We start from the raw sequence: 55,649 nt of genomic DNA on the forward strand, positions 1-55,649 counted from the left end.
TGGGGGGACATAGACGGGTCTGGGGTCCCTTTGGGTAGGGCCCCCCCCCCCCCCCCATTTTGTGATGCTCGGGGCTCCCCTTGGGTGGGTCTGGGGTCACCGTGAGGAGTCCATGATGGGTCTGGGGTCTCTGTTGTGGGTCTGGGGTCCCCTGGGTGGGTCTGGGGTCACCGTGAGGGGTCCATGATGGGTCTGGGGTCCCTCTGGGTGGGTCTGGGCCTCCCTTGGGTGGGTCTGGGATCACCCTGGGGGGTCCGTGAAGGGTCTGGGGTCCCTCTGGGGGGTCCATGAAGGGTCTGGGGTCCCTCTGAGGGGTCTGGGGTCCCTCTGAAGGCTCTGGGGTCCCTTTAGGTGGGTCTGGGGTCTCTGGGGGGGTCCATGATGGGTCTGGGGTCCCTCTGTGTGGGTCTGGAGCCCCTCTAGGGGACATAGATGGGTCTGGGGTCCCTCTGGGGGGACATAGACGGGTCTGGGGTCCCTTTGGGTAGGCCCCCCCCCCCCCCCCCCCCATTTTGTGATGCTCGGGGCTCCCCTTGGGTGGGTCTGGGGTCACCGTGAGGGGTTCATGATGGGTCTGGGGTCCCCTGGGTGGGTCTGGGGTCCCTTTGGGTGGGTCTGGGGTCCCTTTGGGTGGGTCTGGGGTCCCTTTATGTGCTCCCCCCCCCCCCATTTTGGGTCGTTCCTGGCTCCCTTTCCCCTCCCCCCCCCCCCCCCGTCCGTGCCCCTCCCCCCCCGCCCTTCCCGCCCCCCCCCCCCCCCGATTTCCTGGCCCGGCTCGGCCCTTCCTGCCCCCCCCCCCCCCGGGAAACCGGACCGGGCCAAATCTCCGGGAATTCGGGAATCGTTCGGGATCGTTCGGGAGCTCGGCACCGCCGGCACCGCGGTGAGCGGGGAAATGGGGAAAAATGGGGGGAAAAAGGGTCCTGAGGGGGGAAAAATGGGGGTTTTGGGGAGGAAAAGGGTGGGAAAAGGGAGGAAATGGGTGGGGAAAGGGGGAAAAGGGGGAGGTGAAGGGTGAGAAAAGGGAATTTAGAGGGTCCTGAGGGGAAGAAAAGTTTTTTTTGGGGCAAAAAGGGTCCTGAGGGGGAAAAACCGGGGTTTTTTGAGGGGAAAAGGGAGGAAATGGGTGGGAAAAGGGGGATTTGGTGGGAAAAGGGTCCTGAGGGGCGAATAATGGGGAAAAATGGGTCCTGAGGGGGAAAAACCGGGGGTTTTTGAGGGGAAAAGGGTGGAAATGGGTGGGAAAAGGGGGATTTGGTGGGAAAAGGGGGGCAAAAGGGTCCTGAGGGGCGAATAATGGGGAAAAAGGGTCCTGAGGGGGAAAAAAACGGGGTTTTTTGAGGGGAAAAGGGAGGAAATGGGTGGGAAAAGGGGAAAAAGAGGAAAAAAAGGGGGGGGGGAAAGGGGGGTTAGAGGGTCCTGAGAGGGAAAAATGGAGTTTTTGAGGGGAAAAGGGTGGGAAGATGGGTCCTGAGAGGGAAAAAAGGGGAGTTTTGAGGGGAAAAGGGGGCTTGGGAGAATAAAGGGTGGGAAAAGAGAGAAAAAGAGGGGGAAAGGGCAATAAAGAGGGGGAAAAGAGGGGAAAAAGTGTGGGAAAAGGGGGCTTGGGGGGGATAAAGGGTGGGGAAAGGTGGGAAAAAGGAGGGTTAGAGGGCCCTGAGTGGAAAAAAAGGGGGTTTTGGGGGAGAAATGGTGGGGAAAAGGTGGGAAAAAGGAGAAGAAGGGGGATAAGGGGTGGGAAAAGGGGATTTTGGGAGGAAAAAGAGGGTTGAAGGGTCCTGAGCGATCCTGAGAGGAAAAAAAGGTGGTTTTGAGGGAAAAAGCGGGAAAAAAGGGGAGGAACAGGTGGGAAAAGGTGTTTTGGGCAGAAAAAGGAGGGTTGGAGGGTTCCAGGTGGAGCCTGAGGGGGAAAATAAATGAGTTTTTGGGGAAAAAGGGTGGAAAAGAGGCAAAAAGGGGAGGAAAACGTAGAAAAAGGGTGGGAAAGTGTGGGAAAGTGTGGGAAAGTGTGGTAAAAGGGGTTTTGGGCAGAAAAAGGAGGGGTGGGGGTCCCAGGTAGAGGCTGAGGGATCCAGAGGTGAAAAAAAAAAAGAGTTTTGGGGAAAAAGGGGTGGGAAAAGGGGACTTTGATGAGTCCTGGAGGGAAAAAAAGCCTGGAAAAAAGATGGTAAAAAATTGGTAAAAATTGTGATTTGTTGGTTTGGGCCGCGGGGTGTGGGGAGGTGCCCCAAAATGCTGTTTTTTCCCCATTCTTTCCCCTTTTTTTTCCCCCATTTTGCCCCCCTTTATCGCAGACGATGCTCCCCGAGGAGCGCAAGGAGGGCTCGCCCCGCTTCGGGAAGCTCCATTTCCCCGTGGGGCTCTGGATCAACTCCCCCAAAAAGCGCCTGGCCAAGATGAGCCGGCGCTGGCCCAGCGCTGGCTCCGTCCGGTGAGACCCCAAAATCCCATTTTCCCCTCTTTAATCCCATTTTTCCCCTCTTTAATCCCATTTTCCCCTCTTTAATCCCATTTTCCCCTCTTTAATCCCATTTTCCCCTCTTTAATCCCATTTTTCCCCTCTTTAATCCCATTTTCCCCTCTTTAATCCCATTTTCCCCCTCTCTAATCCCATTTTCCCCTCTTTAATCCCATTTTCCCCTCTTTAATCCCATTTTCCCCTCTTTAATCCCATTTTCCCCCTCTTTAATCCCATTTTTCCCCTGTTTAATCCCATTTCCCCCTATTTTTCCCTCTGTAATCCCATTTTCCCCTACTTTTCCCTCTTTAATCCCTTTTCCCCGCCCATTTTTCCCCTCTTTAATCCCATTTTCCCCTATTTTTCCCTCTTTAATCCCATTTTCCCGCCCATTTTTCCCCATTTAATCCCATTTTCCCACCCATTTTCCCCCTCTTTAATCCCATTTCCCCCCATATTCCCCCCCTTTAATTCAATTTTCACCACCAATCCCATTTCCCCCTGTGTTTTTCCCATTTTATTCCCCTTTTAAACCCATTTCCCTCCATTTTCCCCCTTTAAACCCCATTTTTTTCCCTGATTTTCCCCATTTTAACCCCATTTCTCCCCATTTTTCCCACCCAGCTCCACCTCCTCGGACACCCCCAGCCGCGCCAGCGACCCCTCGGACCCCCACCCCATTTCCTTCCCCCAAATCCTATTTCCCCCTCCCCAAAATCCCATTTCCCCCCATTTTAACCCCATTTTAGCCCCATTTTTTCCCTGATTTTCCCCATTTTAACCCCATTTCTCCCAATTTTTTTGCGCCCAGCTCCACCTCCTCAGACACCCCGAGCCGTGCCAGCGACCCCTCGGACCCCCGCCCCATTTCCCCCCCCTTCAATCCCATTTTCCCCATTTACCCCATTTAACCCCATTTCCCCCTCCCCAAAATCCCATTTCCCCCCATTTTACCCCCATTTTAACCCCGTTTTCCCCATTTTAACCCCATTTCTCCCCATTTTTCCCCCCCAGCTCCACCTCCTCGGACACCCCCAGCCGCGCCAGCGACCCCTCGGACCCCCGCCCCATTTCCAGTCCCCTTTAAACCCATTTCTCCCCCATTTCCCCCCTTTTAGCCCCATTTTTTCCCTGATTTTCCCCATTTTAACCCCATTTCTCCCAATTTTTTGCCCCCAGCTCCACCTCCTCAGACACCCCCAGCCGTGCCAGCGACCCCTCGGACCCCCGCCCCATTTCCAGTCCCCTTTAAACCCATTTTCCCCATTTCCCCCATTTAACCCCATTTCCCCCTCCCCAAAATCCCATTTCCCCCCTTTTAACCCCGTTTAAACCCTGTTTTTTCCCCATTTTAACCCCATTTCTCCCCATTTTTCCCCCCCAGCTCCACCTCCTCGGACACCCCCAGCCGCGCCAGCGACCCCTCGGACCCCCGCCCCATTTCCTTCCCCCAAATCCCATTTCCCCCTCCCCAAAATCCCATTTCCCCCCTTTTAACCCCATTTAAACCCCATTTTTTCCCCATTTTAACCCCATTTCTCCCCATTTTTCTCCCCCAGCTCCACCTCCTCGGACACCCCCAGCCGTGCCAGCGACCCCTCGGACCCCCGCCCCATTTCCAGCTCCGCCGCGCCCCCTCCCAAAGCGAAGCCGCCCCGGCACAAGCGCCTGTCCCACCTGTTCCACCGCGCCACCAGCGCCAGCAGCGTGACCAGCGCCGGCCACCCGCACTCGCGCTGGGCCAGCGAGAAGAAGCTCAGCGACCTCCGCGACGCCCCCTCGGCCCTTTTGGGGTCTGGGGTCTCGCCGAGCCCCCCGTGCATCCTCAAGATCTTCGGCGGCGCCATCTCCAGGGGCGCCAACTACAAGAGCGTGCTGGCCACGCCGCGCTGCAGCGCCCCGCGCGCTCGTCCGCGAGGCGCTCGAGCGATACGGGTGCGTTGGCTTTGGTTAATTAGCCCTTCGTTTAAAACCCCAAACGGCGTTCGGAATAGCGACTATTTCAGTTGGATAGTTTGGGAAATGTGTTTATTGATAATACGATTTGGTTCCGATAATGGCGCGTGAGCAAATGATAACCGCGGGTGCGGAGTGCAGATCTCTGGACCCTTGCCACGTCATGTACGTTATGTTTTTTTTTGCCTAATTAGCCCTTCATTAAAACCCCAAATGGTGTTTGGGATAGCAGGAATTTTAATTGGATAGTTTGGGAAATGTGTTTATCGATAATACGATTTGGTTCCGATAATAGCACATAAGCAAATGATAACCGTGGGTGCGGAGCGCAGGGCTCTGGACTCTTGCCACGTCATGTACGTTATGTTTTTTTTGCCTAATTAGCCCTTCGTTAAAACCCCAAACGGCGTTCGGAATAGCAACTATTTCAGTTGGATAGTTTGGGAAATGTGTTTATTGATAATACGATTTGGTTCTGATAATAGCGCGGGAGCAAATGATAACCGTGGGTGCGGAGTGCAGGGCTCTGGACTCTTGCCACGTCATGTACGTTATGTTTTTTTTTTTTGCCTAATTAGCCCTTCATTAAAACCCCAAACGATGTTTGGAATAGCGACTATTTCAGTTGGATAGTTTGGGAAATGTGTTTATTGATAATACGATTTGGTTCCGATAATGGCGCGTGAGCAAATGATAACCGCGGGTGCGGAGTGCAGATCTCTGGACCCTTGCCACGTCATGTACGTTATGGTTTTTTTTTGCCTAATTAGCCCTTCATTAAAACCCCAAATGGTGTTTGGGATAGCAGGGATTTTAATTGGATGGTTTGGGAAATGTATTTATTGATAACATGATTTGGTTCCGATAATGGGGCATGAGCAAAAGATAACCACGGGGTGCGGAGCGCAGGGCTCTGGACCCTTGTCCAATCATCCCATAATTAAAAAAAAAACCCAAACAATATTTTAGGTGGCAGCAATTTTAATTGGATAATTTAGAAAAAATATATATATGATATGAATATACCATATATATATATGACAATATAATTTGATTAAAAATAAGGGATAATTTGGTTCTGATAATAGCGCAATACCACGGGGTACAGAGTGCAGGGTTCTGGACTCTTGCCACCTGTTGTGTTCGCCCAATTATCCCTTCATAAAAAAAACCAAACAATATTTGAAATAGCAGGAATTTTAATTGGATAGATTAGAAAAAATATATATATTATATAAATATATCATATATATGTGACAATATAATTTGATTAAAAATAAACAATACTGCAGGATATGGAGTGCAGGGTTGTTCACCCTTGCCACCTGTTGTGTTTGCCCAATTATCCCTTCATAAAAAAAACCCCAAATGATATTTGAGATAGCAGGAATTTTAATTGAATATATATATATAAATATTATATTTATATATTTATATATTTATATATTTATATATATAAATACATATAAAAATATATATTCACCCTTGCCACCTCATGTATGTTATGATTGCCCAATTATCCCATCATAAAAAACCCCAAACAATTTTAGGTAGCAGCAATTTTAATTGCTTAGAAAATATATATATTGACAATATAATTGGATTAAAAATAAGGATAACAATTTTAATTGAATAGTTTAGGAAATATATATATTGACAATATGATTTGGTTCCAATAATAGCGCGTGAGCAAATGATAACCGTGGGTGCGGAGTGCAGGGCTCTGCACCCCATCATAAAAAAACCCCAAAAAATATTTTAGGTAGCAGCAATTTTAATTTAATAGTTTAGAAAATATGTATATATTGACAATATAAATGTATTAAAATAAGGGATAATTTGGTTCCAATAATAGCGCATAAGCAAAATATACGCTTGGGGTGCTGTTACTGTATCAATATTTAATGGATACAGTTTCGACTTTATGGATGATACAATGATACAATGATTTGTAACGATACAATGTTTCAATTCCACCTGTTTGCTGCAGGTTGAACCCCGAGGATTTCGGGGCAATTCTCAATATTGATTTTAATTTAAAAATTTTTCAATGTTATCAGCACCAATCATTTCCCGCAGGCTGAACCCCGAGGAGTTCGGGCAATATCGATTACTGTTTCAATGTTATCAGCACCAATCGATTACTGTTTCAATGTTATCATGTTATCAGCACCAATTGATTACTGTTTCAATGTTATCAGCACCAATCGATTACTGTTTCAATGTTATCAGCACCAATACATTTCCTGCAGGCTGAACCTCGAGGATTTTGGGGCAATTCTCAATATTGATTTTAATTTAAACATTTTTCAATGTTATCAGCACCAATAATTTCCTGCAGGTTGAACCCCGAGGATTTCGGGGCAATTCTCAATATTGATTTTAATTTAAACATTTTTCAATGTTATCAGCACCAATCATTTCCCGCAGGTTGAACCCCGAGGAGTTCGGGCAATATCGATTACTGTTTCAATTTTATCAGCACCAATCCTTTCCCGATTCTCAATATTGATTTTAATTTAAACATTTTTCAATGTTATCAGCACCAATCATTTCCCGCAGGCTGAACCCCAAGGAGTTCGAGCAATATCGATTACTGTTTCAATTTTATCAGCACCAATCGATTACTGTTTCAATGTTATCAGCACCAATCGATTACTGTTTCAATGTTATCAGCACCAATCGATTACTGTTTCAATGTTATCAGCACCAATACATTTCCTGCAGGCTGAACCTCGAGGATTTTGGGGCAATTCTCAATATTGATTTTAATTTAAACATTTTTCAATGTTATCAGCACCAATCATTTCCCGCAGGTTGAACCCCGAGGATTTTGGGGCAATTCTCAATATTGATTTTAATTTAAACATTTTTCAATGTTATCAGCACCAATCATTTCCCGCAGGCTGAACCCCAAGGAGTTCGAGCAATATCGATTACTGTTTCAATTTTATCAGCACCAATACATTTCCTGCAGGCTGAACCCCGAGGATTTCGGGATTTCGGGCAATATCGATTACTGTTTCAATGTTATCAGCACCAATCCATTACTGTTTCGGTGTTATCAGCACCAATCCTGTCCCGCAGGCTGAACCCCGAGGATTTCGGGGCAATATTGATTATTGTTTCATTTTTATCAGCACCCATCCTTTCCCGCAGGCTGAACCCCGAGGATTTCGGGGCAATATTGATTATTGTTTCATTTTTATCAGCACCCATCCTTTCCCGCAGGCTGAACCCCGAGGAGTTCGGGGCAATATTGATTATTGTTTCATTTTTATCAGCACCAATCCTGTCCCGCAGGCTGAACCCCGAGGAGTTCGGGCACTTCGCGCTCTGTGACGTGGTGGGCCGGCCGGGCGGGCCGGGGGGCGCCTGGCAGGGCGAGCACCTGCGCGAGGTGGGCGACGCGGAGCGGCCGCTGCTGCTGCAGGAGCTCTGGAAGCCCAAGGCCGGCTGGTCCCGGAGGTTCGAGATCCGCCGCAGGCAGGACCTGGACCGGGACCGGGAACGCGACCTGGACCGGGACGGCAACGGCGACGGCGGCGACGGCGGCGACGGGAGCGGTGAGGGGCGTGTGACGCTTTAATTGCAATTTTACCTCGGGTTTTGCCCGTTTTTTTTTTTTTTCTCTAATTTTTTCCCCAGTTTTCACCAATTTTTTCAACGCTTAATCCCATTTTCCCCTGTTTTCCCCCATTTTTCCCCTGTCTTTCCTCAGTTTTTCCCCCTTAATCCTGTTTTCCCCCGGTTTTCCCTCATTTTTCTCTCTTTTCCCCCCAATTTTCCCCCCGTTTTTTCCCCATTTTTTCACCCTTAATCCAATTTTCCCACCATTTTTCCCCAAATTTTCCCCCCCAATTTTTCCCCGATATTTTCCCCAACTTCCCCCCCCGTTCCCCCCATTTCCCCCCCCCCCCCAATTTTTCCCCCATTATCCCCTCATTTTTTCCCGCATTTTCCCCCACATTTTCCCCAAGTTTCCCCCCAAATTTCCCCCCTCATTTTCCTCCCAATTTTCTCCCCATTCCCCCCCCAATTTTTCCCCATTTTCCCCCTAATTCCCCCTCCATTTTCCCCCATTTCCCCCCAAAATTTCCCCCAATTTTTCCCGATTTCCCCCCCAAATTTCCCCACATTTTCCCCCGTTTTCCCCTCCTTTCCCCCCCATTTCCCCCCCAATATTCCCCAATTTTCCCCCCTAAATTTCCCCCATTTTCCCCTCCGTTTTCCCTCATTTTTCTCTCTTTTCCCCATTTTTCCACCCGTTTTTCCCCATTTTCTTCCCCATTTTCCCCCCCAATTTTCCCACCTTTTCCCCAAATTCTTCCCCATTTCCCCCCCCAATTTTCCCCCCAATTTCCCCCAATTCCCTTCCCCCCATTTCCCCCAATTTCCCCCAAATCCCCCTCAATTTTCCCCCCTCATTTTCCCCCAATTTTCTCCCCATTCCCCTCCCCAATTTTTCCCCATTTTCCCCCTAATTCCCCCTCCATTTTCCCCCATTTCCCCCCAAAATTTCCCCCAATTTTTCCCGATTCCCCCCCAAATTTCCCCCCGTTTTCCCCTCCTTTCCCCCCCATTTTCCCCCCAATATTCCCCAATTTTCCCCCCAATCTTTCCCCAATTTTTTCCCATTTTCCCCATTTTTCCCACCACATTTTCCTTCCCATTCCCATGGTGTCCCCAAGCCCCCTCCCCACAATTTCCCCCTCCATTTTCCCCCATTTCCCCCCAAAATTTCCCCCAATTTTTCCCGATTTCCCCCCCAAATTTCCCCACATTTCCCCCCGTTTTCCCCTCCTTTTCCCCCCAATATTCCCCAATTTTCCCCCCTAAATTTCCCCCATTTTCCCCTCCATTTCCCCCCCATTTATTCCCCAATATTCCCCATTTTTCCCCCAATTTTCCCCATTTTCCCCTTCATTTCTCCCCCAATTTTCCCCCCAATCTTTCCCCATTTTTCCCATTTTTCCCACCACATTTTCCTTCCCATTCCCACGGTGTCCCCAAGCCCCCTCCCCACATTTTTCCCCCTCCTCACATTCCCAGGGGCTGCCCCCCAAGCCCCCTCCCCACATTCCCAGGGCTGCCCCCCAAGCCCCCTCCCCACATTCCCAGGGTGTCCCCCAAGCCCCCTCCCCACAATTCCCCCCTCCCCACATTCCCATGGCTGCCCCCCAAGCCCCCTCCCCACAATTCCCCCCTCCCCACATTCCCAGGGCTGCCCCCCAAGCCCCCTCCCCACATTTTTCCCCCTCCTCACATTCCCAGGGGCTGCCCCCCAAGCCCCCTCCCCGCTAACCTTTCCCCGTTCCCCCCCGTTTCCGCAGCGCTGCCGCCCCCCTCCCGCCGCCTGCACCGCAACCGCTCCCGCGCGGCCTCGGGGGGTCCCGCGCCCCCCGCCCGCGACCCCCGGGCTGGCGGGGACGCCCCCGGCCCGTCCATGCGGCGCAGCATCAGCGACATGAACCTGAGCACGCGGCGGCGCCAGCGCAAGGCCCTGAGCGTGGCCGGGGGCGGGGACAGCGCGGGCTCCGCCCCCCCGGGACCCCCGCCCGCCCCCGGGACCCCCGCCCCGAATGGGGATGGGGATGGGGACGGGGACGGGGGTCCCAGCCTGGAGCTGCTGGCGCAGTGTCTGATCCAGCCCCCCCGGGACCGCCCCTATTTCCTGCTGCTCAGGGGCTACGGCAAGGAGGTGAGAGAAAAACCCCGGGAATTTACCCCAAAGTGTCGTCCTGGACCCTCGCAGTGAGCCCCCAAAGCCAGTGAAGTTACCCCAAAACAAAACCCCAGAAATTCACCCCAAAATTACCCACTTAACCCTAACCCCAAACTCACCTCTTCTGCCCCAACCCCCCCTTTTTACCCCAAATCCCCCTTTTTACCCCAAATCCCCTTTTTTACCCCAAATCCCCCTTTTTATCCCAAATCCCCTTTTTTATCCCAAATCCCCTTTTTTACCCCAAATCCCCCTTTTTACCCCAAATCCCCCTTTTTACCCCAAATCCCCTTTTTACCCCAAATCCCCCTTTTTACCCCAAATCCCCCTTTTTACCCCAAATCCCCCTTTATATCCCAAATCCCCCTTTTTATCCCAAATCCCCTTTTTTACCCCAAATCCCCCTTTTTACCCCAAATCCCCCTTTTTACCCCAAATCCCCCTTTTTCATCCCATTTTTCCCCCCAAACCCCCTTTTTAACTCCAAAAACCCCATTTTTCACCCAAACCCCCATTTCCACCCATTTCTCACCCATTTCCCACCCCAAATCCCCCTCTTTTACCCCAAACCCCCTTTTTAACCCTGTTTTTTTTACCCCAAATCCCCATTTTTCACCCAAACCCCCATTTTCACCCATTTTTCACCCAAACCCCCATTTTCACCCATTTTTCACCCAAACCCCCATTTCCACCCATTTTTTCACCCATTTCCCAGCCCAAATCCCCCTCTTTTACCCCAAACCCCCTTTATAACCCTGTTTTTTTTTACCCCAAACCCCCATTTTTCACCCAAACCCCCATTTCCACCCATTTTTCACCCAAACCCCCATTTCCACCCATTTCTCACCCATTTCCCACCCCAAATCCCCCTCTTTTACCCCAAACCCCCTTTTTAACCCTGGTTTTTTTACCCCAAACCCCCATTTTCACCCATTTTTCACCCATTTTTCACCCACTTCCCCCCGTTTTCCCCCCGCAGGACTTCGTCCTTTTCATCATGACCCGCCCCCAGCACATCTTCGGCCGCCTCGACCGCCGCTCTGGCCTGGGGGGGACCCCCGACACCCCCGACCCCTCCCCGGAGCCCCCCGAGCCGCCCCAAGCGCCCCCTCCCCAAAAACCCGACCCGGGCCCCTTCTCGGTGGTCGACACCTTCCTGGACGCCCCCGACCTCCTGCCCCGCCACTGCCTCGTGCAGGCCGAGCCCTCCCCGGGCGTCCCCGCCGGCTGCGACCCCTCCCCAAATCCCCGCGACCCCCCCCCAGCCACCGTGCGCCCATTTCGGGGCGCCCCCACCACGCTGAACGGGACCCCCCTGTTCCACCGCGCCCCTCTGCGCCCCGGCGACCTTTTGGGTCTGGGGGAGCACGTCCTGCTGCTCTACAAAGACCCGCGGGTTGGGGAGGGGTCCCGCCCGCCCTGGGCGCCCCCCCCCGCGCCCCCCGATGGGGATTTTGGGGGTTTTGGGGTGCGCGGGGTGCGGGAGGAGCCCGCGGGAGCGGCGGGAGGAGCTGCGGGCGGCGCTGCGGAGCCCCCGAGCCGAGCTCCGGTACCGCCCGCAGGACGAGGCGGCGCTGCTCAGGGACATCCTCAGCATGGAGCCGGGGGGCTCCGGGGGGTCCCGCGGGGGTCCCGGTGAAGATCTGGGGGGTCCTCGTGAAGATTCGGGGCTTCCCGGTGAGGATTTGGGGGATCCCAAGGGGGATTTGGGAGGTCCCAGAAAGGATTCGGGGGGTCCCGGGCAGGATTTGGGGGGTCCCAGAAAGGGTTCGGGGGGTCCCAGAAAGGATTCGAGGGGTCCCGGAGAGGGTTTGGGGGGTCCCGGAGAGGGTTTGGGGGGTCCTGGGCAGGATCTGGGGGGTCCCGATGAGGATTTTGGGGGTTCCAAGGGGGATTTGGGGGGTCCTGGGAAGGATTCGAGGGGTCCCAAGAAAGATTCTGGGGGTCATCAGGGGGATTCGGGGGGTCCCGAGGGGGATTTGAGGGGTCCCGAGGGGGATTTAGGGGGTCCCAGAGAGGGTTTAGGGGGTCCCGAGGAGGATTTGGGGGGTCCCGAGGGGGATTCGGGGGGTCCCGACGAGGATTTGGGGGCGCTGGCCCCGGCGTTCCTGCTGGGGCTGTGCCTGGAGCACGCGGCCAAGGAATTCCCGGCGGGACATTTCCCGGAGCTGCTGGGCAGAGTGGCGGGGATGCTGCGGGAGACGGTCTGGGTGAGTGACAGGGACATTTTGGGGACATTTTGGGACATTTGGGACATTTGGGGGTGAAAAGAATTGGGGTAATTTGGGGGGGAAATTGGAGTAATTTGGGGGATATTCGGGAATTCCCGGCGGGACATTTCCCGGAGCTGCTGGGCAGAGTGGTGGGGATGCTGCGGGAAACGCTCTGGGTGAGTGACACTGGGGACATTCGGGGACATTTTGGGGACATTTTGGGGACATTTTGGGGTTGAGGGAATTGGGGGGAATATGGGAGATTGACGGAACTGGGAGGGATTCTGCAGCCATAATGGGAGGGAAACTGGTCCATACTGGGCCATGCTGGTCCATACTGGTCCATACTGGTCCATACTGGTCCATGCTGGTCCATACTGGGCCATACTGGTCCATACTGGGCCATACTGGTCCATACTGGTCCATACTGGTCCATGCTGGCCCATACTGGTCCATACTGGTCCATACTGGGCCATGCTGGTCCATACTGGGCCATACTGGTCCATACTGGTCCATACTGGTCCATACTGGGCCATACTGGGCCATACTGGTCCATACTGGGCCATGCTGGTCCATACTGGTCCATACTGGTCCATACTGGTCCATACTGGGCCATACTGGTCCATACTGGTCCATGCTGGTCCATACTGGTCCATACTGGTCCATACTGGTCCATACTGGGCCATACTGGTCCATACTGGTCCATGCTGGTCCATACTGGTCCATACTGGTCCATACTGGTCCATACTGGTCCATACTGGGCCATGCTGGTCCATACTGGGCCATGCTGGTCCATACTGGTCCATACTGGTCCATACTGGGCCATACTGGGCCATACTGGTCCATACTGGGCCATGCTGGTCCATACTGGTCCATACTGGTCCATACTGGTCCATACTGGGCCATACTGGTCCATACTGGTCCATGCTGGTCCATACTGGTCCATACTGGTCCATACTGGTCCATACTGGGCCATACTGGTCCATACTGGTCCATGCTGGTCCATACTGGTCCATACTGGGCCATACTGGGCCATGCTGGTCCATACTGGTCCATACTGGGCCATACTGGTCCATACTGGTCCATACTGGTCCATACTGGGCCATACTGGGCCATACTGGGCCATACTGGTCCATACTGGTCCATGCTGGTCCATGCTGGTCCATACTGGGCCATACTGGGCCATACTGGTCCATGCTGGTCCATACTGGGCCATGCTGGTCCATGCTGGTCCATACTGGGCCATACTGGTCCATACTGGGCCATACTGGTCCATGCTGGTCCATACTGGTCCATACTGGTCCATACTGGTCCATGCTGGTCCATACTGGTCCATACTGGGCCATACTGGTCCATACTGGGCCATACTGGTCCATGCTGGTCCATGCTGGTCCATACTGGTCCATACTGGTCCATACTGGTCCATACTGGTCCATACTGGTCCATACTGGGGCACTGAGGGTCCCTCCCTCTCTCCCGGCAGGAGAAAATCAAAGAAATCGGGGACCGGCAGCCGGAGAGGTGAGAGAGACCCAAAATCACCCAAAGTCACCCCAAAACCTCCCCTGGGGACTGGGATGGGACTGGGACCAAACTGGGAGGGACCGGGATCAAACTGGGAGGGACTGGGAGCAACTGGGAGGGACTGGGACCAAACTGGGAGGGACTGGGACCAAACTGGGAGGGACTGGGACCAACTGGGAGGGACTGGGACCAAACTGGGAGGGACTGGGACCAAAATGGGAGGGACTGGGACCAAACTGGGAGGGACTGGGAGCAACTGGGAGGGACTGGGACCAACTGGGAGGGACTGGGACCAAACTGGGAGGGACCGGGACCAAACTGGGAGGGACTGGGAGCAAACTGGGAGGGACCGGGACCAAACTGGGAGGGACCGGGACCAAACTGGGAGGGACTGGGATCAACTGGGAGGGACTGGGACCAACTGGGAGGGACTGGGAGCAACTGGGAGGGACCGGGACCAAACTGGGAGGGCTCCTGGGGCTGTTTTGGGGTCAGACCAGGGGGTTTTGGGGGGATTCCGGGTGCAATTTTGAGGTCACCCCCAATTCCCTCCCGATTTTGGGGTCCCCAGTCCCAAACCCCTCCCAGTTTGGGAATCTCCCCCCAATTTTGGGATCCCCTCCCAATAATTTAGGGATCCCCCCCATTTTCAGCCCCCCCGGACGGGGACCATCCCCCCAATTCTGGACCTTTCTGGGGTCACCCTCCCAATTTTGGGGGTTTTCAAACCAAATTTTGGGGTTTTCAAACCCAATTTCGGTGTGTCCCCCCCTCATTTTCAGCCCCCCGGATGGGGACCCCCAAACCCCTCCCAATTTTGGGGTTTCCAAACCCAATTTTGGGGTTTCCAAACCCAATTTTGGGTCCCCTCTTCACCCAATTTCGGGGTCTCGCAGCCCCCCGGACGGGGACCCCCTCCCAATTCTGGACCTTTCCGGGGTCACCCTCCCAATTTTGGGGATCCCCCTCCCAATTTGGGGGTTTCTAAGCCAAATTTGGGGGTTTCCAAACCAATTTTTTGCCTCCCCTCACCCAATTTTGGGTCCCCCCTCACCCAATTTCGGGGTCTCGCAGCTCCCCGGACGGGGACCCCCCTCCCAATTCTGGACCTTCACCCTCCCAATTTTGGAATCCCCCTTCCAATTTTTGGAATCCCCCTTCCAATTTTGGGGCTCTCCCTCCCAATTTTGGGGTTTCCAAACCCAATTTTGGGGTTTCCAAACCCAATTTTGGGGTTTCCAAACCCAATTTTGGGTCCCCCCTCACCCAATTTCGGGGTCTCGCAGCCCCCCGGACGGGGACCCCCCCCCAGTTCTGGACCTTTCCGGGGTCACCTCGGACCTGCGCCCCCTGCTGGGCTGGCTGGCGAACAGCGTGGAGCTGCTCAACCTGGCGCAGGCGCACCTGGCGCACCTGGAAACGCAGCTGGACATCGAGGGTAATGGTTTATACTGGTTATACTGGGTTGTACTGGTTTGTACTCATTTATACTGGGTTATACTGGTTATACTGGGTTGTACTGGTTTGTACTCATTTATGCTGGGTTATACTGGTTATACTGGGTTGTACTGGTTTGTACTCATTTATGCTGGGTTATACTGGTTTGTACTGGTTTGTACTCATTTATACTGGGTTATACTGGTTTGTACTGGTTTGTACTCATTTATACTGGGTTATACTGGGTTATACTGGTTTGTACTGGTTGTACTGGTTTATATTGGTTTATACTGGTTATACTGGTTTGTACTGGTTTGTACTCATTTATAGTGGGTTATACTGGTTTGTACTGGTTGTACTGGTTTGTACTCATTTATACTGGGTTATACTGGGTTATACTGGTTTGTACTGGTTTGTACTCATTTATACTGGGTTATACTGGTTTGTACTCATTTATTCTGGGTTATACTGGTTTGTACCGGTTATATTGGTTTGTACTGGTCTATACTGGTTATACTGGTTTGTACTGGTTGTACTGGTTTGTACTCATTTATACTGGGTTATACTGGTTTGTACTGGTTGTACTGGTTTGTACTGGTCTATACTGGTTATACTGGTTTGTACTGGTTTGTACTCATTTATGCTGGGTTATACTGGTTTGTACTGGTTTGCACTCATTTATACTGGGTTATACTGGTTTGTACTGGTTGTACTGGTTTGTACTCATTTATGCTGGGTTATACTGGTTTGTACTGGTTTGTACTCATTTATACTGGGTTATACTGGTTTGTACTGGTTTGTACTCATTTATACTGGGTTATACTGGGTTGTACTGGTTGTACTGGTTTGTACTGGTTGTACTGGTTTGTACTCATTTATACTGGGTTATACTGGTTTTTACTGGTCTATACTGGTTTATATTGGTTTATACTGGTTATACTGGTTTGTACGGGTTGTACTGGTTTGTACTCATTTATACTGGGTTATAATGGGTTATACTGGTTTGTACTGGTCTGTACTCATTTATACTGGGTTATACTGGGTTGTACTGGTTTGTACTCATTTATGCTGGGTTATACTGGTTTGTACTGGTTGTACTGGTTTGCACTCATTTATACTGGGTTATACTGGTTTTTACTGGTCTATACTGGTTTATATTGGTTTATACTGGTTATACTGGTTTGTACGGGTTGTACTGGTTTGTACTCATTTATACTGGGTTATACTGGTTTGTACTGGTTTGTACTCATTTATTCTGGGTTATACTGGTTTGTACCGGTTATATTGGTTTGTACTGGTCTATACTGGTTATACTGGTTTGTACTGGTTGTACTGGTTTGTACTCATTTATACTGGGTTGTACTGGTTTGTACTGGTTGTACTGGTTTGTACTGGTTTGTACTCATTTATACTGGGTTATACTGGTTTGTACTGGTTATACTGGTTTGTACTGGTCTATACTGGTTATACTGGTTTGTACTGGTTTGCACTCATTTATACTGGGTTATACTGGTTTGTACTGGTTGTACTGGTTTGTACTCATTTATACTGGGTTATACTGGTTTGTACTGGTTTGTACTGGGATGCACTGGATTATACTGGGTTATACTGGTCTGTACTGGTGTGGGGCTGGTGTACAGCGTGGAGCTGCTCAGCCTGGCGCAGGCGCACCTGGGGGCGCTGGAGGCACAGCTCGACATGGAGGGTATTGTACTGGTTATACTGGTTTGTACTGGTTGTACTGGTTTGTACTCATTTATAGTGGGTTATACTGGGTTGTACTGGTTGTACTGGTTTGTACTCATTTATGCTGGGTTATACTGGTTTGTACTGGTTTGTACTCATTTATACTGGGTTGTACTGGTTTGTACTGGTTGTACTCATTTATACTGGGTTATACTGGTTTGTACTCATTTATACTGGGTTATACTGGTTTGTACTGGTTGTACTGGTTTGTACTCATTTATGCTGGGTTATACTGGTTTGTACTGGTTGTACTGGTTTGTACTCATTTATACTGGGTTATACTGGTTTGTACTGGTTGTACTGGTTTGTACTCATTTATACTGGTTTGTACTGGTTTGTACTGGTTTGTACTCATTTATACTGGGTTATACTGGTTTGTACTGCTTGTACTGGTTTGTACTCATTTATACTGGTTTGCACTGGTTTGTACTCATTTATACTGGGTTATACTGGTTTGTACTGGTCTATACTGGTTTATATTGGTTTATACTGGTTATACTGGTTTGTACTGGTTATACTGACCCCAGGTTTTGGGGTGAATCCCCAGGATTTTGGGGCTGACCCCCATTTTGTGGTGAATTCCTGGCATTTTTGGGGTGAATCCCCAGGGTTTTAGGGTCTGACCCCCATTTTGAGGTGAATTCCCGGGTTTTTGGGGCTGATCCCCATTTTGGGGTGAATTCCTGGGGTTTATCACAGGTTTAGGGTCTGACTCCCCATTTTGGGGTGAACTCCGGGGTTTTGGGGTGAATCCCCAGGATTTTGGGGTGAATTCCCGGGATTTCAGGGTTTACCCCAGATTTTGGGTCTCACCCCATTTTGGGGTAAATTCTCGCGTTTTTAGGGCCATGCCCGGAGCTTGAGAAGGACCTGGAGAGCTGTGACGAGGCCCTGGGGGTGCTGGACGAGGTGATCATGTCCACGTTCCAGCAGAGCGTCTACTACCTGACCAAGGTGAGCCCCAAAATCCACTGGGGGACCCCAAATCCGCCCCAATTCACCCCAAACCGCAAACACCCCCAGATTCACCCAAATTCACCCAAATTCACCCCAAATCCCCTCAGTAGCCCCAAATCCACTGCAAACCCCTCAGTAACCCCAAACACACCAAAATAAACCCCGAATTTACCCAAAATTTAGCCAAATGTAGCCAAATTCACCAAATTTCCAGACCCTGCACTCAGTCCTACCGGCCCTATTGGACACCAAATCCCCTCTGAACCCCCCAAATTCACCCCAAATCCCCTCTAAAGCCCCAAAATTCACCCCGAATCCCCCCCCAATTCACCCCAAATCCCCTCTAAACCCCCCAAATTCACCCCAAATCCCCTCTAAACCCCCCAAATTCACCCCAAATCTCCCCCCAATTCACCCCAAATCCCCTCTAAACCCCCCAAATTCACCCCAAATCCCCCCCAATTCACCCCAAATCCCCTCTAAACCCCCCAAATTCACCCCAAATCTCCCCCCAATTCACCCCAAATCCCCTCTAAACCCCCCAAATTCACCCCAAATCCCCCCCAATTCACCCCAAATCCCCTCTAAGCACCCCCAAATTCACCCCAAATCTCCCCCCAGTTCACCCCAAGTCCCCTCTAAACGCCCTAAATTCACCCCGAATCCCCCCCAATTCACCCCAAATCCCCTCTAAACCCCCCAAATTCACCCCAAATCCCCCCCAATTCACCCCAAATCCCCTCTAAACGCCCTAAATTCACCCCGAATCCCCCCCAATTCACCCCAAATCCCCTCTAAGCACTCCCAAATTCACCCCAAATCCCCCCCCCAATTCACCCCAAATCCCCTCTAAACGCCCTAAATTCACCCCGAATCCCCCCCAATTCACCCCAAATCCCCTCTAAGCACTCCCAAATTCACCCCAAATCCCCCCCAATTCACCCCAAATCCCCTCTAAACACCCCCAAATCCCCTCTTGACCCCTCTGAACCCCAAAATCACCAAAATTCACCCCAAATTCCAGACGCTGAACTTGGCGCTGCCGGCCCTGCCGGACACCAAATCCCCCCCAAATCCCCTCTAAACCCCCTAAAATCCCTTGAAATCCCCCTGAAATCACCCCAAATCCCCTCTTTACCCCAAAATTTACCCAAAACCACCAGAATTAACCCCAAATTTCAGACTCTATACTCCGCCCTCCCCGCCCTGCTGGACACGAACCCGTTCGTGGGCGCGGGCGAGCCGAGGGCGGGGCCGGACCTGGGCGGGGTCCCCGCGGGGCTCCGCCCCCCGCTGGCCGTGTTCCGTGCCGTGCTGGGCCTGACCCGGGAGTGCCGCCTGCACCCCGACCTGGCGTCGCAGACCTTCGGGTACCTGTTCTTCTTCTCCAACGCCTCCCTCTTCAACACCCTCATGGAGAAAGGTGAGGGAATTTGGGGTGAAATCGCGGGATTTTGGGAAAATTTGGCTGAAATTTGGGGGATTTTGGGTGAGATTTGGGGTGTTTGGGGAGGGGGTTATGTGGGATTTGGGGCGTCGCAGACCTTCGGGTACCTGTTCTTCTTCTTCTGCAACGCCTCCCTCTTCAACACCCTCATGGAGAAAGGTGAGGGAAATTGGGGTGAAATCGCGGGATTTTGGGAAAATTTGGGGGATTTTGGGTGAGATTTGGGGTATTTGGGGAGGGGGTTATGTGGGATTTGGGGCGTCGCAGACCTTCGGGTACCTGTTCTTCTTCTTCTCCAACGCCTCCCTGTTCAACACCCTCATGGAGAAAGGTGAGGGAAATTGGGGTGAAATCGCGGGATTTTGGGAAAATTTGGGGTGAGATTTGGGGTGAAATCGCGGGATTTTGGGAAAATTTGGCTGAAATTTGGGGAATTTTGGGTGAGATTTGGGGTGTTTGGGGAGGGGGTTATGTGGGATTTGGGGCGTCGCAGACCTTCGGGTACCTGTTCTTCTTCTGGAACACCTCCCTCTTCAACACCCTCATGGAGAAAGGTGAGATTTGGGGTGAAATCTGGGTTTAGAGGGGATTTGAGGGGTTTGAAATCTGAGAAAAATAGAAAAAAAAATCTGAGAAAAATCTGAAAATACATGGAAAAAAAAATCTGAAAAAATATGGAAAAAAAAATCTGGGAAGAAATGGTAAAAATCTGAAAATAATCTGAAAAAATCTGATAAAAATCTGAAACCCCCCCCCCCAAAAATAATCTGGAAAAATATGGAAAGAATATGGAAAAAATATGGGAAAAAAACCCTGAAAATGATCTGAAATAAATATGGAAAAATCTGAAAAAATCTGAAAAAAACCTGAAAAAAAATCTGAAAAAACCTGAAAAAAATATGGAAAAAATACAAAAAATATCTGAAAAAATCTGAAAAAAACCTGAAAATAATATGGAAAAAATCTGAAAAAAAAGGAAAAATCTGAAAAAAATCTGAAAAAGTCTGAAAAAAATATGAAAAAATCCGAAAACTTCTGATAAAAATCCATAGAAAAATCTGAAAAAACCTGAAAAAAATATGGAAAAAATACAAAAAATATCTGAAAAAATCTGAAAAAAACCTGAAAAAAATCTGAAAAAACCTGAAAAAAAATATGGAAAAAATCTGAAAAAAAAGGAAAAATCTGAAAAAAAAGGAAAAATCTGAAAAAAAGGAAAAATCTGAAAAAAATCTGAAAAAGTCTGAAAAAAATCTGAAAAAATCCGAAAATTTCTGATAAAAATCCATAGAAAAATGTGGGAAAAAAAAAAAAAAAAAGGAAAAAAGCTGAAAAAAAGGAAAAATCTGAAAAAAAGGAAAAATCTGAATAAAATCGGAAAAAGTCTGAAAAAATCTGAAAATTCCTGATAAAAATCCATAGAAAAATCTGGAAAAAAAAAAAAAAAAGGAAAAATCTGAAAAAAAAAGGAAAAATCTAAAAAAAAAGCTGGAAAAGTCTGAAAAAAATCTGAAAAAATCCGAAAACTTCTGATAAAAATCCATAGAAAAATCTGGAAAAAAAAAAAAAAAGGAAAAAAGCTGAAAAAAAGGAAAAATCTGAATAAAAGGAAAAATCTGAAAAAAATCTGAAAAAGTCTGAAAAAATCTGAAAATTTCTGATAAAAATCCATAGAAAAATCTGAAAAAGAAAATGGAAAAAATCTGAAAAAATATGGAAAAATCAGAAAAATAAAAAATTGGAAAAAAAAAAAAACCTGAAAAAAATCTGAAAAAAAATTAAAAAAAAAAAAAAAAATAAAAAAGGAAAAAAATCTGAAAAAAATTTGATAAAAAATCTGAAAAAACCCCGAAATAACCCCAAATGTTTGTGTGCCCCCCAGGCAGCGCGGGGCCGTTCTTCCAGTGGTGGGTCGGGGTCCGGCTGAGAACCAACCTGGACCTGGTGCTGGACGGGCTGGGGGCGCTGGGGCTGGGGGACATCGCCGGGGACTTCTTCAGGAAACTGTCGGCCACCGCCAACCTGCTGTGCACACCCAGGGGCTGTCTGGAACAGGTGAGCACACCTGGGCACACCTGGGCACACCTGGGGCATCACAAACACACCTGAGATGTCACAGACACACCTGGGCACACCTGGGCACACCTGAGGGCATCATAGACACACCTGAGATGTCACAGACACACCTGGGCACACCTGGGCACACCTGGGGCATCATGAACACACCTGAGATGTCACAGACACACCTGGGCACACCTGGGAAACACCTGGGGCATCACAAACACACCTGAGATGTCACAGACACACCTGGGCACACCTGGGAAACACCTGGACACACCTGGACACACCTGAGCACACCTGGGCACACCTGGGCACACCTGGGGCATCACAAACACACCTGAGATATCACAGACACACCTGGGCACACCTGGGAAACACCTGGGGCATCACAAACACACCTGAGATGTCACAGACACACCTGGGCACACCTGGGAAACACCTGTGACACACCTGGACACACCTGAGCACACCTGGGCACACCTGAGGGCATCATAGACACACCTGAGATGTCACAGACACACCTGGGCACACCTGGGAAACACCTGGGGCATCACAAACACACCAGAGATGTCACAGACACACCTGGGCACACCTGGGCACAGCTGAGGACACACCTGGGTACACCTGAGGGCATCATAGACACACCTGGGACACACCTGGGGCACACCTGGGCACACCTGTGACACGCCTGGGCACACCTGAGCACACCTGGGCACAGCTGAGGACACACCTGGGTACACCTGAGGGCATCATAGACACACCTGAGCACACCTGGGGCACACCTGGGCACACCTGGCATATCACAGACACACCTGGGCACACCCGAGTACACCTGGGCACACGTGAGGACACACCCGGGTACACCTGAGGACATCACAGACACACCTAGGGCACACCTGAGCACACCTGGCATATCACAGACACACCTGGGCACACCTGGGCACACCTGTGACACACCCGGGCACAACTTGGGCGTACCTAGGAGACACCCGAGCCCATCTGAGGTCACACCTGCTCACACCTGTCCCCGTGTCCCCCAGGCCACCTGGGCGCGGCTCCGGGCCGAGTTCCCGGCGCTCTCACCTGCGCAGCTGCACCACGTCCTGCGGCACTACCGGCTGGGGCGGGGCCGGGCGGCGCCTCCCGCCTGGAGCCCCTCACCTGAGGAGAGCACGGCGGCCAGCACAGGTGAGCGGCACACCCGGGTCACACCTGGGTCACACCTGTCACACCCGGGTCACACCTGGGTCACACCTGTGTCACACCCGGGTCACTCCCGGGTCACACCTGGGTCACACCTGTGTCACACCTGTCACACCTGGGTCACACCTGTGTCACACCTGGGTCACACCTGGGTCACACCTGGGTCACTCCCGGGTCACACCTGGGTCACACCTGGGTCACACCTGGGTCACACCTGTCACACCTGGGTCACACCTGTCACACCTGTCACACCTGGGTCACACCTGTCACACCTGGGTCACACCTGGGTCACACCTGGGTCACACCCGTGTCACAGCTGTGTCACACCTCAGTCACACCTGGGTCACACCTGGGTCACACCTAGGTCACATCTGGGTCACACCGGGGTCACACCTGGGTCACATCTGGGTCACACCTGGGTCACACCCGGGTCACACCCAGGTCACACCTGTGTCACACCCGGTTCACACCTGTGTCACACCTGGGTCACACCTGTCTCACACCTGTCACACCCGGGTCACACCTGTGTCACACCTGGGTCACACCTGGGTCACAGCTGTGTCACACCTGGGTCACACCTGTGTCACACCTGGGTCACACCTGTCTCACACCTGGGTCACACCTGTCTCACACCTGTCACACCCGAGTCACACCTGTGTGACCCCTCCTGCCCCCCCTTGTGTCCCCGTGTCCCTGCTGTCCCCTCCAGGTGAGTTCCAGCTGCGGTTTTGGGGGGATTTTGCTGCTTTTGGCCGGTTTTGGTGTTTTTGCAGTGATGTTGATTTTTGGGGGGGTTGAGCGGTGATTTTGACGGTTTTTAGGCCGATTTTGGGGTGATTTTGATGTTTTTTGTGTACCCCCAGGTGACATCTTTGGGCTGATTTTTGGGCTGTTTTTGGGCTGATTTGGGGGGCTGATTTTGGTGGTTTTTTGGGGTAATTTTGGGCGGATTTTGGTGGGTTTTAGGGGTGTTTTTTGCGTTAATTTTGCTGTTTTTTGGTCCCCTCCAGGTGACATCTTTGGGGGCTGATTTTGGGCTGATTTTGGTGGTTTTTTTGGGTTAATTTTGCCGTTTTTTGGTCCCCCCAAGCGACATCTTCGAGAGCTTCTCGGGGTGATTTTGGGGGCTGATTTTGGGGCTGATTTTGGTGTTTTTTGGGTTAATTTTGCTGGTTTTTGGTCCCCTCCAGGTGACATCTTTGGGGGCTGATTTTGGGCTGATTTTGGTGGTTTTTTTGGGTTAATTTTGCCGGTTTTTGGTCCCCCCAGGCGACATCTTCGAGAGCTTCTCGGACCACCCCCCGCTCCTGCTGCCCACCCGGGGGTTCCGCCTGCGCCCGGGGCTCCCGCTGGGCCCGGGGGGGCTCCTGAGACCCCTCCTCAAAATCCGCCGGCGGCTCTGGGAGCTCGAGGGGGGCGACGACCCCTGAGACCCCCAAAAATCCCCCCAAAAATAACCCAAAATCCCCAAAAATAACCCCCAAAAATACCCCAAAAATAATCCCCAAAATAACCTAAAATAACCCAAACCCTCCTGCGCCCCCTCCTCAAAATCCGCCGGCGGCTCTGGGAGCTTGAGGGGGGCGACGACCCCTGAGACCCCTCCCCAAACAACCCAAAATCCCCCCAATTTTTACCCAAAATCCCACCCCCCCAATGGTGGGGAGGGGTCTCCGTGTGTGACCCCCTCCCCAAATTAAAGTGTGACAGTAAAATCGGTGTGAGGGTCTGGGGAGGGGTCCTGGGGGGATTTGGGGGAAATTTGGGGAGATTTTGGGGAAATTTGAGGGATTTTAGGGGGTCCTGGGTGGGATTTTGGGGAAATTTGGGGAGATTTTGGGGAAATTTGAGGGATTTTAGGGGGTCCTGGGTGGGATTTTGGGGAAATTTGGGGAGATTTTGGGGAAATTTGAGGGATTTTAGGGGGTCCTGGGTGGGATTTTGGGGAAATTTGGGGAGATTTTGGGGAAATTTGAGGGATTTTAGGGGGTCCTGGGTGGGATTTTGGGGAAATTTGGGGGGTCTTGAGGGGATTTTGGGGGGTTCTGACTGAGATTTTGGGGGTCCTGGGTAGAATTTGGGGATTTTGGGGGGTCCTGGGTGGGATTTAGGGGGATTTTAGGTGGATTTTGGGTGGGATTTTGGGTGGATTTTGGGGGGTTTTAGTGTCAGGCCCCCTCCCCAAATTCCCGCCCCACCCCCCCCGAGACCCCTCCCCAAATAACGCGAGGCTCTGGGGGGGGGCGGGGTCACTGATCCTTTATTTGGGGGGGGTCCTGCCGCTCCCGGGGGTCCCCGCGCCGGAGGCAGAACCTGGGGGCGGGGCCACAGAAAGAGGGCGGGGTTTATCTTGGCAAGCCACGCCTCCAGTGGGCGCGGTCTCACGAGTGGGCGTGGCTTCCACGCCCCAAAATCGCCACGAAACGGCCAAAAACGCCCTGAAACCCCCCAAAAATGCCCCCAAAATCCCCCCAGGAACCCCCAAAATCCCTCTGGGACCCCCCAAAATTCCCCCGGAACCTCCCAAAATCCCCCTGAAACTCCATGAAATCCCACTGGGACCCCCAGAACGCCCCCCAAATTCCCCCGAACCGCCGCTAAAACCCCCCTCGGGACCCTTAAAATGCCCCCAAATTCCCCCCAGGACCCCCCCAAATTCCCCCCGAGACTCCCAAAACTCCCCCAGGACCCCCCCAAATCCCCCTGAAACCCCCTCAGAACCCCCCAAAACACCCCAAAATCCCCCTCAGGACCCCCAAAATCCCCCCCAGGACCCCCAAAATCTCCCCAAACCCTCCCGAGACCCTCCAAAACCTCCCTGCGACCCCCCCAGAATCCCCCCAGAACCCTCCAAACATCCCCCAGGACCCCCAAGATCCCCCCCAAATTCCCCCAGGACCCTCCAAAATCCCCCCAAACCCCTTCAAATCCCCCAAGAATCGCCCCAAAATCCCCCTCGGGACCCCCCAAAACCCCCCCAGACCCCCTCCCCGCTGCGGGTCTCACCATGCGATGCCCGCGGCCACCAGCACTGTCGCGATAGTCGTGACGGCGATGGCGGCGAGCGCGGCCGGGGGGAGCCCGCGGGGGGCGCGCGGGGGGGGCGGGGCGGGGCCCTGCAGCCGGGGGCGGGGCAGCACTGCCAGGGGGAGGGGCCTCGCGTTGGGGAGGGGATTTGGGGGGGATTTTGGGGGTCCTGAGGGGATTTCGGGGGGTCCACGGGGGTTTGGGGGGTCCTGAGGGGGTTTGGGGGGGATTTTGGGGGTCCTGAGGGGATTTCGGGGGGTCCACGGGGGTTTGGGGGGTCCTGAGGGGATTTGGGGGGGGATTTTGGGGGATCCTGGGGAGGATTTGAGGGGATTTGCGGGGTCCTGGAGGGGGATCTGGGTGGGATTTTGGGGGTCCTGGGGGGATTTCGGGGGGTCCACGGGGGTTTGGGGGGTCCTGAGGGGATTTGGGGGGGATTTCGGGGGGTCCTGGGGAGGAATTTGGGGGATTTTGGGGGGTTCTGGGGGGGGGTTGGGTGGGATTTTGGGGGTCCTGGGGGGATTTCGGGGGGTCCACGGGGGTTTGGGGGGTCCTGAGGGGATTTGGGGGGGATTTTGGGGGTCCTGAGGGGATTTGGGGGGGATTTTGGGGGGTCCCGGGGGGTTTGGGGGGTCCTGGGGGGGGATTTCGGGGGGTCCTGGGGGGGGTTTGGGTGGGATTTTGGGGGTCCTGGGGGGATTTCGGGGGGTCCACGGGGGTTTGGGGGGTCCTGAGGGGATTTGGGGGAGATTTTGGGGGGTCCTGAGGGGATTTGGGGGGGATTTTGGGGGGTCCTGGGGGGGGTTGGGGGGTCCTGAGGGGATCTGGGGGGGACCTGAGGGGATTTGGGGGGGATTTCGGGGGGTCCTGGGGGATTTGGGGGGGACCTGAGGTGATTTGGGGGGATTTTGGGGGGTCCTGGGGAGGATTTGAGGGGATTTTGGGGGTCCTGGGGGGATTTCGGGGGGTCCACGGGGGTTTGGGGGGCTCCTGAGGGGATTTGGGGGCGATTTTGGGGGGCCCTATGGGGGGTTTGGGTGGGATTTTGGGGGTCCTGAGGGGATTTGGGGGGGTCCTGAGGGGATTTGGGGGGGATTTTGGGGGATTTGGGGGGGATTTTGGGGGTCCTGAGGGGATTTTGGGGGGATATTGGAGGATCTGGGAGGATTTGGGGGGGATTTTGGGGGGTCCTGGGGGGGGTCTGGGTGGGATTTTGGGGGTCCACGGGGGTTTGGGGGGTCCTGAGGGGATTTGGGGGGGATTTTGGGGGGTCCTGGGGAGGATTTGAGGGGATTTGGGGGGTCCTGGGGGGGATTTGGGTGGGATTTTGGGGGTCCTGGGGGGATTTCGGGGGGTCCACGGGGGTTTGGGGGGTCCTGAGGGGATTTGGGGGGGATTTTGGGGGTCCTGGGGGGGGTTGGGTGGGATTTTGGGGGGTCCTGGGGGGATTTTGGGGGGATTTTGGAGGATCTGGGAGGATTTTGGGGAGATTTTGGGGGGTCCTGGGGGGGGATTTTGAGGAGATTTTGGGGAGGGGTCCCGAGGGCATTTGGGGACAGCCCTGGGGGGATTTTTGGGGATATTTTTGGGGTATTTTTAGGGATATTTCTTGGATATTTTTGGGGATATTTTGGGGATATTTGGGGGTATTTTTAGGGATATTTTGGAAATATTTTGGGGGTTTTTCGGGGGTATTTTGGGGATATTTTGGAAATATTTTGGGGATTTTTCGGGGGTATTTTTAGGGATATTTTGGAAATATTTTGGGGATTTTTCGCGGGTATTTCGGGGATTTTTCGCGGGTATTTTGGGGATTTTTCGCGGGTATTTTGGGGGTTTTTCGCGGGTATTTTGGGGATTTTTCGCGGGTATCTCGGGGATTTTTCGCGGGTATCTCGGGGATATTTTGGGGACGATTTGGGGTTTATTTCGAGAGTAATTTTAGGGATATTTTGGAAATATTCCGGGGGTATCTTCAGAGATGTTTCTCGGATATTTTGGGGGTATTTTTAGGGATGTTTCGGGGGACATTTTGTGGATATTTAGTGGACATTTTGGGGATATTTCAACGATATTTTGGGGATATTTCAGGGATATCCCCAAAATTTTTTTAGGGGTATTTTGGGGATACTTTGAGAATATTTCAGGGATATTTTGTAAATAATTCAGTGATGTTTTGGGGCTATTTCGGGGATATTTCGGGGTGTGTTTCGGGAATATTTTGGGGATATTTAGTAGATATTTTGCGGGACATTTCAGGTACATTTCGGGTCTATTTTGGGGTGCGTTTCGGAAATATTAAGGGGATATTTTGGGGATATTTAGTAGATATTTTGGGGACATTTCAGGGATATTTCGGGTACATTTTGTGGCTGTTTCGGGGTGTGTTTCGGAAATATTTAGGAGATATTTTAGGGGGAATTTAGTAGATATTTTGGGGATATTTCGGGGGGTGTTTGGGGGACATTTAGGAGATATTTCGGGAATATTTTGGGGGAGTTTCTTGGATACTTTGGGGATATTTAGGGGATATTTCGGGGGTTGTTTGGGGGATATTTAGGACATATTTCAGGAATATTTTGGGGGATATTTTGGGGGTGTTTCTTGGGTACTTTGGGGATATTTAGGGGATATTTAGGGGGTTGTTTGGGGGATATTTAGGAGATATTTCAGGAATATTTTGGGGGATATTTTGGGGGAGTTTCTTGGGTACTTTGGGGATATTTAGGGGATATTTCGGGGGATGTTTGGGGGATATTTAGGAGATATTTCAGGAATATTTTGGGAGATATTTTCGGGGTGTTTCTTGGATACTTTGGGGATATTTAGGGGATATTTTGGGGGGTGTTTGGGGGATATTTAGGACATATTTCAGGAATATTTTGGGAGATATTTTCGGGGTGTTTCTTGGATACTTTGGGGATATTTAGGGGATATTTCGGGGGGTGTTTGGGGGATATTTAGGACATATTTCAGGAATATTTTGGGGGATATTTTCGGGGTGTTTCTTGGGTACTTTGGGGATATTTAGGGGATATTTAGGGGATATTTCGGGGGTTGTTTGGGGGATATTTAGGACATATTTCAGGAATATTTTGGGGGATATTTTCGGGGTGTTTCTTGGGTACTTTGGGGATATTTAGGGGATATTTAGGGGATATTTCGGGGGATGTTTGGGGGATATTTAGGAGATATTTCAGGAATATTTTGGGGGATATTTTCGGGGTGTTTCTTGGGTACTTTGGGGATATTTAGGGGATATTTTGGGGGGTGTTTGGGGGATATTTAGGACATATTTCAGGAATATTTCGGAGCTATTCCGGGTACATTCTGGGGATATTTCGGGGCTGTTTCGGGTACATTTCGGGGAGTGTTTGGCGCTCTCACCGGTGACGTTGAAGTGCAGCTGCGATCCCGCCTTGCCGGTGGGGCCGCGCATGAGGCACCGGTACCGGCCCGCGGCCGCCGCCGCCGCCGCCTGGAGCTGCAGCACCGGCTCGGGGCCGCTCCGCAGCAGCCGCTCCGCGGGCGGGGGGCGCGCCCTGGGCGGGGCGGGGGTCCCGGAGCCGCCCTGCGGCTGGGGAGGGGGCGCCGAGGGCTCGGGGGCCTCCCCGGGGGATTCCAGGTGCTGAAAGGGGCAGAAAATGGGGAAATTTGGGGGGTTTGGGAATTTGGGGAGGGGGCGCCGAGGCCTCGGGGGCCTCCCCGGGCGGTTCCAGGTGCTGAAATGGGCAGAAAATGGGGAAATTTGAGGATTTGGGGAGGGGGCGCCGAGGGCTCGGGGCCCTCCCCGGGGGATTCCAGGTGCTGAAAGGGGCAGAAAATGGGGAAATTGGGAATTTGGGAATTTGGGGAGGGGGCTCGGGGGCCTCCCCGGGGGATTCCAGGTGCTGAAATGGGCAGAAAATGGGGAAATTTGGGGATTTGGGAATTTGGGGAGGGGGCGCCCCGGGGGATTCCAGGTGCTGAAAGGGGCAGAAAATGGGGAAATTGGGGGATTTGGGAATTTGGGGAGGGGGCGCCGAGGCCTCGGGGCCCTCCCCGGGGGATTCCAGGTGCTGAAAGGGGCAGAAAATGGGGAAATTGGGAATTTGGGAATTTGGGGAGGGGGCTCGGGGGCCTCCCCGGGGAATTCCAGGTGCTGAAATGGGCAGAAAATGGGGAAATTTGGGGATTTGGGAATTTGGGGAGGGGGCGCCCCGGGGGATTCCAGGTGCTGAAATGGGCAGAAAATGGGGAAATTGGGGGATTTGGGAATTTGGGGAGGGGGCGCCGAGGCCTCGGGGGCCTCCCCGGGGGATTCCAGGTGCTGAAAGGGGCAGAAAATGGGGAAATTGGGAATTTGGGAATTTGGGGAGGGGGCTCGGGGGCCTCCCCGGGGGATTCCAGGCGCTGAAAGGGCAGAAAATGGGGAAATTTGGGGATTTGGGAATTTGGGGAGGGGGCGCCCCGGGGGATTCCAGGTGCTGAAATGGGCAGAAAATGGGGAAATTTGGGAATTTGGGGAGGGGGCGCCGAGGGCTCCGGGGCGTCCCCGGGCGGTTCCAGGCGCTGAAAGGGGCAGAAAATGGGGAATTTGGGGGTTTTGGGGGAAAATTTTTGGGGAATTTGGGGGAAGTTTTTGGGGGTCTCACGGGTGAATTTTGGGAGGAATTTGGGGATTCCCAGGGGGGATTTTTAAGGAATTTTTGGGGGTGAACTTGGGGGGTCCCAAAGGGGATTTTTGAGGATTTTTTTTGGGAATTTTGGGGAGAATTTGGAAGAAATTTCGGGAGGGATTTTGGGGGGTCCCAGGGGGGATTTTTTGGGGGGGTTTTTTGGGAATTTGGGGCAAGTTTTTGGGGGTCTCAAGGGTGAATTTTGGGAGGAATTTGGGGATTCCCGGGGGGGGTTTTGAGCATTTTTTTGGGGGTGAATTTGGGGAGAATTTGGGGAGGATTTGGGGGGGTTCCAAGAGTGAATTTCGGGAGGGGTTTTGGGGGGGTCCCAGGGGGAGGATTTTTGGGGTGAATTTGGGGGGGTCCCAAAGGGGATTTTTGAGGATTTTTTTGGGGAATTTTGGGGAGAATTTGGAAGAAATTTCGGGAGGGAATTTGGGGGGGTCCCCGGGGAGGATTTTTGGGGTGAATTTGGGGGGTCCCAAAGGGGATTTTAGGGGCAAACTTTGGGGCATTTGGGGGGAAATTGGGGAGGCTAAAAGGGCGAATTTGGGGAGGGATTTTGGGGGGGATTTTTTGGGGGGGATTTTTTGGGGATTTTTTGGGGGAATTTGGGTAATTTGGGGAGGGGTCTCGGGGGCGTTACCCGGTAGAAGCTGTAGGTCTTGGCCCCGTGGGACGCCCCGTGCCAGGGCAGGGCACAATCCAGCACCAGGTCCTGCCCCTCCTCCACCCACAGCTGCCGCTCTGGGGGGGGAGGGGGGGTGAGACCCCTCCCCAAATTAAATCCCCCCCCCCGAGCCGCCCCCACCCCTTGGCAGACCCCTCCCCAATTTGGGAGGAGCCGAAATGGCCGCGCTGGGCTCGGTCCGAGGCACGAAATTGACCCCCAAAAAATCCCCACGAGACCCCTCCCCAAAAATCCCCTGAGACCCCCCCCAAAAAATCCCCCGGAACCCCAAAAATCGCCCCAAAAAATCCGCTGGGACCCCTAAAAAATCCCCCCAAAACACCCCAAAAATCACCTCCAGGACCCCCAAAATCCCTCAAAGACCCCCAGGACCCCCCCCCAAATTCCCCCGTAACCCCCAGAAACCCCCCCCGAGACCCCTCAAACCTCTCCCCAAATCCCCTCAGAAACTCCCCAAAATCTCCCCGAAACCCCCCAAAACTGCCCCCAAATTTCCCCACAAAAATCCCCAAAAATCCCCCGGGACCCCCCCAAAACCCCCCGAGACCCCTCGGGACCCCCCAAAATTCCCCCAAATTCCCCCCAAAATTCCCCCAAATTCCCCCCTGACCACCTCAGTCCAGGCCCCCAAACCCCTCCTGTAATCCCCCAAAAATCCCCCAAAATTCCCAATATTCCCCAAAACCCCCCGTGACCCCCCAAAATGCCCCAAATCCCCCCAAAACTCCCCAAATTCGCCCAAAATTCCCCAAATTTCCCCAAATCCCCCTCACCACCTCAGTCCAGGCCCCCAAACCCCTCCTGTAATGCCCCAAAAATCCCCCAAAATTCCCAATATTCCCCAAAAGCCCCCGGGAGCCCCCAAAATGCCCCAAGTCCCCCCAAAACTCCCCAAATTCCCCCAAAATCCCCCCAAAACTCCCCAAATTCCCCCAAATCCCCCTCACCACCCAAGTCCAGGCCCCCAAACCCCTCCTGTAACCCCCCCAAAAATCCCCCCCAAAATTCCCCCAAAATTCTCAATATTCCCCAAAACCCCCCGGGACCCCCCAAAATGCCCCAAATCCCCCCAAATGTCCCCAAATGTCCCCCAAAATCCCCAAATTTCCCCAAATCCCCCTCACCGCCGCAGTCCAGCCCGCGGTTGCAGGCGAAGCGGGTCAGGTTGCAGAAGATGCACTCGATCCACAGCACCTCCATCCGCCCTGGCAGCGATTTTGGGGCAAATTCCGGCGATTTTGGGAAAAATTTGGGGATTTTGGGGTCACCCGGGACCCCCCGAACCCCCCCCGGCGCCGCTTACCGCATTTATTGGGGCAATAAACTGCGGAAAAAGGGAAAATCGGGTTAAAATGGGGGGGTTTGGGGGAAATTTTTGGGGAGGATTTGGGGGATTTTGGGGGGTGATTTGGAGGAGATTTTGGGGGTTCCCAAAATTGATGAGGAATTTTTGGGGGGATTTTTGAGGATTTTGGGAAGAATTCGGGGAAAATTTTTTGGGGTCCCAAAGGGCGAATTTGGGGAGGGATTTTGGGTGTTCCCAGAGGGGATTTTGGGGAGGATTTGGGGCAAATTTTGGGGGTTCCAAGGGATTTCTTGAGGGATTTTGGGGGGTCCCGGGGAGAATTTTTGAGGAATTTTTTTGGGAGAATTTGGGGGAATTTTGGGAGGGATTTTGAGGATTCCCAGACGGGATTTTTTGAGAATTTTTGGGGGGATTTTTGAGGATTTTGGGAAGAATTGGGGGAAAATTTTTTGGGGTCCCAAAGGGCGAATTTGGGGAGGGATTTTGGGGGTTCCTGGGGAGAATTTTGGGGAGAATTTGGGGGAAATTTTTGGGGTCCCAAGGGCGAATTTGGGGAGGGATTTTGGGGGTTCCCAGAGGGGATTTTGGGGAGAATTTGGGGCAAATTTTGGGGGTTCCAAGGGCGAATTTCTTGAGGGATTTTGGGGGGTCCCGGGAAGAATTTTTGAGGACTTTTTTGGGGGGAAATTTTGGGAGGGATTTTGAGGATTCCCAGACGGGATTTTTTGAGAATTTTTGGGGGGATTTTGGGGAAAATTTTGGGGGGGTTCCCAGGGCGAATTTGGGGAGGGATTTTGGGGGTTCCCAGAGGAGAATTTTGGGGAGAATTTGGGGCAAATTTTGGGGGTTCCAAGGGCGAATTTCTTGAGGGATTTTGGGGGGTCCCGGGGAGAATTTTTGAGGATTTTTTTTGGGGAGAATTTGGGGGAAATTTTGGGAGGGATTTTGAGGATTCCCAGACGGGATTTTTTGAGAATTTTTGGGGGGATTTTGGGAGGAATTTGGGGGAAATTTTTGGGGGTTCCCAGGGCGAATTTCGGGAGGGATTTGGGGGGTTCCCAGAGGGGATTTTGGGGGGGATTTTTGAGAATTTTTTGTGGGGTTCCAAGGGCGAATTTCGGGAGGGATTTTGGGGGATTTTAGGGAGTTCCCAGAGGGGATTTTGGGGTATTTTGGGGGGGTTTTGGGGTCCCACCCTGGCTCTGGAAACGCTTCATGAGCCGCTCAAAATCCTCCTTGATCTCTCTCATGGCCCAGAGCAGCTCCTGGTGGATCTGCTGGTCTGGGGGCATTGGGGGAAATTTGGGGCTTTTTGGGGCTTTGCTTTTAATTAAATTAATTAAACCCCAATAAAAACCAATAAAAACCCCTAAATTAAACCCCAATAAAAAAATCAATTAAACCCCAATAAATCCCCCCAAAATTACCCAATTAAACCCCAATAAATCCCCAATAAAAATCCCAATTAAACCCCAATAAATCCCCCAATAAAAACCCAATAAATCCCTAAAAATAACTCAAATTAAAGGCCAATAAGTAGCCCAATAAAAACCCAATTAAACCCCAATAAAAACAGAAATAAAAACTCAAATAAATCCCTAAAAATGACCGAAATTAAAGCCCAAAAAATCCCCAATAAAAATCCCAATTAAACCCCAATAAAAACAGAAATAAAAACTCAAATAAATCCCTAAAAATGACCGAAATTAAAGCCCAAAAAATCCCCAATAAAAATCCCGATTAAACCCCAATAAATCCTCAATAAATCCCCAATAAAAATCGCAATTAAACCTCAATAAATCCTCAATAAATCCCCAATAAAAATCGCAATTAAACCCCAATAAATCCCCAATAAAATCCCAATTAAACCCCAATAAATCCCCAATAAAAACCCCAATAAATCTCAATGAAAACCCCCAATACATCCCCAATTAAACCCCAATGAACCCAAATTAACCCCAATTAACCCCGCGATGCCCGGGGCTGTTTTTGGGGTCACCTTGCAGGTCCTGGCTCATGACCCTGCTCAGCGTCCGGCGGAAATTGCTGGAAGCTTCCTCCAGGGTGGCCTGGTCTGGGGAGGGGTCCCGGGGCTCACTCAGACACCCCAAAATCCCGAAATTCACAAAAAAAACCCCGAAATTCGCCCAAATTCCCCCAAAACTCCACCCAAAATCCGCCCCCAAATCCCCTTCCCAGCCCCTTCTGGATTTGGGATGAATTTGGGGAGGGGTCTGGGCAGTTTCAGGGGGTTCGGGAGGGGATTTGGGGAGGATTTGGGGGTCCCAGGGGAAGGATTTGGGCGATTAAATGGGATTTAAAGGGAAATATGGAATTTGGGGAGGGGTCTGCACTGACCGATGACCCCCATGGAGCTGCGGGGGTCCCTGGGGAGGATTTGGGGAGGATTTGAGGAGGATTTTGGGGGGAATTTCGGAAGATTTGGGGGTCCCGGGGGCGGGTTAGGGGTGTTTGGGTGAATTTGGGGAGGGGTCTGCACTGACCGATGACCCCCATGGAGCTGCGGGGGTCCCTTGGGGAGGATTTGGGGAGGATTTGAGGAGGTTTTGGGGGGAATTTCGGAGCATTTGGGGGTCCCGGTTAGGCAGGGGATGGTTTGGGGGGTCCCGGGGGTGGGTTAGGGGTATTTCGGTGAATTTGGGGAGGGGTCTGCACTGACCGATGACCCCCATGAAGCTGCGGGGGTCCCGCGGCAGCCGCGCCAGCCCCAGCACCCCGCGGAGCACGAGGGTCCCGAGGCGCCCCCTGGCGGCGGGCTCGGCCGGCAGCGCCCGCTCCAGGAACGGCCCCAGCAGCTCCCCGAGCGCCGCCCCCGCCGCGGGGTCGCACAGCACGCAGCCCCCCGCCCCCCCGGGCAGCCCCCAGACCCAAACGGCGCCCAGCAGGGCCCACAGCGCCGCCCGCACCATGGCGACACCGGAATGGGGGCGTTGGGGGGCGTTTGGGGAGGGGGTAACGGACGGTAACGGCGGGCACGGGGCGGTTTGGGGGGGTCCTGAGGGGGGTTTGGGGGTCTCTGACAGGGTTTGGGGGCGGTTTGGGGGGTCCTGAGGGGGATTTGGGGGTCTCTAACAGGGTTTGGGGGCGGTTTAGGGGGGTCCTGAGGGGGATTTGGGGGTCTCTAACAGGGTTTGGGGGCGGTTTGGGGGGGTCCTGAGGGGGGTTTGGGGGTCTCTAACAGGGTTTGGGGGCGGTTTGGGGGGTCCTGAGGGGGATTTGGGGGTCTTTAGCAGGGTTTGGGGGCGGTTTGGGGGGGTCCTGAGGGGGATTTGGGGGTCTCTAACAGGGTTTGGGGGCGGTTTGGGGGGGTCCTGAGGGGGGATTTGGGGGTCTCTAACAGGGTTTGGGGGCGGTTTGGGGGGTCCTGAGGGGGATTTGGGGGTCTCTAACAGGGTTTGGGGGCGGTTTAGGGGGGTCCTGAGGGGGATTTGGGGGTCTCTGACAGGGTTTGGGGGCGGTTTGGGGGGTCCTGAGGGGGGTTTGGGGGTCTCTAACAGGGTTTGGGGGCGGTTTAGGGGGGTCCTGAGGGGGATTTGGGGGTCTCTATCAGGGTTTGGGGGCGGTTTGGGGGGGTCCTGAGGGGGGTTTGGGGGTCTCTGACAGGGTTTGGGGGCGGTTTGGGGGGTCCTGAGGGGGATTTGGGGGTCTCTGACAGGGTTTGGGGGCGGTTTGGGGGGTCCTGAGGGGGGTTTGGGGGTCTCTGACAGGGTTTGGGGGCGGTTTGGGGGGTCCTGAGGGGGATTTGGGGGTCTTTAGCAGGGTTTGGGGGCGGTTTTGGGGGGTCCTGAGGGGGATTTGGGGGTCTCTAACAGGGTTTGGGGGCGGTTTTGGGGGGTCCTGAGGGGGATTTGGGGGTCTTTAGCAGGGTTTGGGGGCGGTTTTGGGGGGTCCTGAGGGGGATTTGGGGGTCTCTAGCAGGGTTTGGGGGCGGTTTGGGGGGTCCTGAGGGGGGTTTGGGGGTCTCTGACAGGGTTTGGGGGCGGTTTGGGGGGTCCTGAGGGGGGTTTGGGGGTCTCTAACAGGGTTTGGGGCCGGTTTGGGGGGGTCCTGAGGGGGGTTTGGGGGTCTCTGACAGGGTTTGGGGGCGGTTTGGGGGGTCCTGAGGGGGGTTTGGGGGTCTCTAACAGGGTTTGGGGGCGGTTTGGGGGGGTCCTGAGGGGGGTTTGGGGGTCTCTGACAGGGTTTGGGGGCGGTTTGGGGGGTCCTGAGGGGGATTTGGGGGTCTCTAACAGGGTTTGGGGGCGGTTTAGGGGGGTCCTGAGGGGGATTTGGGGGTCTCTATCAGGGTTTGGGGGCGGTTTGGGGGGGTCCTGAGGGGGGTTTGGGGGTCTCTGACAGGGTTTGGGGGCGGTTTGGGGGGTCCTGAGGGGGGTTTGGGGGTCTCTAACAGGGTTTGGGGGCGGTTTAGGGGGGTCCTGAGGGGGATTTGGGGGTCTCTATCAGGGTTTGGGGGCGGTTTGGGGGGGTCCTGAGGGGGGTTTGGGGGTCTCTGACAGGGTTTGGGGGCGGTTTGGGGGGTCCTGAGGGGGATTTGGGGGTCTCTGACAGGGTTTGGGGGCGGTTTGGGGGGTCCTGAGGGGGGTTTGGGGGTCTCTAACAGGGTTTGGGGGCGGTTTAGGGGGGTCCTGAGGGGGATTTGGGGGTCTCTAACAGGGTTTGGGGGCGGTTTGGGGGGTCCTGAGGGGGATTTGGGGGTCTCTAACAGGGTTTGGGGGCGGTTTGGGGGGGTCCTGAGGGGGGTTTGGGGGTCTCTGACAGGGTTTGGGGGCGGTTTGGGGGGTCCTGAGGGGGATTTGGGGGTCTCTGACAGGGTTTGGGGGCGGTTTGGGGGGTCCTGAGGGGGGTTTGGGGGTCTCTGACAGGGTTTGGGGGCGGTTTGGGGGGTCCTGAGGGGGATTTGGGGGTCTTTAGCAGGGTTTGGGGGCGGTTTTGGGGGGTCCTGAGGGGGATTTGGGGGTCTCTAACAGGGTTTGGGGGCGGTTTAGGGGGGTCCTGAGGGGGATTTGGGGGTCTCTATCAGGGTTTGGGGGCGGTTTGGGGGGTCCTGAGGGGGATTTGGGGGTCTCTGACAGGGTTTGGGGGCGGTTTGGGGGGTCCTGAGGGGGATTTGGGGGTCTCTAACAGGGTTTGGGGGCGGTTTGCAGCCGCGGGGTCGCACAGCACGCAGCCCCCCGCCCCTCCCCGGGCAGCCCCCAGACCCAAATGGCGCCCAGCAGGGCCCACAGTGCCGCCCGCACCATGGCGACACCGGAATGGGGGCGTTCGGGGGGCGTTTGGGGAGGGGGTAACGGACGGAGAGGGGCCGGTAACGGTGGGCAGGGGGCGGTTTGGGGAGGGGTCTTGGGAGGGTTTGAGGGGTCCTGAGGGGGTTTGGGGGTGATTTGGGGAGGTTTTGGGGGTCTTTGAGGGGATTTTGAGGGGGATTTGGGGGGTCTTGACCGGGTTTTAGGGGGATTTTGGTGAGATTTAGGGGGCCCTGAGGGGGTTTTGGGGGTCTTTGAGGGGGATTTGGGGAGTCTTGGGTGTATTTGGGGGTCTTTGATGGGATTTTGAGGGGAGATTTGGGGGGTCCTGACCGGGTTTTAGGGGGATTTGGGGGAGATTTGGGGGCTCCTGAGGGAGTTTAGGGGTAATTTGGGGAGGTTTTGGGGGTCTTTGAGGGAGTCCTGAGGGGATTTTGGGGGTCCTGAGGGAGTTTTGGGAGTCTTTGAGGGGATTTTGAGGGGGATTTGGGGGTTCTTGACCGAGTTTTGTGGCGATTTGGGTGAGATTTGGGGGGTCCTGAGGGGGATTTGGGGGTCTTTGAGGGAATTTTGGGATGATTTGAGGAGGTTTTGGGGGTCTTTGAGGGAGTTTGGGGGCGTTTGGAGGGTCCTGATGGGATTTTGAGGGGGATTTGGGGGTTCTTGAGAAGGTTGGGGGGTCCTGAAGAGGTTTTGGGGGTCTTTGAGGGGGATTTGGGGAGCCTTGGGTGTATTTGGGGGTCTTTGACGGGATTTTGAGGGGGATTTGGGGGGTCCTGAGGAGGTTTTGGGGGTCTTTGAGGGGTATTTGGAGGGTTTTGAGGAGGTTTTGGGGGTCCTCAGGGAGTTTATGGGGGATTTGGGGAGGTTTTGAGGGTCTTTGAGGGGGTTTGGGAGGTTTGGGGGTCTTTGAGGGATCCTGAGGGGTTTGGGGGATTCGGGGTCGGTAACGGCCGGAGAAACGCCAATAACGGAGATTTAGAGGTGAAAATTGAGATTTTTGAGGCGACTATCGGAGATTTTGGGGGTCCAGGGCGGTTTTAGTGGTGGTTTAGGGGTCGGTAACGGTCGAGGAACCGCCGGTAACGGCGATTTTGGGGACAATAACGGAGATTTTGGGGGTTCCGGGACCGGTAACGGCCGGGCCCTTCCGGTAACGCAGATTTTGGGGTGAAAATGGAGATTTAGGGGTCCATAACGGAGATTTGGTGTGAATAACGGAGATTTAGGGGTCAATATCAGAGATTCAGGGGTCAATAACAGAGATTTGAGGTAAATAACGGAGATTTTGGGGGTTCCGGGACCGGCAACGGCCGGGCCCTTCCGGTAACGCAGATTTTGGGGTGAAATGTCGGATTTGGGGTGATTTGGGGCGGATTTGCGAGATTTCGGGATTATCTGGGGAATTCCGGGCCGGTTTGGGGCAGATTTTGAGGCAATTTCGGGCCGATTTGGGGGCAATTTCGGAGATTTTTGGGGTCGCCCCCGGCTTCCCCTCACGCCAAGCCCCGCCCCCTTCGGCCTCTGATTGGCCGGGAGCTCAGCGGCGCCTCCGGATTGGCTGAGAGCGGGGGAGTTGGAGAGGTGGGCGCGACCCGCTGGCGCCTCCGTTTCCCATTGGCCGGCGGGGCGCCCCGCGGGAGGCGCTGATTGGCTGCAAGGGGCGGGAGGGGCGGGGTTTTCCCTCCGGCGGTCACGTGGCGCCAGTGTAGCGCGGAGCGCGCGCGCGGAGCGGCCGCAGGTGGGTGCGGGGAGGGGGGGGAAGGGCTGGGGGGGTTCGGGTCACGTGGAAGGGGGAGCCGGGATCACGTGACCGCGCCCAGGTGACACCCCCCCACCCCCCAGGTGAGCCCGGAGCGCGCGGGTGTCACGTGATCCCCGGGTGACCTTGCCTAGGTGGGCCGTGACCCACGTGACCTCCCCCAGGTGTGCCACAGGTGTGCCGGGTCCCACGTGACCTACCCCCGGCTGTGTCACGTGTCTACCTCACGTGTCGCCGGTGTCCTCAGGTGTGCCCGCGTGGGACCCCAGGTGTGCCCAGGTGTGTCCCAGGTGTGCCCAGGTGTGCTCAGGTGTGCCCAGGTGTGTCCCAGGTGTGCCCAGGTGTGCTCAGGTGTGCCCAGGTGTGTCCCAGGTGTGCCCAGGTGTGCTCAGGTGTGCCCGGGTGTGTCCCAGGTGTGCCCAGGTGTGCTCAGGTGTGCCCAGGTGTGTCCCAGGTGTGCCCAGGTGTGTCCCAGGTGTGCTCAGGTGCCCCCAGGTGTGCCCGGGTGTGTCCCAGGTGTGCCAAGGTGCCCCCAGGTGTGTCTGTGATGCTCCCAGGAGTCCCCAGGTGTGTCCAGGTGTGCCCAAATGACCCCCAGGCGTTCCCCCAGGTGTTCTCACCTGTCTCCAGGTGTGCTCCAGCTGTCCCCAGCTGTGCCCATGTGTGTCCCCAGGTGTCCCCAGGTGTGTCCGTGATGCTCCCAGGTGCCCCCAGCTGTCCCCAGCTGTCCCCAGCTGTCCCCAGCTGTCCCCACGTGTCCCCCCAGGTGTGCTCAGCTGTCCCAGGTGTGCCGATGGCCGCCGCCCGCCTGGGCTGGCCCCGCGTGGGCTCCTCGGTTCTGTTCCTGTGCGATCTCCAGGAGCAGTTCCGCGGCTCCATCGTCGCCTTCCCGCAGATCGTGGCCGTGGCCGCGCGCATGCTGCAGGTGGGGACGCCGGAACGGCCCCAAATCGCCCCAAAAATAACCCGAAACCACCCCGAAAATAGCCCCAAAACACCCCAAGACCACCCTAAAAACACCCCCCAAATCACCCCCCAAATAACCCTAAAACCACCCTAAAATCATCCCCAAAATACCCCCAAAATACCCCGGAAAACACTCCCAAAATACCCCCTAAAATACCCCGAAAACGTCCCCGAAATACCACCAAATCGCCCCAAAAATAACCCCAAAAATACCCCAAAACATCCTCAAAACCAGCCCAAAAACCAGCCCAAAACACCCTGAAATCGCCCCAAAAATAACCCCAAAAATACCCAAAAACCACCCCCAAAATACCCCCAAAATAGCCCAAAAACCACTCCCAAAATACCCCCAAAATAGCCCAAAAAACACCCCGAAAATAACCCCAAAAATCACCCTCAAAATGAGCCCCAAAACCGCCCCAAAACACCCTGAAATCACCCTAAAAATAACCCCAAAAATAGCCCCAAAATACCCTGAAATCACCTCAAAAATAACCCTAAAACCACTCTAAAAACACCCTTAAAAACATCCCCGAAATACCCCGAAAATAGCCCAAAAACCACCCTGAAAATAGCCCCCAAAATAGCCCCAAAAACTACCCCGAAACACCCTAAAAGCATCCCAAAAACATCCCCAAAATACCCCAAAACCACTCCCAAAACACCCCCCAAAAAATCGCTAAAAATCGCTAAAAAATCACTAAAAATCACTAAAATATCACTAAAAAATTACTTAAAAATCACTAAAAATCACTAAAAATCGCTAAAAAATCGCCAAAATATTGCTAAAAAATCGCTAAAAATCACTAAAAAATCACTAAAAATCACTAAAAATCACTAAAAAATCACTAAAAATCACTAAAAAATCACTAAAAAATCACTAAAAAATCACTTTAAAAATCACTTTAAAAATCACTAAAAATCACTTAAAAATCTCTAAAAAATCACTAAAAAATCACTAAAAATCACTTAAAAAATCACTAAAAATCACTAAAAAAATCACTAAAAAATCACTAAAAAAATCACTAAAAAATCACTAAAAAATCGCTAAAAAATCGCCAAAAAATCGCCAAAAAATCGCTAAAAAATCACTAAAAAATCACTAAAAATCACTAATAATCACTAAAAAATCAGTAAAAAAAAATCACTAAAAAATCACTAAAAAATCGCTAAAAAATCACTAAAAATCGCTAAAAAATCGCTTAAAAATTGCTAAAAAATCGCCAAAAAATCGCCAAAAAATCGCTAAAAATCACTAAAAAATCACTAAAAATCGCTAAAAAATCACTTAAAAAATCACTAAAAATCACTAATAATCACTAAAAAATCACGGAAAAATCACTAAAAAATCACTAAAAAATCACTAAAAAATCACTAAAAATCTCTAAAAAATCACTAAAAATCTCTAAAAAATCACTAAAAATCACTTAAAAAATCACTAAAAATCTCTAAAAAAATCACTAAAAAATCACTAAAAATCGCTAAAAAATCACTAAAAATCTCTAAAAAATCGCTTAAAAATTGCTTAAAAATCGCTAAAAAATCGCTAAAAAATCGCCAAAAATCGCTAAAAAATCACTAAAAAATCGCTAAAAAATCGCCAAAAAATCGCCAAAAAATCGCTAAAAATCACTAAAAAATCACTAAAAATCGCTAAAAAATCACTTTAAAAATCACTAAAAATCACTAATAATCACTAAAAAATCACGGAAAAATCACTAAAAAATCACTAAAAAATCACTAAAAATCACTAAAAATCACAAAAAAATCACTAAAAAATCACTAATAATCACTAAAAAATCACTTAATAATCACTAAAAAATCACTAAAAAAATCACTAAAAAATCACTAAAAAATCACTAAAAAAATCACTAAAAAATCACTAAAAATCACAAAAAAATCACTAAAAAATCACTAAAAATCACTATAAAATCACTAAAAATCGCTAAAAAATCACTTAAAAAATCACTAAAAATCACTAATAATCACTAAAAAATCACGGAAAAATCACTAAAAAATCACTAAAAAATCACTAAAAATCACTAAAAATCACAAAAAAATCACTAAAAAATCACTAAAAAATCACTAAAAAATCACTAAAAAATCACTAAAAATCTCTAAAAAATCACTAAAAATCTCTAAAAAAATCACTAAAAAATCACTAAAAAATCGCTAAAAAATCACTAAAAAATCACTAAAAATCGCCAAAAAAACCCGCGCAAAGTGGCGGAAAAGCCGCGCCTCAGCCCGGTTTCCGCAGGGCTGCCGGATCCTGGGGATCCCGGCGCTGCTGACGGAGCAGCGGCCGGACGTGCTGGGCCCCACGGTGCCCGAGCTGGGCGCGCAGGACCTGCCCCGGCTGCCCAAAACCGCCTTCAGCATGGCCGGGGCGGCCGCGCCCGTCCTGCGCGACCCGCGGCTGCGGCACGTGCTGCTCTGCGGCATCGAGGCGCACGCCTGCGTGCTGGTGAGGCTGCCCGGCAGGGGAAAACGCCCGGATCGGGGAAAAACCACAAATCGGGCACTCGGGGGAAACAACCCGAAATTGGGGGGAAAAACCCGAAATCGGGGAGTCTGGGGAAACAACCTGAAATTGGGGGAAACAGACCGAAATCGGGGAGTCTGGGGGAAAAACCTGAAATTGGGGGGAAAAAACCCGAAATCGAGGAGTCTGGGGAAACAACCTGAAATCGGGGAGTCTGGGGAAACAACCTGAAATCGGGGAGTCTGGGGAAACAACCCGAAATTGGGGAGTCTGGGGAAACAACCCGAAATCGGGGGGAAACAGCCCGAAATCGGGGAGTCTGGGGGAAAAACCTGAAATCGGGGAGTCTGGGGAAACAACCCGAAATCGGGGAGTCTGGGGGAAAAACCCGAAATTGGGGGGAAAAAACCCGAAATTGGGGAGTCTGGGGAAACAACCCGAAATCGGGGGGAAACAGCCCGAAATCGGGGAGTCTGGGGGAAAAACCTGAAATCGGGGAGTCTGGGGGAAAAACCTGAAATCGGGGAGTCTGGGGGAAAAACCTGAAATCGGGGAGTCTGGGAAAACAACCTGAAATTGGGGAGTCTGGGGAAACAACCCGAAATCGGGGGGAAAAAACCCGAAATCGGGGAGTCTGGGGAAACAACCTGAAATTGGGGGAAACAGCCCGAAATCGGGGAGTCTGGGGGAAAAACCTGAAATTGGGGGAAAAAACCTGAAATCGGAGAGTCTGGGGAAACAACCTGAAATTGGGGGAAACAGCCCGAAATCGGGGAGTCTGGGGGAAAAACCTGAAATTGGGGGGAAAAACCCGAAATTGGGGAGTCTGGGGAAACAACCCGAAATCGGGGAGTCTGGGGAAACAACCCGAAATTCGGGGAAAAAACCCGAAATTGGGGAGTCTGGGGAAACAACCTGAAATTCGGGGAAAAAACCCAAAATTGGGGAGTCTGGGGGAAAAACCTGAAATTGGGGAGTCTGGGAAAACAACCTGAAATTGGGGGGAAAAACCTGAAATCGGGGACTCGGGGGAAACAACCCGAAATTGGGGGGAAAAACCCGAAATCGGGGAGTCTGGGGGAAAAACCTGAAATTGGGGGGAAAAACCCGAAATTGGGGAGTCTGGGGAAACAACCCGAAATCGGGGGGAAAAAACCCAAAATCGGGGGAAAAAACCCCGAAATCGGGGAGTCTGGGGAAACAACCTGAAATCGGGGGGAAAAAACCCGAAATCGAGGGAAAAAAACATGAAATTGGGGAGTTTGGGGAAAAAAACCCAAAATCGGGGGAAAAAACCACAAAATCGGGGAGTTTGGGGGAAAAACCCGAAATCGGGGGAAAAAAACCCGAAATCGGGGAGTCTGGGGGAAAAACCAAAAATTGGGGAGTTTGGGGAAAAAAGCCAAAATCGGGGGAAAAAAACCCGAAATTGGGGAGTTTGGGGAAAAAACCCGAAATCGGGGAGTCTGGGGGAGAAAACCCGAAATCTGGGTGTCTGGGGGAAAAAAAAACGAAATCGGGGAGTTTGGGGGAAAAAACCCGAAACTGGGAGAAAAAAACCCGAAATTGGGGAGTTTGGGGGAAAAACACCTGAAACTGCGGAGTCTGGGGGAAAAACCCCGAAATTGGGGAGTTTGGGGGAGAAAACCCCGAAACTGGGGGAAAAAAATACCGAAATTGGGGAGTCTGGGGGAAAAAAACCTGAAATTGGGGAATTTGGGGGGAAAAAACCCAAAAATTGGGAGTTTGGGGGAAGAAAAACCCAAAATTGAGGAGTTTGGGAGAAAAGAACCCCGAAATTGGGGAGTTTGGGGGAAAAAAACCCGAAAATGGGGAGTTTGGGGGAAAAAAACACCAAAATTGGGGAGTTTGGGGGAAAAAAAACCAAAATTGGGGAGTTTGGGGGAAAAAACCCCGAAAATGGGGAGTTTGGGGGAAAAAAACACCAAAATTGGGGAGTTTGGGGGAAAAAAAAAACAAAATTGGGGAGTTTGGGGGAAAAAAAACCAAAATTGGGGAGTTTGGGGGAAAAAAACCCCAAATTTGGGGAGTTTGGGGGGTCCTAGATGGGGTTTGGGGGAGAAAATGTAATATCAGCGAGTTTTGGGGAGGCACAGCCAAATTTGGGAGGGTCTGGGGAGGTTTGGGGGGTCCTAGATGGGAGTTTGGGGGAAAAACCCCGAAATTGGGGAGTTTGAGGCGTCCTGGAAGGGGTTTTGGGGAAGAAAATCCCGAAATCAGGAGATTTGGGGGAGTTTTGGGGAGGGAACCCCAAAATCAGATCATTTGAGGGGCCCTAAATGAAGTTTTGGGCAGAAAACCAAAACCTGGGGGGATTTTGGGGGAAATTTGGGGATTCCAGAGGGAATTTTGGGCCAGGACCCCCCCAAACTTTAACCCCGGATTTTGGGGCACCCCGGGAGCCCCAAAACTGCCGAAATTCACCCCAAAATTTGTGTCCCCCCCACCAGCAAACGGCGCTGGACCTGCTGGAGCGGGGGCTGGACGTGCACGTGGTGGCCGACGCGGTGTCCTCGCGCAGGTTTGGGGCCAAAGCCGCCGATTTTGGGGCCAAATCCGGCGATTTTGGGGCCATTTTTGGGGATTTTGGGGCCTTTGGGGACCTGGAAGGTTTGGGGCCAAATCCCGGGATTTTGGGGCCAATTCTGGGGGATTTTGGGGCCAATTCTGGGGGATTTTGGGGCCTTTGGGAGCATTGGGGATTTGGGGTCAATTCCTGGGATTTTGGGGCCATTTTTGGGGATTTTAGGGCCTTTGGGGCCAAATCCGGGGATTTTGGGACCTTTGGGGGTGTTTGGGGCCAAATCCCGGGATTTTGGGGCCAATTCTGGGGGATTTTGGGGCCAATTTGGGGGATTTTGGGCCATTTTTGGGGATTTTGGGGCCAAATCCGGGGATTTTGGGGCCTCTGGGGGGGGTTTGGGGCCAATTCTGAGGATTTTGGGGCCTTTGGGGACCTGGAAGGTTTGGGGCCAAATCCCGGGATTTTGGGGCCAATTCTGGGGGATTTGGGGCCAATTTGGGAGATTTTGGGGCCTTTGGGAGCATTGGGGATTTGGGGCCAATTCCTGGGATTTTGGGGCCAATTTTGGGGATTTTGGGGCCTTTGGGGACCTGGGGAGTTTGGGGCCAAATCTGGGGATTTTGGGGCCAATTCTGGGGGATTTTGGGGCAAATGCTGCAGGATTTTGGGGCCATTTCTGGGGATTTTGGAGCCTATGAGACTCCCGTGGATTTGGGGGAGTTTGGGGCCAATTCTGGGGATTTTGGGGTCTTTGGGGGCCTGGGGATTTTTGGGCCGAATCCCGGGATTTTGGGGTCAGTTCCGGGGATTTTGGGGCCTTGAGGGGCTGTGGGAATTTCGGGGGATTTTGGGGGGATTTGGGGGAGAATCTGGGGGGGACTTTGGGGGGCTCTCAGGTGGATTTGGGGAGGGGTCCCAGCCAGGCGGAGCGGGCCCTGGGGGCGGCGTTTGGGGGTGGGGTTTGGGGGTCCCAGGTGGATTTGGGTGGGGGTCCCAGGTGTATTTTGGGTGGGGGTCCCAGGTGGATTTGGGTGGGGGTCCCAGGTGGATTTGGGTGGGGGTCACAGGTGTATTTGGGTGGGGGTCCCAGGGTCCCGGTGTAATTTGGGTGGGGGTCCCAGGTGTATTTTGGGTGGGGGTCCCAGGTGTATTTTGGGGGGGGTCTCAGGTGTATTTTGGGTGGGGGTCCCAGGTATATTTGGGTGGGGGTCCCAGGTGGATTTGGGTGGGGGTCCCGGTGTAATTTGGGTGGGGGTCCCGGTGTAATTTGGGTGGGGGTCCCAGGTGTATTTTGGGTGGGGGTCCCAGGTGTATTTGGGTGGGGGTCCCGGTGTATTAGGGTGGGGGTCCCGGTGTAATTTGGGTGGGGGTCCCAGGGTCCCGGTGTAATTAGGGTGGGGGTCCCAGGTGTATTTGGGTGGGGGTCCCAGGGTCCCAGGTGTATTTGGGTGGGGGTCCCGGTGTAATTAGGGTGGGGGTCCCAGTGTAATTAGGGTGGGGTCCCAGGTGTATTTGGGTGGGGGTCCCAGGGTCCCAGGTGTATTTTGGGTGGGGGTCCCAGGTGTATTTGGGTGGGGGTCCCGGTGTAATTTGGGTGGGGGTCCCAGGGTCCCGGTGTAATTAGGGTGGGGGTCCCAGGTGTATTTTGGGTGGGGGTCCCAGTGTAATTAGGGTGGGGGTCCCGGTGTAATTAGGGTGGGGGTCCCGGTGTAATTAGGGTGGGGTCCCAGGTGTATTAGGGTGGGGGTCCCGGTGTAATTAGGGTGGGGGTCCCGGTGTAATTAGGGTGGGGGTCCCGGTGTAATTTGGGGGGGGTCCCAGCCAGGCGGAGCGGGCCCTGGCCCTGTCCCGCATGCGCCAGGCCGGCGCCTACCTGAGCACCTGCGAGAGCCTCCTGCTGCTGCTGCTGCGCGACGCCGCCCACCCCAAGTTCAAGCAGGTGAGGGGCCACGCCCCCCCGGCCACGCCCACCCCGCCCCGGCCACGCCCACCCATCCCTGGCCACGCCCAACCCACCTATGCCCCGCCCCAGCCTCGCCTGAGCCGCCCATGCCAAGTGCAAACGGGTGGGAGGCCACGCCCCCGGCCACGCCCACCCCATCCCTAGCCACGCCCACCCATCCCAGGCCACGCCCACTCATCCCTAGCCACGCCCATCCATCCCAGGCCACGCCCACCCATCCCAGGCCACGCCCAGCCATCCCTAGCCACGCCCCAGCCTCACCTGAGCCGCCCACGCCAAGTGCAAACGGGTGAGAGGCCACGCCCACCTTCCCCTGGCCACGCCCACCCTCCCCTGACAATGCCAAATCCACTCCTTGCCACGCCCACCCCACTCCGACCACGCCCACCCTGCTCCGACCACGCCCACCCCACTCCGACCACGCCCACCCCGCTCCGACCACGCCCACCCCACTCCGACCACGCCCACCCTGCTCCGACCACGCCCACCCCACTCCGACCACGCCCACCCTGCTCCGACCACGCCCACCCCATCCTGGCCACGCCTGCCCCGTCAAGCCACGCCCACCCTCTCCTGTTGGCTCCACCCACATTCGCTCACACGAGGCCACACCCACCTGACCACACCCTGTCAGACCACGCCCACCTGGCAGTGAAAACCCCGCCCACAAACTTGTTAATTAGGCCGTGTTTAATGGGTTAATTAGAGAATAATTAGAGTTTATTAGTTAGGAGTTAATTAGGGGGTGGTTAGTTGGGTAATTAGGGCAGATTAGAGGCTGGCTAATTACAGTTAGTTAGGGCATGGTTAATGGTTTAATTAGGACTGATTAGAGGCTGCTAATTACTGTTAATTAGGGCGTAGTTAATGCATTAATTAGGGGTGACTAAAGGCTGGCTAGTTACAGTTAATTAGGGCCTTAATTAAGGGTTGATAAAGGGGTGGCAATGTGGTTTGTTAGGGTTAATTAGAGGTGGGCTAATTAGGTCTAATTAAGGGCTGGTTAAGCAAATAATGCATTTCAATTAGCTTGTTAGGGTTAATTAGACTCCTTCTGAAGGGTTAATGAGGGTTAATTAGCTCATTAGTGTTAATTAGACTCTATTTTCTGGGGGTTTTGGGTTGATTTTGGTGTTTTTTGGGTTAACGAGGGTTGAAGGAGGGTTAATGAGGGTTAATTATCACTAATTGTCACTAATTAGCGCTAATTGCCCCCCGCAGATCCTGCCGATGATCAAGGACCCCCCCCCGGACACGGGGCTGATCCTGGGGGGGCCCCTGGGGGTGCTGGGGGGGCCCTGACAGCCCCAAAATCGCCAAAATTCAGCCCAAAAATCGTCCCCGGCGTGGGGAGGGTCTGAGCCACCAAAATTCCCCAAAATTTCCCCAAAAATCCCCAAAAAATGAACCCAAAAATCCTCCTCGGTCTGGAGAGAATCTGAGCACCCCAAATTCCCCCAAAATCCCCCCAAAAATCAGCCCCAAAATTGTTCCCAGTTTGGGGAGGGTCTGAGCCCCTCAAATTTCCCCAAATTCCCCCCAAATGCCCCCAAAATGGAGTCAATAAACGCAGCCCCTCCCCCAATTTGAATTTTTTGTTTTTTTTTTTTTTGGGGGGGGGGGGGGGGTGTGGTGTCTCCAAAGTGGGCGGGGTCTGACGGGTTTAGCCCCGCCCCTCGGGCTGCATAATCCCCGCCCTTTCCCATGATTGACAGCCGCCTCTCAGCGGCCACGCCCCCTCCCTTTGACTGACACCCCGGCCCCGCCCCTTCCCCCTTTTCTTAATGAACCCCCCCGTAGGAGTGGGCGCTGGCCACGCCCCCCACGCCCCCATTGGCCGCTCTCAGCCAATCAGCGCCGACCCCTCGCCCCCCCCCCCAGCCGCTCCGTCCTGCGGGGGCTTCGCGCCGGCACCGCGACCCCCGGAACCCCCCCGGAACCCCCCCGGAACCCCCCGGGACCCCCCCGGGACCCCTCCCCAAAATCCCCGGGACCCCCCGAGCCCCCCCGGGAGCCCCAAAATCCTCCCGGGACCTCCCAAATCCCCCCAAAATCCTCCCCGAATCCTCCCAAAATCCTCCCCGATTCCCCCCAAAATTCCCCAAATTTCCCCTCGCGACCCCCCCCGGACCCCCCCGCGCCCCCCCCATCCCCCGTTCGTCCCCGGTGAGTGACAGCGGCGGCGTGGGGGGAGGGGGCGCGGTTGCCATGGGAACGGGGACAGAGGGACGGGGACGGACGGGGAGGGTGGCGGCGATGGCGGGGGGCGACAGCGAGTGTGTGACAGCGAGTGTGACAGCGAGTGTGTGACACTGTGTGTGACACTGTGTGTGACAGCGAGTGTGACACTGTGTGTGACAGCGAGTGTGACAGCGAGTGTGACAGCGAGTGTGTGACACTGTGTGTGACACTGTGTGTGACAGCGAGTGTGACACTGTGTGTGACAGCGAGTGTGTGACACTGTGTGTGACAGCGAGTGTGTGACACTGTGTGTGACACTGTGTGTGACAGCGAGTGTGACAGCGAGTGTGACAGTGAGTGTGACACTGTGTGTGACACTGTGTGTGACAGCGAGTGTGTGACACTGTGTGTGACAGCGAGTGTGTGACACTGTGTGTGACACTGTGTGTGACAGCGAGTGTGACACTGTGTGTGACAGTGAGTGTGACACTGTGTGTGACACTGTGTGTGACAGCGAGTGTGACAGTGAGTGTGACAGTGAGTGTGACACTGTGTGTGACACTGTGTGTGACAGCGAGTGTGACAGTGAGTGTGACAGTGAGTGTGACACTGTGTGTGACAGCGAGTGTGTGACACTGTGTGTGACACCGGGAGTGTGACACTGTGTGACAGCGAGTGTGTGACACTATGTGTGACACTGTGTGTGACAGCGAGTGTGACAGTGAGTGTGACACTGTGTGTGACACTGTGTGTGACAGTGAGTGTGTGACACTGTGTGTGACAGCGAGTGTGACAGCGAGTGTGTGACACTGTGTGTGACAGCGAGTGTGTGACACCGGGAGTGACAGCGAGTGTGTGACAGCGAGTGTGTGACAGTGACAAGAGGGTGGCAGCGATGGCGAGTGTGTGACAATGAGTGTGGCACCGCGAGTGTGGCACCGGGAGGGTGGCAGCCATGGCAGGGGGGTGACACCGAGTGTGACAGTGGGTGTGTGACATCGGGAGTGTGACACCGAGTGTGACACCGGGAGTGTGGCAGCGAGTGTGTGACAGTGAGGGTGGCACTGGGAGTGTGACAGGGACTGTGTGACAGTGGCAGTGCCACAGGCAGTGTGACAGCGGGGGTGACACCAGGAGCGTGGCAGCGATGGCGAGTGTGTGACAGTGAGGGTGACAATGAGGGTGGCACCAGCGGTGTGACACCGGGAGTGTGACACCGAGTGTGTGACAGTGAGGGTGACCCTGTGAGTGTGACACCGAGTGTGTGACAGCGAGGGTGACAATGAGGGTGGCCCTGTGAGTGTGACACCGAGTGTGTGACAGTGAGGGTGGCCCTGTGAGTGTGACACCGAGTGTGACAGCGGGCGTGTGACAGCAGGCCTGGGAGGGTGGCACTGAGCGTGTGACAACGGCAGTGTGACAATGGGAGTGTGGCGCTGAGTGTGACACCGGGAGCGTGGCGGTGACAATGAGTGTGTGACAACGGCAGTGTGACAATGGCTGGGAGTGACGGTGGCAGTGTGACAATGGGAGTGTGGCGCTGAGTGTGACAATGACGGTGACATTGGCAGTGTGGCAGCGTGACAACGGATGTGGCACCCAGAGTGTGGTGGTGACACTGGGAGTGTGACACTGAGAGTGGCAGTGGCAGTGTGACCCTGGGAGTGTGACACTGGGAGCGTGACAATGAGAGTGTGACACCGAGTGTGACAATGAGAGTGTGACAATGACGGTGACATTGGCAGTGTGGCAGCGTGACAATGGATGTGGCACCCAGAGTGTGGTGGTGACACTGGGAGTGTGACACTGAGAGTGGCAATGAGTGTGACACTGGGAATGTGACACCGAGTGTGACACTGGGAGTGTGATAATGAGTGTGACACCGAGTGTGACAATGAGTGTGACACTGGGAGTGTGACAATGAGTGTGACAAGGAGTGTGACCCTGGGAGTGTGACAATGAGTGTGACACCGAGTGTGACACTGGGTGTGACACCGAGTGTGACAATGAGTGTGACAATGAGTGTGTGACACCGAGTGTGACACTGGGAGTGTGACAATGGGTGTGACAATGGGTGTGACACCGAGTGTGACAATGAGTGTGTGACACCGAGTGTGACACTGGGAGTGTGACAATGAGTGTGACACTGGGAGTGTGATAATGGGTGTGACAATGGGTGTGACACCGAGTGTGACAATGGGTGTGACACTGGGTGTGACACCGAGTGTGACAATGAGTGTGACACTGGGAGTGTGACAATGGGCATGACACTGGGTGTGACACCGAGTGTGACACTGAGTGTGACAATGAGTGTGACACTGGGAGTGTGACAATGGGTGTGACACCGAGTGTGACAATGAGTGTGACACTGGGAGTGTGACAATGAGTGTGACAATGAGTGTGACCCTGGGAGTGTGACAATGGGTGTGACACCGAGTGTGACATTGGGAGTGTGACAATGGGTGTGACACTGGGTGTGACAGCGAGTGTGACAATGAGTGTGACACTTGGAGTGTGACAATGAGTGTGACAATGAGTGTGACAATGGGTGTGACACTGGGAGTGTGACACCGAGTGTGACAATGAGTGTGACAATGAGTGTGACCCTGGGAGTGTGACAATGAGTGTGACAATGGGTGTGACCCTGGGAGTGTGACAATGAGTGTGACAATGGGTGTGACACTGGGAGTGTGACAATGGGTGTGACAATGAGTGTGTGACACCGAGTGTGTGACACTGGGTGTGACAGCGACGGCACGAGTGTGACAGGGACAGGAGTGTGACGGTGCCACGGGCGGTGCCACCGGGGCTGACGCGGGCTCTGGCTTCTTTTGGGTTCATTTTCGGCGCCTTTGGGGCATTTTTGGGGTTTTGGGGTTGTTTTGGGCCGGGCTGGGATTTGGGTGTGTTTGGGTTGATTTTGGTGCGTTTTGGGGTCTTTTTTGGGGGAATTTTGATGTTTTGGGGTTGTTTGACGGTGGAGGTGGGATTTTGGCGGTTTTGGGTTGATTTTGGGTGGGTTTGGGTTGATTTTGGGTGGGTTTGGCGTTATTTTAGTGCTTTTTGGGTTGATTTTGGTGGTTTTGGGTTGATGTTGGGTGGGTTTTGGGTTATTTTAGTGCTTTTTGGGTTGATTTTTGGTGGTTTTGGGTTGATTTTGGGTGGTTTTGGGTTGATTTTTGGTGGTTTTAGGGTTGATTTTGGGTGGGTTTTGGGTTATTTTAGTGCTTTTTGGGTTGATTTTTGGTGGTTTTGGGTTGATTTTGGGTGGGTTTTGGGTTATTTTAGTGCTTTTTGGGTTGATTTTTGGTGGTTTTAGGGTTGATTTTGGGTGGGTTTTGGGTTATTTTAGTGCATTTTGGGTTGATTTTTAGTGGTTTTAGGGTTGATTTTGGGTGGGTTTTGGGTTATTTTTGGTGGTTTTGAGTTGATTTTGGGTGGGTTTGGGGTTATTTTTGGTGGTTTTGGGTTGATTTTGGGTGGGTTTTGGGTTATTTTAGTGCTTTTTGGGTTGATTTTTGGTGGTTTTAGGGTTGTTTTGGGCTGGGCTGGGATTTTGGTGGATTTGGGTTATTTTGATGGGGTTTGGGTTATTTTGGTGGATTTGGGTTATTTTGGTGGATTTGGGTTATTTTGATGGGGTTTGGGTTATTTTGGTGGATTTGGGTTATTTTGGTGGATTTGGGTTATTTTGATGGGGTTTGGGTTATTTTGGTGATTTTGGGGCTGATTTTGATGGGTTTGGGGGAATTTCTGGTCGCTTTGGGGTAATTTTGCTCGTTTCGGGTTTCTTTAGGGGCAGGAGTGGGATTTTGGTGGGTTTTGGGTTGATTTTGGGTGGCTTTGAGTTATTTTTGGTGGTTTGCATTTGATTTTGGTGTTTTGGGTGGGTTTTGGTTGATTTTGGTGGTTTTGGGGTTATTTTTGGTGTTTTGGGTTGATTTTGGGTTGATTTTGGGTTATTTTAGTGCTTTTTGGTTGATTTTTAGTGGTTTTAGGGTTGATTTTGGGTGGGTTTTGGGTTATTTTTGGTGGTTTGCGTTTGATTTTGGTGTTTTGGGTTGGTTTTGGTTGATTTTGGTGGTTTTGGGGTTATTTTTGGTGTTTTGGGTTGATTTTGGGTTGATTTTGGTGGGTTTGGGGTCATTTTTGGAGGTTTTGGGTTGTTTTGGGTGGCCTTTGTGTTATTTTTGGTGGGTCTGGGTTGATTTTGGTGGTTTTTGGGTTGATTTTTGAGTTTTTTGGGTTATCCTGGTGGGTTTGGGGTTGATTTTTGTGGTTTTGGGGTTATTTTTGGTGGTTTTGGGTTGATTTTTGATGTTTTTTGGGTTATTTTGGATGGGATTTCCGGCGGCTTTGGGGTGATTTCGGTGTTTTGGGGTAATTTCGTTGTTTTGGGATATTTTCGGTGTTTTGGGGGCCGTTTTCGGGGTGGGGGAGGGGCGCGGTTGCCGGGCGCGGTTTCCATGGCAACGGGCGATGCTGCCTTGGAGACGGGGAGGGGGAGGGGCGGGGAACGGCGGAGGCCCCGCCCCCATCAGCCCCTCCCCCCCCTCCCCCCACAGGAGCGACGGAACCGCCGGGACCCCTCCCCCAACCGGGACCCCTCCCCTAATTAACTCCCCTAATTAACCCATCCCTAATTATCCCCTAATTCACCCTCCCAACCGGGCCCCTCCCCTAATTAACTCCTAATTAACCGCTAATGATCCCCCCCCAACCGAGACCCCCTCCCCTAATTATCCCCCCCTAATTAACCCATCCCACCGGGGACCCCTCCCCTAATTAACTCCTCTAATTGGGGTCCCCCTCCTCTAATTCCCTTCCATTGCCCCCTCCCCTAATTGGGGTCCCCCTCCCTTAATTATCCCCTAATTAACCCCCCCCGTAATTGGGGTTCCCCTTCCCTAACTATCCCCTCCTAATTGGGGTCCCCCTCCCCTAATTATCCCGCCCAATTAGGGTCTTCCTCCCCTAATTATCTCCTAATTATCCCTCCCTAATTGGGGTTCCCCTCCCCTAATTAACCCCCCCCCAACTGGGGTCTCCCCCTCCCCTAATTGGGGTCCCCCTCCCCTAATTACCCCCAATCGCCCCCTACCCTAATTACGTTAATTACGCTCCCCCTCCCCTAATTAGGCCCCGCCCCCCCCATCCCGGCCATGCCGCCCCCGCCCCTCCCCCCCCCTCCTCCTCCTCACCCTCCTCCCCCTCCCCTCCCCCTCCTCGCTCCTCCCCCCTCCCTCCCCCCCCTCCCCCCCCGGCCCCTCCCCCCTCCCCTCCCCCCCCCGCCGCAGCCACCTACGTCACTCGGGAGGGGGCGGGGCCTCCTCCTCCTCCTCCTCCTCCCTGGGGGCGGGGCTTCCCCGGGATTCCCCGCGTGACGTCAGAGCGGGGTCCCCGCCCCCCGCGGACTCCCCGGAGCTGTGCCACGGCTACTATGACGTCATGGGTCATTACGACGCGGCCTTTAATTGCTCGACGGGCGCGTTCCGCTTCTGCTGCGGCACGTGCAGCCTGCGCTTCTGCTGCGAGCACCGCGGGCGCCGCCTGGAGCAGCGGCGCTGCACGAACGCGCGGAGCCCGCCCTGGGCCCGCACCGCGCCCCCCGCGCCCTCCGCGCCCGGCCCGGGCGGCGCCCGGCCCGGGGACCCCCGCGGGGTGGCGGCGCTGGCGGCCGGAGGGGCGGGCGGCGTCCCCTACGTGGTGTGCGGGGTGCTGAGCGTGGCGCTGGCCGTGGCCGTGGGCGCCAGGGCGGCCTGGGGGCGAGGGAACCGAGGAGGGGGACACCGAGAGCCGGGGGGGGACAGATCCAGGTGAGGGGACACCGGGGACATTGGGGACATTGGGGACATTGGGGACATTGGGGACATTGGGGGGACATGGAGACATGGACCATGACACAGTGACCAGGACACAGGAACCAGGACAAGGACATGGAGACAGTGACCGGGACATGGGGACATTGGGGGACACCGGGGACATTGGGGACACTGGGGCTGTGGCCATGGGGAGGGGTCCCGGCGCTGGCCGTGGGCGCCAGGGCGGCCTGGGGGCGAGGGAACCGAGGAGGG

At 53.5% G+C, this 55,649-nt stretch overlaps 3 protein-coding genes across 6 annotated transcripts; 2 read left to right on the forward strand and 1 right to left on the reverse strand.

Moving 5' to 3' along the window:
* The first annotated feature begins 816 nt into the window (after positions 1–816).
* On the forward strand, positions 817–24,422 carry RASIP1 (Ras interacting protein 1). Its single transcript, XM_058822693.1, is given in 17 exon segments — positions 817–883; positions 2,295–2,431; positions 4,018–4,357; positions 4,359–4,393; positions 4,556–4,579; positions 5,131–5,154; positions 7,646–7,980; positions 9,748–10,115; positions 11,119–11,774; positions 12,154–12,349; positions 13,836–13,873; positions 15,163–15,314; positions 17,904–18,013; positions 19,199–19,439; positions 21,346–21,518; positions 22,565–22,712; positions 23,997–24,422. Coding segments are annotated over 16 exon segments (3,135 nt in total). The 5' UTR covers positions 817–883; positions 2,295–2,297; the 3' UTR covers positions 24,158–24,422.
* Positions 24,423–24,976: 554 nt separating this feature from the next.
* IZUMO1 (izumo sperm-oocyte fusion 1) lies at positions 24,977–35,339 on the reverse strand. Its single transcript, XM_058822694.1, has 9 exons — positions 35,090–35,339; positions 34,409–34,483; positions 33,605–33,691; positions 32,407–32,427; positions 32,228–32,308; positions 31,059–31,159; positions 29,142–29,382; positions 25,734–25,866; positions 24,977–25,040 (listed from the first exon to the last, which is right to left on the reverse strand). The coding sequence occupies exons 1-9, from the start codon at positions 35,337–35,339 to the stop codon at positions 24,977–24,979; spliced, it is 1,053 nt and encodes a 350-aa protein (XP_058678677.1).
* Positions 35,340–38,631: 3,292 nt separating this feature from the next.
* ISOC2 (isochorismatase domain containing 2) lies at positions 38,632–48,977 on the forward strand. 4 transcript variants are annotated; one of them, XM_058822762.1, is made up of 7 exons: positions 38,632–38,657; positions 39,600–39,704; positions 40,202–40,360; positions 42,662–42,868; positions 45,358–45,428; positions 47,253–47,370; positions 48,616–48,977. In XM_058822762.1, the coding sequence occupies exons 3-7, from the start codon at positions 40,229–40,231 to the stop codon at positions 48,694–48,696; spliced, it is 609 nt and encodes a 202-aa protein (XP_058678745.1). In that variant the 5' UTR covers positions 38,632–38,657; positions 39,600–39,704; positions 40,202–40,228; the 3' UTR covers positions 48,697–48,977. The 4 variants fall into 4 exon arrangements, with proteins under 4 accessions (XP_058678745.1, XP_058678743.1, XP_058678746.1 ...); XM_058822760.1 differs by lacking the exon at positions 38,632–38,657 and having other exon boundaries at positions 39,542–39,682; XM_058822761.1 differs by lacking the exon at positions 38,632–38,657 and having other exon boundaries at positions 39,654–39,714.
* Positions 48,978–55,649: the final 6,672 nt, after the last annotated feature.

The sequence above is a fragment of the Ammospiza caudacuta genome, chromosome 34 (assembly GCF_027887145.1).
Source record: "Ammospiza caudacuta isolate bAmmCau1 chromosome 34, bAmmCau1.pri, whole genome shotgun sequence".
In the NCBI taxonomy this organism is placed as follows: Eukaryota; Metazoa; Chordata; class Aves; order Passeriformes; family Passerellidae; genus Ammospiza; species Ammospiza caudacuta.

Coding starts and splice junctions, on each gene's coding strand:
- IZUMO1 (XM_058822694.1), bottom strand. CDS start 35,339: ATGGTGCGGGCGGCGCTGTGGGCCCTGCTGGGCGCCGTTTGGGTCTGG. Junction 34,484..35,089: donor CAGCTTCATGGGGGTCATCG/GTCAGTGCAGAC, acceptor ACCCCTCCCCAG/ACCAGGCCACCCTGGAGGAA. Junction 33,692..34,408: donor CATGAGCCAGGACCTGCAAG/GTGACCCCAAAA, acceptor CAATGCCCCCAG/ACCAGCAGATCCACCAGGAG.
- ISOC2 (XM_058822762.1), top strand. CDS start 40,229: ATGGCCGCCGCCCGCCTGGGCTGGCCCCGCGTGGGCTCCTCGGTTCTG. Junction 45,429..47,252: donor GACGCGGTGTCCTCGCGCAG/GTTTGGGGCCAA, acceptor GGGGGGTCCCAG/CCAGGCGGAGCGGGCCCTGG. Junction 47,371..48,615: donor CCCACCCCAAGTTCAAGCAG/GTGAGGGGCCAC, acceptor TGCCCCCCGCAG/ATCCTGCCGATGATCAAGGA.